This window comes from Osmerus mordax, chromosome 21 (genome assembly GCF_038355195.1).
Source record: "Osmerus mordax isolate fOsmMor3 chromosome 21, fOsmMor3.pri, whole genome shotgun sequence".
Classification (NCBI taxonomy): Eukaryota; Metazoa; Chordata; class Actinopteri; order Osmeriformes; family Osmeridae; genus Osmerus; species Osmerus mordax.
The window spans coordinates 3,551,694-3,623,782 of NC_090070.1; the positions used below are offsets into that span (position 1 = coordinate 3,551,694).

A 72,089-nucleotide genomic window follows, 5' to 3' on the forward strand; every position below is an offset into this window, starting at 1 on the left:
CTGGTCTAAATTGACTTAATTTGCTAACAAGATAGAGTTGAAAAAAACAGTATGAGGTAGACTCCACAAAGAGTAATAAAGTCCCACCTAAAGTCTACTGGATGACAAGATTAGTTGTCATTTGTATCTCATTCAATCGTTGCATGATGCTTTCAGGGTTTCCCACAGAAAATGTGTTAGTCAAGGTGGTAGGGTGTGAAGGGAATGAAAGGGAGAAAACTGGCGGAAACACGGCGAATATCGCCAGTTTTTTTTTTACGCAGTAAAGGTGGAAGGCGTGTGTATCTAAGCCGGCCGCCTTAACAGCAAAGTGCTGCGGGAAACCCTGGCTTTGTTTCATTTACACAATTCTCAAAACAAAAGACACAATGTACACAACACTTAGTACAAAAAGTATTTATTGGGGCTGTGCATAATATTTTTTTTGTTTCTTCCATATCTCTGATGACCCAGCTGCACAGACAGAACATCCTACCACAGGCTCCCAACCCTCCCTATGGTGCATGAGGTCATCAAAAGGCGCCAGGCCAAGGTCCTTCCAGATGGGCTTTTGCGGCAGCCAAAAAACATATTACTGCATGACCGGCAGTTGTCATCACTATAATCTATATTAGGTTAAAAAAAAGCAACTGTAATTCAGATAATGTCTATATTTCAGGTATTTTTTTACAAGTTACAAAAAGTTACTACTAAAAAATTGGGACTAATAATTTGGTAAGTGTAAAAATTGATTAGGAAAGGTAACTCGGTAAAATCCCCAGGTATTTCAACCCCACCCTCCTCCCCATACCTAAACACAACCTCTTCACCCCCTAGCCTGCTAATTGTCCCCCCTCAGTCCATCACTGGCTCAGTGGGATAATAGGCCCAATTCAAGTCTGATCTCTAGCTGATACTCTCCATGCCCTTTATTTGTTCCACATACGCAAGGTGGAATAGTTCAAATTAACCACACCTATTTTGAGTGGGCGTATTTCAACAGCTGTTACCTATCAAATCTGCAAGAGGGAATCAAATAAGGGGCCTAGTGGTAGGGGCCATGAGTTCAGATTGGAATTGGGCCTGAGCATAACCCCTGCTGGAGTCAGCGGTATTTCTTCCAAACTGAGAGAAAAGGCAACAGGTGACGCCGTTTTCATGAATTCCAGAACTGCCGGCCGGGACTCACTCATTACTCTCCACGCACCTTCCACCCATCACGTCAGGGCACCGGCAGGTAAAGCCACCTGGGCGTGGTAGACATAGATGTGAGCAGCCGCCATTGTTGGAGCAGTAGTTGTACCCTGAGGGGGTGCAGAAAAAATAACACATTTCAGTCTTTCAGAGTCATCCAGAGGAATGCAAGTCAAGTGCACATAATAAAGGCTATTTGTGTTACATACACACTAGTCCCATCATGGCAGGGTTGAAGACCCTGTGAGACACCCAGCTGTAAAAGTGACTGCTCATAACAGCTAACAGTGATCTAATGCAGCATTTAGGTTTAGCAGGGATCCTGTATCTCAATATGAGAATACCATAACCCAGACTGAGTCACAGGGTTTAAGTGAAGTCAAATTTGTACCTCTGTATTAGTTCTAATGAAAAACAGGCTTGCTGCAAGGGTATTCTCAGCCTAAACCCCACAAATCCAAATGTATGGAGCGACCAGTTACAGAACATGTAGTGGGAGCACAGATGTGCGAAGGCTGTTCACATAGCTGCAAACACAAGGTAATTGATTCCAGACCATTCCATGTGGGAATGGATTGAAAGGAGTGGAGAATTTGGGGTTGCTGAGTAAAGTTAACCTCAGTCCAACCAGCTGTGCCATGGCAGTGATACTCTCAGCTGTCTCCCTCCCCCCCATGTAAACATAAAAAAATCCTTCATTATCAATGAGGAATTTACAACTGCCTTCTCCATCACTTGCCCTCTCTGGGGTTTCATCATAAGTCATAAGACTCGTGTGCAATGGATCACCTCAAAAGCTAACACTATTGCCATGGGCAGTGTTTATATACTCAACTCTGTTCTACTACCAATCATGGTCACATTTCAATTCATTTATGCCAGACTACCTGGCTACCTAGTATACATTTACAAATTATGTAAACAATTATGCTTAAATTCTTACTTAAAAGACTCATTAGGTGGATAACCAAAAATGTAATTCAGTATACAGGATTGCTGAGCTGATTAGTGATGTATCGTTCGTGAACCATTCGTTCATTTTGACTGAATCATTAGTATGACTCGGGAGTAACGAGTAGTCTCAGAGAATGATTCGTTCATTTTCTCATGGCCGAGATTAAAAAAAAGTTAAAATAACAAAACCTGTACTTATCACTCACTATACTAAACTTAACAGTCACACGAAAGTGAATGAGGTAAACAAATCCTTTCTGTTTCTTCTTCTGAGCCTATGCAGGTCACGTGAAAAATTATACAAAGACGAACTCGGCAGATGAACGAATCATTGATCGGAAGACCCGAAGGAGTCAGGTGGCTGAGCGGTTAGGGAGTCGGACTCGTAATCTGAAGGTTACCGGTTCGATTCCCGGTTGTGCAAAATGACGTTGTGTCCTTGGGCAAGGCACTTCACCCTACTTGCCTCGGGGGGAATGTCTCTGTACTTACTGTAAGTCGCTCCTGGATAAGAGCGTCTGCTAAATGACAAAAAAAAAAAAAAAAAACACTGTTGGCAGAAGAATGAAACATTGATCCGAAGACACGGTCGGGAGGTGAACGATTCGTTCCTTTTTTTGGGTACCGTTCTTTGGATCATTTTTCACGTGACCTACATAGGCTCAGTACTGGTAGCTAGAGGAAACAGAAATGATTCATTAATTTTGAACAAGTCTTTTGGACACCCCCCCCCCCCCCCCCCCCCCCCGTTGAAATGAACGAATAACTCGAAAAAAGATTCGTTCATTTTACTGAACGAGATTCAAAGAACTGAGTCAGTAAAATGAATCCGAACTTCCCATCACTAGAGCTGACACTCCCCAGTGTCACACGAAATCCATCTAAATTTGTTAGTCAGTATATTATATGTGATTTTACAGAAAATAAACTGAGATGGAACTGACTCCCGCCAGGGCATGAGGAAAGCGAGATTAGTATCACCAGAGAAGATGGCAAGCAGGCCTACCTTGAGCGCACTGTGTTGGAGTGGTGGTGATGCCATAGACACGTGAGCGCTTCTGTGGCAGGAACTCTTCTGTCTCCCTCTGGGCCACGCGGTCCACAGCTACCACAGCCTCCCTGGCAACAGAAGATCCAACGTTCATGGGGGCCACACACAGAACTTTGACTAACCACAAACACTAACAACATTAGCTGACATTCAATATGCATACATACGATTAATGTGACAAGTCATACTGTAGCCAGAGTAATTGCTTTTTTACTTTCCAATGTACTTTTTCATAAAACAGCAGAGAAAACCCCAGCCATGAAAAATCAGCCATGAGAAGATTCAGTATAGACTATCAATGCTCAACGTGGTACCTTCTCCAGTCAGTGTAGTAAAGGTTCCTTCCATGGGATACAACAGCAAAGGGATACTGAATCCCCTCCACGACTTGATTACGAACCCGGCGGTTGGGGTCGACACACTCCACCCTACGGGTACCTAGAGAGTATGAGGAATATATTCAGACAATTCATGTTGAGAAAATCCTGATGTTGATAAATTCACCATTTGGCCCAGGAAAATGTATTAACGACACACAAACTACTATGCTAAAGCATTTATATTAAAAGACTACAGTGCATTCAGTACAAAATACATGCTAGGTTGGGATAATTACAGTAAAACATGTATTAAAAGACTACAGTACATTCAGTACAAAATACATGCTAGGTTGGGATAATTACAGTAAAACAATGTCATTTGATCCAATGATACCAGAACCAGAGGAAATTGAACCCCACTACCTTGTGGTGCTAACACCATGCTCCAACAAATGGAGCAAAAAAGCAAAAAAAGAAAACCAGCATAAAGATATAAGCTCCAAAAATGATATTGTCTGGTCTTACCGGCGTCAGCCCAGCATAGTTGTTGGCTTGCTGGGTCATAGGTCAAAGCATTGGGCAGGGCCAGGTCGTCCTTCACCAAGACAGTTCTGTCAGTGCCATCCATGTTGGACATCTCAATTTTAGGTCCTTCTCGGTTCCAATCTGCCCAGTAAAGTCGCCTGGACAAAGATTAAGAGATTTATTGGCTCAAATCTAACAAATCCAACAGCTACAAAGCCACTCAAACAAATGCATTGACCATTTATCGTTTTACAACATCAGATTTACGACATTCTTTTGAAACACACCCATAGGACGGGTCAGTGACGATGGGTCGAGGGTTGACCAGGTCAGTGTCGAACAGGACCCGGCGGTTGCTCCCATCCAGCCTGGCCACCTCGATCCTGTCCTGCATAGAGTCAGTCCAGAACATCAGACGTGCAAGGTGGTCGATCGCAATACCCTCCGGACTCTCCAGCTCTGCATACAGAAGTTAAAGACCAATGAAGTGCTGAGAGAACGTATAATACAATATAATGTATAGCATCTAAACCAACAAGAAACCAGATATATGTGGAACCTTGAAGCTAAATGACTCATTCCATGAAGTCAGACTGTTAACCAGTCTAAAAGGGACACAGGGTTTCACTCCAACAAAATATATGACAGCTGCAACTCACGTGAAGTTACCAGAGGAATGGTCTCTCCACCTTCCAGACTAGCTTTGCTTATGGAGGGCCCTGTGATATCAGTCCAGTACACCATCTTCTCAACACAGTCGTAGGCAAGGGCAATTACCACTCTGTCCTGGGGGCAACACAGAGAGAGAGTAGGCATCCTTCTTGTTCTTGTTGCTTCTACTGAAATATTATGGAACAATTGAACTACTATTTGTAGTAAGATAACAGTTAAGTTATGGACACAGTTTCTTTGTCCAATATGGACTACTTCAATATTCTACATGAATTAAGTTACAATATGTTATGTTCAAAATTGCCAAAATCATATGTGACACGCTGTGGTGAAAAGGGGCGGTTGTCTGTACTGAGACATCCCAACCTGCAGAGACTCATTTCAGGGAGGTGAATGTTGATAAACCAGGAAAGCTCTAGCACAGATATTCTGCTTCAAAGATCTTTTCACGCCTTAAGAGAGGTTTCATTGTTTTGTGTTAATCATTAGCAGTGTCACCTGACACCTGATATATAGATATCCCTTGTGTTATCCTCAGGTCATTCTGACCCATCAGTCATTGTGACCCACCGTCGTATTGCGACAACTTTACCGCAAGTAAGTATACTTAAGTATAAAAAGTATACTATTATCATGGCACTTAAAGTATACTAGCAGTGTACATATTTATATACTATTTTTGTAAACTGAATTGGCCCACTTTTTAGGTCATTTAGTACACTTTAAAGTACACTTATAGTGTATTTGAGCCTGTGTAGTGCACTTTCAGTTCATGAAGTATACTTCCTAAAGTACTTCAAAGTATACTTTGGAATACTCTAAAGTAACCTGTGTAGTGTACTTTCAGCTCATGAAATATACTTCCTAAAGTACCTCAAAGTATACTTTGGAAAACTTTCAAGTGCACTTTTAATTAATGTAAGTACTTCAAGAAGTAAACTTAATAAATGTCCATTTACTATGATTTATTAACATATTTAAATGTTTAGGGGCCGCTCAAATGCCGCCAATCTTGCGTTACTTGATGGGGGTCCTCGCCAAGTGACACTACAGATTATTAGCTGAAAGAAGCGAATTACTATGTATGCACTTATGTCGTAAAAATCCAGCTCTTCTGATCAAACGTAACAGTCATTTAACTCATGGTTACAATGGTAAACCAGCACAGCAATGACAATTACCACGCAACAAAACACTACATTCTAAGCAGACAGAAAAAAACGAAATTCATGAAGTTACATTTGTATTTAGAACAAACGGCAAACTTAAAAGCAAATTTAAACACTATTTACCGCCTTGCATCATGGGAATTGACCAGCCAATGAGCCACGCTATCTTCATTTTTTCACGTCGTTATTTCGTTCTTCAGTCAGTTTGACAGTATAACCTTCAAATGCATAATGCAATCCTTCTGTCTGCTTCTCTCTCAAGTAGCTTTTTCATTTGTTCCATTAATACTCCAATTGATAATTATTAGTATAATAGGCTTCAAAATGTTTTGGCAGTATTTAAGGTTACAGCTTCAGTACCAAAAAAGATTCAATGTGCAATGCATAATAGATTTTCCTACACATGAATAATTATAATATACAAGATAAATCTAAAACATTTAACCTGTAATGTACAGGTTGTTTTGCTCTATAATAACACATACATCCTACTCCAGAAGAAATGTATACCCTTTTCTGTTTCTAAGCATACTTCTTCAAAGTATATCAAAAGTGAACTATTTTCAAAGCATACTTAAAAGTATATCAAAAGTGAACTATTTTCTAAGTATACTTCTTAAAAGTATATCAAAAGTGAACTATTTTCTAAGAATACTTCTTAAAAGTATATCAAAAGTGAATTAAAAGTGTACTATCCATTTTTTTGTATACTTATAGTATACTTTAATATACTTCTTTTTTGTAAGGGAGGCCATGCTTGAATGTTGACACAACTACTTGTGAAACATTATATTTAAGGGTACTTGACTCGAGACCAAATCTGCCGATTCACTACTTGATTCGGAGGGGGGGATGGGATCGTACTTTGTACATTCAAACAAAGCCGAAACATTACAGCTAGTACCACTGCGCTAGCATAAGTAGCCTAGGGAAAAAACGGCTGCACCGTGATGCAAATGAAATCACATCACGCATACAACTCAACTGGAAGCTTAGTTAAACAAGAACAAATTAGGAGTATATAGTGATCCTAAACATGTTCTTTATTATATTGTGTGGCTTCTTCAACACTAACTTTTGTAATATTCAAGAAAAGAAAAAAGAAAAGAAAAAACCCGCGTCTAGCGGACAATACGGAATGCTGACTAGAGCCCCTTTTCATTGGACCATGTCACATATGTTCCTATGCCAGAAATGTTTTATGCCAGAGAGGAAAAGCTTTGGGATGAGTTTGAACCGTAACTCTGTTCTGGCACAATCCGAAGATTGTTTGAGTGGAATTTGGGGCATTCCAGAGTGGGCGTGGACAGCAATGGGATCAATGAGCTCTCAGTTTAGTCGAATGAGACAAATGAAAATTGACACAACACCGTCTTTTCATGTATTTGTAAAGCATCAGAGGACTGTTGGTCTGCGTCAATGCTTTGTGCACCAGCAGTGAAAGGACTTCCAGCTAGACTGATCTCTGAAAGCAGTGTGCGAATTATACAGTGACAATCGGGGGGGTCAACTTCTTCTCCAGGGCGTAAAGGGAACCCAGTACAGCGCAGGCGCGTGCTTCTATCATTAACATTCTTGTGAATATTATATAGCTAATTGCCATTACAAATACAATCGTGGCAAAAATATTATAGATCTAAATTATATTAGTAACTTTTTTGGTATTAGCTAGCTAACTTACCTTTCTTGCACTTTCTCATTACGCGGTAGCTACACTCTGAGGTGATTCAAGCAGCTTCTGTATTGCACACTGGTCACTCACACGCAGTGTTTGTGTGTGATATTCCCTGCCATAAAGTCAACATTTCTGTATCGCCAACCTGTTATTGAATGAATATGGTAAATATATTGTAATATTTACAGGTAAGCACGATATATAAATGTATCAACCCCCCAAACCTGTTGTTTTTACCTCTTTTGGGGGGTTCAAGTCTTAATTAGGTGGGTCAGACCCCCCCAAACCCCCCTGTAATTCGCACACTGTCTGAAAGCCCATTTTTACCATGTCGCTCATAACGTGAGTATCCTATAACCAATTGTGTGTTTTTTTTCTTCTTTAAGCAAAGCCACCAACTTGACTGGGAATGAGGTTTCTTGCCAGAACAGCATTTGTAAAGGGGAATTAGTAACTCTGCATAGTGCTTGGCTGAGATAAGGTAGCGTTTATATTTTGGGGTCATAACGGCCGACACTCACCGGCAGGTGCAGCAGAGCCTTAGCCTCCTCTCTCTTCATGTGGTAGCCGTCCAGTGGGATGTGTTCAATCTTGCCGCTCTGGGCGAACAGCAGGTGGGTACCAGGGGCCAGAGGACTGACATCAGGCCTGGGGGTGGGGCCAACAGGGGGGGGAGTAACTGCCTGGTCAATACCTTTAAATTGGGGAGGGGGGGGTGGACATGTATTAAAACTTTAATAAAACGTAGTTAAAAACTTTTTAAAAACCACTTGGTTTTAGATTACAAAGAAAAGAGATTGTCGTTAAAGCCTGTTGAATTTAGATTTCAGTTACAGCAGGATTGACCCATATATGCCCAGTTCCTATGTACCCAAGTTTTCATGTGCTCTATCCCTTCTTTTGGAGTGGCTACTTACACAAAGGCCTTTGTCCAGGGCCTGTTCTAGTGTTGGGGATCTCCTGACCGTTGCGGTCCACACACCAGCACTGCCCAATGCTGCCATGGCACTGAGTCGGCTCGTAGGCTCCACGCTCATCGCAGGTAGGCACGTGCTGTCCAACGGCTGGCCGTGGGCGGAAGAAGAAGAAGGAGGAGTTTGGAACAGAGGCTTGGGTGCGCTCCCTGTGACGCTCACACTGTGTCTTCTCACGCTCTGGAATAATAATAAAAAAATATAGAAATTTGAACATTTGTCATGCAAGGCATGTGTCTCTGACACATTGTGGTCTAACTGAAAGCTTTAGATTCATTTTTAGAATATTTCTGCAGGATAGTAACAACCATTTGAAAATCATTCCCTTTCAACATAGTATGTCATATAGAAACTCAAAACTAATTTGGTTTCCGCTTAGAAATTAAACATGGCTTTAAAATGAGCAAAATGATTCAGAATGAGTCCTTCATTTGATATGGCCACACTAATCTGACAGAAAACCATTGTGACATCTGGAGTAGACCTGTCAATGAAAGGTTATTTCTAAAGGGTCTCGATCTGGTAAACCACAGACCAGTCAAAACAACCTATGCAAGTCGCAATATCCAGCCTCCAGTTTGTAAAACATCTGGACACAGTGATCAACAAGACACACAGGAAAACAATGGGTGCTGTCTCTGCAGTTGGCTTAAGATCAAAGCACTTGCCATGTTGTCCTTAACTGTGGAGACAAACCGATTCAGACAAAACCTTGCAGAATACAGAAAACTGAACAGCATGTTTTGACGTGAAGTGAAGTAAATTATGTCATTTTTTCCCCTTCAAACGGCTCATTAAAAAGATGAGAAATGACAAGACTGTAGAGAAGAGCCATAATTAGCTTCATGCTGCATGCTCTCGACACCTGGATCAGTGCAGAAGGGGACATGAACAGAGACAGACTATTTTGGGAGAAAGCCACACTACTTAAAACTTGCAGTCAAAACAAAATAAAGGTATCTCTACCAAGTGTAGCTAAGATGATAAAATTATGTTGCTGCCTCCAAGTAGAAAAATGTGAGTATAATTAAAGGTGACAGACATACTCTCTCACAAAGAGATGCTATTGGTGCACATAGCCTCAGTGAAGCCTTTGTGTCACAAAATAGACAAGCCATTGTGTATCTTGAAAGAAGAGGAGAGTTTTATCATCGAGTTATAGAGGTAAACATTCTGGTTTCTGTTCCAGCATACCCCATGTGACATGTTACCGAGCCCACTGCTAATCGCCTGGAGAGTGGCCCTCAATGTTTACGTTCCACTATCAAGACTATGTTATGTCAACACAACATCCCCTGCTTTACATCCCTGTCAAACATCTGTGGATCCCAGAAACCTCTGAGTAGGATGCATAGTCTCAAACGCTACATTTGTAGAATTGGTCAAGGCCAATCAAGAACTAAAAGAAAATGTGCTTCAAAGCTACTCTTTTCAGACCCATACCCCTTTTGATTGTTTTCCAGAACAGTCTTATGGAAGGACAAATTGTTCTGGATTGGTTTCTTCTCAGGCCTTGTTCTATTGTCTGGATTTGTTCCCAAGATAGCCTGCATAGCATTGACAACCGTGATTAGAGTGCTCTATTCCGTGCCAGGAGATGACAACACAGTAACTAACCGTTTAGCTTCCTGAATGCTCCCCCTTTATACTCTGTATATATAGTTCTGTGCAGTAAGCCAGAAGTTTTATATTGAGTTATCTAAACAACTTCTTTCTCATGGTACTTTATGTTACTCTTGCTGATGAAAAAAGGCCTCTCTCTTTCCGTCTGAGCGACAACTGAACAGGCTCATGTTGAACAGTGGTTTCAACACCTAAGACGGACAAACTCTGGCTTGCTTGGTTCTGTGTGTTCACATATGGTTAATAGACTAAATACATTTTCTCTGCAATCTAAGCTCATGGAAGCGAGAATTTAGTTTCCACTCAAGATGTCAACATGAATTCGGGGGGGGGGGGGCAACACAGACAGTAGATTTACACAGTTATACACCTGAGGAACCAGGGGTACACTGACTCCCGTCGCTTTGGAAACCGGGGGGGCACTGGCAGGTGAAGGAGCCTGGAGTGTTATAGCAGACGGCGTCCCAGGGACAGCGGCTCTGCTGGCACTCATCCACGTCTGTGTGTGGAGCAACGGACAGGGAGGGAAGTTGCACAAAATTGAAGGATTTTAGGAAACCAAAAATGCAACGGGTATACTGAATATATTGTCTTTCTCTTTTACAGCCTCACAACAGAAAACAAGCAGCAACATTCACACACATCCCATAGGGGTGTATAGACATTATAGACATTACAGCCGTAGGTTGGTGGCTAGCCAAGAGCTGAAAATGGGAGAGAAGAGAATGAAACGCATGTCCAATGAGCTCCACAGCTGTAGGGACGAATTTCTGCATTTCCTGTCCAGGTGGGTGCATTTCCTCTCACAAGGGGCCCCCGGTGTGATTGAAATACAACGAGGAGAACTCAGCTCTTACACAGATAGTGGAACACTGTTCCACTGGAACAGTGGAACAGATAATACATCACACTTTTCATCAGAACTAACCGAATCCAACCACACATCGCTTTACCTTGGCAGGCATGGCCGTTGCCCACAAAGCCGGGTAGACATGAGCAGATGTAGGCAGAGCCGCCCGTGTAGCTGCAACTGGCCCTCTCTGGGATGTCACAGTCATGGGTTCCCCTCTGGCAGTGGTCAATGGGACGGTTCACTTCTGCACAGGGGGGTAGAGGGAGAGGAAGACTAGGTGAATGCAAAGCCCTTGTGTTTCACATGAAAACTCTGGTTTGTTCCCCCAAAAGATCTAAACTATGAGAGACTGGGTCTCAGACTGACAAAAAACACTAAACATACACTGCAATATTCTCTATCTAAAAATCACAAACAATCACATACAGGACATCCATAGAAAACAAACAGAGTTTTGAACACCTGTTTATGCAACAAATTGTGGGATTAACCAAACAAATCACACACTCACCCACACAGCTGTGCATGCACATTAACACAAAAATGCACACCCTTACTGAGATCTTACATACCAACACAGGTCTTCCCATCATTGGTGAACTGGAAACCGTCCACACACTCACAGCGGAATGTTCCGGGCTGGTTGTTACAGATGGCGTTCTGGCCACAGATATAGGGAGTCTCCCTACACTCATCAATGTCTGCAAGCGGGAACAAAAAGACTGGATATGCACACTTGTATAATGTCAACATATTTAAACTTGTATACCGCTAGAGAAGTGTTTATTTTCTAATTGAACACACCCTATTTGTGATGTCTGCTCTTTACATACAAGCTAGATTGAAGACATAATACTTATTGACTAAACAAAATGTTGGTGCATGGTCATTTTATGTAGATGTTGTCGAAGACAATGTATAAAACATGTATGTGGTAAACTCTACTGTTCGATTATTCAAATTAAATCACACTTCAGTTATACTTAGGCAAGAAGGTCTTAAAAAAATCAAATTTTCTCTGAGAGCCTCAGATTACCTTGAGATGTTTTGTCAACACACTGTTGACAAACTGACAGGATGCACCCAGCAATCAAAAACAGACTTTTCCCACCACCCCCCACATCTGATCTTCCTCTATTCAAAATGTATTTTAGTTGAGGGCTCGAAACCATCTCTTTCAATGTGCAGCTCATTTGTGTTATTACTTCATCATACAAAGTCTGTGATAAAGATACTTGTACTTTTCTTTGAGATTAAATAAACCTTTGAAGAGAGATGTTGGATTATAGGCTTTGATTTTCATAATCTTTTTTTTCGACAAAAAGAAGTGACAAAAAGATATGCAAGCAAGATGTAAAGAAGTCCGACAGCAGTCTCCATTCCTATATTTTCTTTATGACTCCTACTTCCTGTAAGAGCAGATCCCTATCATCACATTGTAGAAACAACCTCTGTTTTCTGACCTTGATGACGAATGGAACTGTGGTCATTCACTGCAACTTGAGATGGAGATGTTTATTTTAGGATGTGTCTATACATCTGTGAGATTTTATAAGTGAAGATCTGGCCAACTTTAAGAAGTTGTGAACCGCACTATAAATTAAACAATTTAAAAAAAAAAAACGTTTCCATGTATGTATGTCCATCTTGATTTTTTTTTAAGAATATTGTTTTTACAACAAGTTATTCCAACATTTCCAAACAAAAAAATTATGCAGAGTGACATTAACAATACTTAATACTAGGCCCCATTTTACCTTTGTTATTTGTAATGAACCCCAAATACAATCATGCCCAGTGCAGCCCCACTCTTTGTTGTGCTTATATTTGAGACCAATTAGGTTACTGGCAGGCTGCCTACCGTAGCACGAGTGACCATTCCCAGTGAAACCAGTGGCGCACTCGCAGGTGAACTGGAGTCCCTCGACTGGTCTGCAAGCAGCGTTTGTGTCACAGCTGTGTCTGCCGGTGAAGCACGGGTTCTTCTCCGGAGGGCCACCTGTCAATAACCATGCAACATCACTATACCACGACCGTAGGGTCTTATGTGTCTGACTAGCAAGGCTAATTTGGGTTATGTTATCCAGAGGGGAGAGAAGATTCATTTCTGTTTCAATTGTTTAAACAATGGTTGAGGTCTGCAAAGCGTGGCACCCCAGTGCAGGAGGAAAAGCCCGGAATAGGAGTAGGAGCAGTTTAGGTGGGGTCATTAACAATCAGTACTTCCACTTGTGCACCCTTGCCACCTGAGGCCTGTTCCATAAAGGCTGCTCAAAAAAGTTAGACTTAAAGCCCCAAACCTGACTTGCATTAGATTAATTAGTCATTTAGCAGACACTTATCCAGAGCAATTAGTCAAGCGGGGCTAAAGGCCAATTCCAGCTCACGCACTCTTACTAATTCAAGTCAGATTTTAGTAGTCAAGCTAATTGCGCGTGCACCCTATTCTTAAGCAGCCCGAGAGGTAAAACATGGATCATACAATCCACCACGGCAAAAGCAATGCACACGGCCACATGACTTCTTCCAGAAAGAACGTTCCCTTTAAATTGCGTACAATGACAGCTCCCTCATCCACCGCTTCATCAAATTCATGATTCATGATTGACATGAACGATAGGCTACGTAGGTCGAGGACCTTTTTAGACCTATACTTCGTTGATTAAAAAACAGACACCCTCTAAACACATCTAAATGGACTTTTTTGACATTGTTTAAAATAAATAGCCTACTATTAATCAATACATTATCCAGTATCCTAACTCTTTAACATGGTTTTTGTGTCAGGGAAATGGAGGGTATGGATTTAGGTCTGCTTAGGTTGCTGCCCCCGCGACCCGACCCCCGGAAAAGCGGCAGATGATGGATGGATGGATTTAGGTTTGTTTTACAATTGTAGGCTACTGTTAACAATTATATAGCTATGATAATTATACTCGGATAATTTGGATTGAGATATAGGCCTATGCCTGATGCCTAAACATTTCAAATCACAAACTACCATAGCCATACATTTAACGGCTATGTTGTGTAGCCTATATCAAAGCATTGTTCATCATTGTTTAATGCATTAGGCTAAATGTTGTAGCCTATGTAGGCTATTTAAGTTGATTTTCTATAAATGTAGCCTACATATTGAACTGATGAGAATAAGAAAATGAGAATGTCCGTGGTAAATCATCGTTTTCCCGTTGGTTCAGTGTTACAGGAACGTCTGGTTAAGCAAGAACACGGTCTAAGCCTGACAATTAGCCTGACCCGGACCAGGCTAGTTTCGAAGCATAAGTTACCATAGTAACAGAGTTCGAACTACGTTGAGCTAGCTTTATGGAACCGAATGAACTAGAAATGACTCGGACTAACTGACATAAGTCTGGCTTATTCGGTAAACTCGCTTTATGGAACAGGCCTCTGGCCTCTATCCCGGCTGCAGCCAGTCTAAGGTGGAGGAACTCCCAATAAGGATTGACTCTAACCCCTCTCTTTCTGACCCTCTCTCTCTAACTCTCTCTATCTAAAAGGTGGCCAGGGCAGCCACAAAGTAGAGAGAGCTAGACAAGGATTCCACAGAAGCATTTTTAAGTAGTGTGCCCCCTCCTGTTCTCCCTCCTACCCCTGGCATGCCTCAAATGCCCCCCACCCCATTCAATAGGCACTATAGCCAGACAAATATTATGACTCCACACTTACTCGCCATTTCGTAAACACAGGCAGTAACGGTATGTGTCCACTACAGCGTTTTTTAATGCTCTGCACCGCTTGCCTTCCCAGTTCACCACGCTCGGGGGCGTGTCCGACAGGTTACTACAGAGTCGTAGACTAGTTCTCTAAGGTCACTGTTGTAGTTATGGCCAAGCGTGCAAGGGTTCATGTACTCACAATATAGATCAATATAGATCAAAATACGGAGCGGAGCGTTGCAAGCTGGATTTTCTAGACAAAGATGAACGAATCATTGATCCGAAGACTCGCAGTGTTTTCTCTATGTTGATTTTGCCGTGGCAGCCCGCCACGGCTACATTTCTGCCGCCACGGTATCAGAAATAGGACTGTACAAAAAAAATGTTTAGGCCGTCTATCAGCAGTGATTGTAAGGGCTGATTTATACTTCTCCGTTTTTACGGAGACGGACACAGGGAACGCCTTCTCCGACGAGGAACTCCCTCTCCGTGTCCTCTCCGAGCCCCTCGGAGAGCTCTACGTGCACCTCATGATTTTCCTGACTATCCGTCCGTCCGTCATTTTACGGATACCCCTTGGCTGTGATTGGTCCGTATTAAGAACCGCTTGCGTTAGGGGCGAGGGCGGGGTTGCCGTGACCATAGATATATATATAAACACTAGATGTCTTACGGCGGAGTCTAGAACGTCCGCACATGGCGGCCATCTTGCGACAGTCAACTCGCTCACTCATAACATTGTGTTGAATCTACATGTACTTTTTAAATGACCATAACTTGCTCAATTTTCAACCGATTTTGAAACGGTTTGGTTTGTTATCAACGTCAGAGATGTTGGTATGCCACTGCATACTTATGAATAATTATGTTTTTTTTTTTTTTATAGAATAGAAGTATGCAGTGGCATAACGACATCTCTGTAGCAAGATGGCCGCCATGTGCGGACGTTCGACTCCGTTGTCCGGCAACGCGGACGAGACATCTACCCTTTATATATATCTATGGCCGTGACCAACAACACGGAACAGAATCCTTTGACCGCCATTGCTGTAAGTTTACAATTCATATTTCAGCTAAACAGTACATGTAAATCAGCATCTGAATTAAAATGTGACAAGATATGGCCAGTGTAGTTGCTGAAAATGTGCTTATTTTATTGATGAAACGGCTCATTTGTAAATTTGCTCCGACTTTTCGATAACCTAGCTAGCATCGCAGTGCAGCGCCACCTACTCTTCTGGCGGTGAATTGTTTTCAGCACCCACAGCCTTCGGTAGGGATGGGTATCGAGAACCGGTTCTTGTTTAGAACCGGTTCCCAGGGAATCGATTCCTTGGAATCGTTAGCAAAATTCCTTAATGATTCTGTTAACGATTCTCTGTGCCGTTAAACAATTATAATGCTAAATTTAATAATGGATTAAAAATCGATATGCTCAGTTTAATAATGGGACACGCGAACGTCTGTCTGAATAAACTATATAAGTTCGCGCATAGACAGACTGCAGCAAACATGGCAACTAGGAAGAAGCGTTCTAAAGTTTGGTTGTATTTCACATGACAAAATGACAACAACGCCACTTGTAACGCATGTAAAAAGTCTATTTCGTCGAAGGGAGGAAATACTACAAATATGAAGAAGCATTTGAACACACAGCATGGAATGAACTACTGGAACGTCATGTCTTCGATGCATGCAGCAGCGCAGCTAACGTTCGCGCTTCATCTCTAACTATCTAAGGTAGAGCTAAACTGCTCAAAAGTAATCACCACTTGTTACTGTGTGAAGCAATTTGCCTTTATTGTGTGTAGTCGATCTAGTTATCTTCTGTCCCGTCGTTTGAAGCATACATTTTAGCTCCGGCATTCGTCTCCCATTAGTATTGATCTTATTGATCATTTCACGTTATCGGGGCGGCATGTGGTATCAGCAAACGTTCGCGTGTCCCATTATTAAATGCCTAAACAACATACCCAAAGTACATTGAAAGCTGTTGTTGAACCATTTGGAGTACATGCATGTAAATGGTCTCTTTTGAAAGGTGACACTGAGGTTATTTCCCCTGTTGTTAGGACCCCTGTAAGTCCTACTGGTGTTGAGTAATAGAAGCTTGAACACAAGGAAACTGAAAGTTTCTATCTCCGACTAGATTTTATTTTGAAAAAGGTAGAGGTGGTAGGTATTAGCTCATTTCAGAGCCAGTCAAAGCCAGTTTGAGAAATTTGTTTAGAACGAGTGTGTGTGTGGGGGGGGTGCAGGACGCACAGACCTATGGCTGTAGAGGGGAACATCGATAAGAGAATCGATAAGGAATCGAATCGATAAGCAGGAATTGATAAGGAGTCGGAATCGTTAAAATCTTATCAATACGCATCCCTAGCCTTCGGAGTACTATAAATTCAACCAATCCGTCCGACTCCATCCGTCTGTCCGTAACGGAGTCGGAGAAGTATAATTCGGCCTTTAGAGTGCATGTCGGAGAATAGCACGGACACGCGCTTCACACCGCAGTTGGGATTGCGTGTGTGCGTCCTTGAGAACTGCAAGTCGTATAACTTATGTTTTCAGTTCATTTAACCCTTGTGTTATCTTCGGGTCATTCTGACCCATCAGTCATTGTGACCCACCGTCGTATTGTGACAAATTGACTGCATACAAAAACAAAGTGAGGAATTTTCTTTTAACCGTCGGGCTGTCTCAGACCCCCCACATTGCAAAGGTTAAAAGAAAATGCTATTTATTGTTTTTGTATTGGGTAAAATTGTGTAAACACAACGATGGTTCGTTGTGAACCTTTGGGTCATGTGACCCGAAGGAAGCACAAGGGTTAAGCCTGTTATTGTATAAGTCTATAGTTCTTGCAAATTTAAATTAAGTTAACTCGTGATTTTCGTTGTTTTGTATTCTTCCACTGCTAGCTAAATTGCACGTCTGTGGTTCGCGATTGCTGCCCTCGCTGACATTTGTATTTTAGGTGCATTATAATATTCTGAAGTAGTTTTAATTAATAAATAGTGTGTTTATTGTTATTTGCTACAGAATGCTTATCCTATCAAGATCAAATGAAGCAGACAGTGTACATGCTTTTGAGTAGGTACCTTAATCGATCGGCTAGTCTACTGACCATTTACAATAAGTTGTTACGTCAATTATTAATTGGCAGCATTTATGCCATTTAGAACATACTTTATGAGTGGAAGGTGTCTTTAAGTAGCCTAACCTTATTGATTTAGGGGAAATAGGATGAAAATATGTGCAATAGTTGTCAGAAGAACGAAACATTGATCCGAAGACACGGTTGGTAGGTGAACGGTTCGTTCATCTTTGGATTATTTTTCACGTGACCTGCATAGGCTCAGAAGAGGAAACATAAAGGATTTGTTTACCTCGTTCACTTTCGCGTGACTAGGTTTAGTAAGACGTGAATGATATTCGTTAATAATAATTACAGGTTTTGTTATTTTAACTTTTTTGTACTTTACTTACAACCCCCCCCCCCCCGTTGAAATGAACGAATGACTCGAAAAAAGATTTGTTCATTTTACTGAACGAGATTCTAAGAACCGAGTCATTAAAATGAACTTCCCATCACTACTCTGTATTAACTGTTGGACACGCCCCCGAGCGTGGTGTACTGTGGGAAGGCAAGCGGTACAGAGTGTTAAAACAGCGTTGTAGTGGACACGCACCGTTAGAGGAGTCACAACGTCTCTTTATTAGACAGCTGCTTATTAGAGGGGGGCACGTTTGAAGTTCTAAGTTCCTGCAGACCCCCATCAGGTCCACGCAGGAAATTCACCACAGGTGTTCTTCTTCTTTCTCTTAAAACCCCAGCTGAGTGAAGTTTGCATAAGCTTCCTGCACTACCCTTCCCCCCCCCCCCCTACTGGAGCGCTTCCTTTCATCCCTTCTTTCACACCTCCCGCCCCTGGTAAATAATCTTATGTGAACTGCAATGCGGCCAATAGTTAACCTGAAAGCCGTTAACAACCTAACCCCTTATCAAAAGGTTCTTAAACTGAGGAACTGAAGCAATATGTTGGATTACACTTTAGCCTCAGATGGTGTTATTTATATGTCACTAATATTTAAACAAAGAAAAAAGAGAAATGAGTAGTATTTACTGCTTGTGAGTATTAGGAATTAAATAATTTCACTCGGGAGGAGATATGCGGCTGCTGCCAATTCCATCGGAATGTATAGCGGTAAAGCATGAAATCCTAAGATCTTGCTTCAAACCCACGCACATAGCTTTCGCCGCCCAGTCAAGCATCAAACGTTTGTCTTGAAGACTTTCAGCCAAGCCTGTACAACAAATCTCACATACAAGGTGAAAGCAGTGTGTGTTCATCACAATTTGTGAGATTAATAAAGGTTTCTTCAGGTTTGATGTTCTTCATCAACATGCATAGCAGATCGTAGTAGGTTCCATTACAACTGCATGAACAACTGCATGAACTGGATGAGTTCTGTGAATTGCATTAGTGATGTAAGAAATTTGATTAGTAAAAAAACAACCAAAAAACACCTGTGTCTTTTATAGAAATGTTGAAATGAAAATCTAAACTGGCACAATGACACAAACGATTCACGTGAGTTCAAAGCAAAGTGGTCACCACTCACTGTGAACGGAGCCAATCTTGTTGCTCATGGCATAACGGATCAATTGGTTGCTGGTGTCGTACATGACAAACACCTGGTCAACGCTGAGCAGCTGGGTGGTCGGGGATGACCTGAAGGACTCGTCGTGCTGGCAGGTTTGAAAGGTGATGGTTTGACGCCACTGGTAGTTACTGGTCTGAACACTTCCATTGGCCAGGCTGACAGTGTAGGCACGGTTTGAGGATGAGGTTATATCTTAAGAAAAAAGATTGGGGACATGGAGGTTGGCGTGGGCAACAAAAAACAATACTGCGTCACCATTGATGAGAGGTGTACTCAAACACATTATTACCTGCTTGAATCAGTTACAATTCTATTTACGTTTAGGAATACACTATTGACCATCTTTGGTTTATCTCCGGGAAACATAATTTTCAAGATGGAAAATCACAAATATCACTAAACTTTATATTGCATTTTGACATGGTACAGCAGCTGGTAAACATAAAATATAACTTCTATGATCCATTCGGCTAAAAACAATCTTTTTTTTAATAATCCCAGAATAACACTGGAGGAATAACCTTACGGTTGGTGGTGTACTGGTAAATCTCCTTGTAAGGGTCTATCTGCACTGAAGATCCTCGTGGTACCTCGGGTAGTCGGCCCTCCAGCTCGGTACTGACCACTAAGTGGTCATGTTCATCAATACCCTTGAAATCCTGCTTGATGGTCAGCCTCTCATTGCCTGGCTGAAAGGTCACCTCAGCCTGCCTAGAAAACACACCACCTGTGTGTGTGTGCAATAGTGTGTAAGTAAAAGGGAAATAAACAGGTAAACCTAAAGCTACAGAATCAATAGGCTAAAACATATCTTCTGATCATCGAAAGATTACTGGCAAACATATTTCCATTGATTTCTGAAATAGACCCCCATCCCCAGTTACAACTTTTGTCTCTAGCAATACTTTTTCAAAATCTTCAGTATAATTCAGTTCACACATTAGCAGACAGAAAGTGAGTTATGTATTTGAACGCACCTGTGAAAGTACCAAAGACTAGGCATTCTAGTAAAAGCCCAAGCTGAAAATGCTAAAACCCGAAAACTACACGCTTTGTAGTTTACCTACAAAAGCCAGAAACATGCATTTTACGTGCCATTATATTCTACATTGCCCTGCTTTAACTTCAAGCCATAAACCTTCAAGCAATAAGGTGGAACAACATTTCAAGGCAAATGGTGAACCAAAATACGCTCCAAGGTTTTTCAAATATTTCTCTCTGAAGCTTAATCTTGTCTAAGGTGAAGCTAAATATATAACCCTTATCATTTATAACAGCGTTCAAAAGGCCTGCATGTAGATGTTTGAAACCAACTGCAGTCAAACCTGCAGTTTGTTTAGCATTTCCCCTTATTTCATAACAGTATTTCCTAATGCCATCTTCAACATTATGCCAAAACGGTTGAGGGCTCATACCGATGGAAGCAAAGCCGTTCTTGTGGCCTGGCTGCTCTAAGGCAAAGGCCCAGCCGATGACCCCTCCGAGAGAAGACAAGGGCTGCAGCGACGGTCCTAGGTTCCCAGGAATGGTGCTGATGGCCACGTAAGCCCTACCGTCATTGGCCACAACATACGCGTGCAGGTCGTTATTGGTGAACTCCACTGGTGAGGGCGAGTTGCCCACAAACACTCTGCCATTCACTTTCCCGTTCATCCTCTGTGGTTTACCTGTGAAGTTGTGCGAACCAATGGATGTTTGCTTCAGCGGAAGGATTTGTTTTAAGTTCATAGTTCAATAACTCAATGTCATCAACATTTCTAGATATACGTATGCTTATCAGGAGACTTATAATAAATAACATACCTGACAACAACCTTTTTTTTGTTCTTAGTCATTATGAGGTCTTACCTTCAGCCACACAGTCCTTGCCATTGCCGTAGAAGCCGGGCCTACAGTGGCAGCAGTAGCCATCTTTGTAGTCCCTGCAGTCAGCGAATGCAGAGCACTTGAGCCTGTTATTGGCACACCTCTCAAAGTTGTAAGCAAACACTGTTGAAAACAAAGGCAAACCCAGGAATGTATCACATGACATTTCAAGGCGGAACAAACTAAATACTGACCAATACTCTCATTTGTATCGCAGATTTCCAATAAGACCTCAGTGAGATTATTTTGCATTCAGTTGAGTTGACTGCATTCACTAGAGTTTTTAAATGGATGGGTTGCCTTATGCTCACCGTCCACATCCAAGTCCTCATCCTCTTCCACTACTACCACCTGAGGGTTCTCTGGCTGGGAGCGTGAGGGTATTGACTGAACTGGATATCTGGGCTGGTACTGCACTGGGCGAACGGTAGGAGGCTCCTCCTCTGGCTCGTACATTGGGAACTCTCTGGGAACTGAACTGGGAACTTTCTGTTGTCCCTCAGGTTGTCTGGGTGACACGGGGACAACGGCCCCAGTGGCAACACTCCCAGGCACTATCTCCTCGGGAGGCAGGTCGGTGACCTGGCCTGGGGAGATGGAGGTGAAGATGGGGGACGTGCCGATCTCGTACACCCACACACCTTGTCTGCCTGAGTTGGTCTGCCTAGGAGGAGATACAAGGAATTTTAATGTGACTTGCTTGCATCAACAGTACATCTGTGACTAAGTATACAGAATGAATGTCCTCACTCAAATGTTGAAAACAGTCAAACCATACTTCGAGCGTGCGTCATACTTCATTGGTTCATAAACTGACAATCACATTATCATGTCAATCTTTACAAAGTGTTCACTTGGCAGACACAAAATGACAAATGATGACAGCCTACTCGGGGAGCTCTCTGACAGATGACTCGTTGTCGGTGGTGATGCGGTAGTATTCCCCCAGGTTGGTCCTCCAGAACCAGCCCTTAACCAGGCCTCGGTTGAACCCACCCTGAACGACCTCATGCTCACTCCCCAGTGGTGTGGAGACATACTGCAGCCCATCCTTGGGATAGAACATGATTGCGTAGGAGGCAGATGCCATGGAGGCTACAACCAGCTGGAAAGTGTTCCTCTACAAGAAACCACAGGAGATAACATTCTTTTTAAAGGGAAGAGTACAGTGTCCAACAGGAAAAGTAATAGAAATTCCTCTTTTATAGTACTCAACCAATTATAATTAAGAAACCATTCAATTTGGCATAGCAATTGCTTCATAAAAATGTTTTGCAATTGAAAACAGTTCTTACTTACTCATAATGTAATCCTTCTGTATTTTTGAAAACCGGCAAAAAATAATTGCTACGCTGAAATGGGCTGTTACCTTTGTGTCTCCCCTGTCACCTTGCTCTGGGATACTGTTTGCCGCTATGTTCTCCCAGGTGATTATAATGGCATGGGTAGGCTCAATCTCATCGTCTTGAGGAAAGGCCTCGCTGATGTGATTGGCTGTCTTCAAAAGCACGTCAGTAGAGCTGTCCTGACGGAAGTAAACCTTTCCCACTCCATCGCTGTTGTCAAGATCTCCAAGGAATGCTGCGATCATTCCAAAACTGGCTGGCATCTTTCCCAGGTACTCGTATTCTGGAGTAGGTTCCCCTACTGCAACAAAGCCGTTGGTATTAACCTGAAATGTGAATATTTTCAAAAGCATGATTAGTTTCAAACTTTTTGTTGTACACAGAAGAAAATAAAATGTATTTCAATCATCACTTCATCGTCAGCAGATATAGCTTAGCACTTGGCATTTCTTATTTATTGGACTCATAAGTTATATTTTCACGTAAACGTAAACCCTAACCATAATTTCAGAGGTGATTGGTGGATAGGGTTGCAAAGACAGCTTTTCTCAATCTCCCATGAGGACACTGTCCTTCAGCCTGATGCAGTTGGGTAAATGTCTTGTTTTACTGCACGGTGGAGGTTCGAGAGGATTAATTGCCCTGTAAATCTCAACATGCCTTGACCCCTCCCATTCCATTAGTCAAGGCCTTCCGTCACCCCAGGAAAACCATGGGTACCTCACTTTTCTCTCTATCCATTTTTAGATAATTTGTAGAGGTAGAAAAGACGTAGGATCAATTGGACCTAGTGTGGTTGGGTAGTCAGATGGCAGAGCGGTTAGGGAATCGGGCTATTAATCAGAAGGTTGCCGGATCGATTCCTGGCTGTGCCAAAGGACGTTGTGTCCTTGGGCAAGGCACTTCACCGTACTTGCCTCGGGGAGAATGTCCCTGTACTTACTGTAAGTCGCTCTGGATAAGAGCGTCTGCTAAATGACTAAATGTAATGTAAATGTATAAGATTGGAATTGTTTTAGGTAGGGTTAGGGTTAGGGTTAGGGTTAGCGTCTGGGTAACCCTAGGGTTAGCGTCTGCTAAATGACTAAATCTAATCTAATCTAAGTTTTAACCACATTCACTAAAGGTTTCAAAAGTTGTCCAGTCGGGCAATTTTAAGTATTCTAAGCATTTTTTGAAGACTGAAAGAGACCAGATGTGAGTAAAATGAGGACTATAGTCAAAAAACCTCTTGATTGCTTTACACAGTCAATGATGTTAATGTTTCGCCGTTTAAACTCCATAGTCCAGAAGCTATACAATGACCTCCCACAAGCCAGAGAGGCTCATTTGCTCTGTCAGCCTACAGGAATGCAATAATTCTACATACAAATCACAGAAGCCAAAAGAGAAAGAAAAAAATATATTTTGTGACCTCATGGACTCATTACAACACCACAATGAATGTCCACAAATGCAACTGTTACTTTCAGGCTTGGAATGTAACATACATTCCAAAGGCCACATGAAGGTGATTTCACACTAGACAAAGGAGTGTCGTGTTTCATGGTTCACACATTGAAGGCTTATTTTCAAGACTAGATATAAGACCTATCTTAAAGTCAAGTTGAGTTCTCTCAGTGAACCCCAGAAGTCCTGGTTTATGAACTAAGTACAGCCGATTCCCCAACAATGTGTAGCTCTTTTCTGTGTAAGATAATGCACATTGAATTCACAGTAAGAATGTATAGGTTCACAGTTCACAACAGCCAAGGGCATAAAAGTCGACAGGTCTATAAACTCAGCAGGTGAACTTAACACAATTATTATGCTTTTTACTTTAATGACTTTAAAGTTGTTAAACAGAGCAGGTTGTTTATTTTACAAACACAGAAACAATCTCTCCACACTGCAAGATCTACTTATCTATCTCCTTCAGAATACAAACAAATACAAACAGAGCCAACCTCCTGAAGGCTGCAGACAGACAAGGCTTTGTTGACACCTTGAAAATAATGGCAAGAGAGGCTGCACTCTGTAATCCGATGCATTTTCCTCAGGACTATACTTAAAACGTCATGTTAACAGGTCTGTGTGCTAATGTGCATGGCTCCTGCGGTTGGCAAACAGGTACACAAAGACTACATTTAGGAAAAGCCACAGGGGTACTCTTTGTTTAGGTACCACAATGTTTGAGTAAATTACACCATTAGCCATGTGGTATTAGCATTTAAAGGCACCGGTTCTCTTTCATGTTCTATGAGAGCCTTGTAGAATCACTATTCTGTTCTTGTTTAACCCTATAAAACAAGGAGCTGAAGGAGCTTAAAATTGTCCACATCTTGTATATTCTAGTTCCTAGCAGACAACAAAAAAGAGAAGCACATTGTAGCCTGAAGTTCATCTAGATAGCATAACTTGCATTTGGGTAAGCATCAGTTGAACCAGTTATTGACCACAGTTGGCCAGGATGTTCGAGATGTCTTGCTTAATTTTTTTTTTATACTTGCTATTTCTCTCAGAAGATAAATAAATTGTACTGATGGGAACTGGTGTTCGTTCTGAATACATATCTTAAAAATACATATATTAACAATAATTTGCGACAGCACTGTATCTTGAATCTACCTGTAGAAAACTGAGAAAGGAACTAAGGTTAGTCTCCCGGCCGCTTGAATGTTTTTGAAAAGCCAAGAGGGAAGCTGAGCCAAGAGGGAAGCCTCTAGCGATTTTCACAGGGAATCTTAGGTTTGTCTGTCTCTGCCCGAGCCTCCCGTCTCTCCACGAGACTTCCTTCAGAAAAACGCATGAATGACAATAGCATCTGGGTGAATGACCGCCTCCCATCCCAGAAGGTATTTGACTTTAGAGAAAACGACTATGGAGGGGGAGACAGGGGACCTTTTGTGCGGCTAGGTGAAGCTAATGGCTAACTGTATTCCTGCCCTGAAGGGCTTAAGCTGAAAGGTTGCAGAGAGGAAGGGGCTCTCTCTTTGGTTCAGTTATGGTTTTGTTTGGGTGTCTGGAGAACATCAAGTTGGAGCCCACTAGAAGCATTAGCATTGACGCTTGAAGAGTGTCCTGTTCATTCTTTCATGCTCTAAACCTTAAGAACCAACAATCTAGAATTCTGAAAAATTCAGAGAATTCTGTACAACCTTCTGGGGTGCTATGCACAATGTCTGAGTTACGTCAGGCAGGGGTCTTATTATCAGTTTAAGGAGACAAATGGAGAGAGGAGGAAATGAGAGACTAACCAGCTGTTTTTAAGAGTTTTGCCTTTTTGCTACAGTAAGTTGTGACACTTTCCAGATGTGCCAAGTTACCCAATGATGTTGTACATAGATGACTCTTTGGGACTCTTACAGAGGACAATTGTACTGTTCTATTATAAATTGTAAAGTGTAAAAGAACAGAGCCAATACTTAAGGGCAGTTGCCTATGCTTTCAGGTTAAACAACATGTATTTTGTTGTCAATAGTTTTGCTTTTGTTTTGACTGTGCCAGGATTCACAAGGAATCTTCACAGACACATGCTTGTGTCAGTCAACTTCCCACACTTTTAATTCAAAAACAACTATAACATCTCAAGTTGTTTACAGTAGTTAGCAATCTTTAGACCCTATAAAAACTACAACTTCTAAATCTCCATTAACCCTAGAGTCTGCTTAACAAAAAATGGGGGAGAATGTCACATTGTACATACATGTTAAAAATTTCATTTGAGAATTAAGGACCCTTACATTTACATTTATCCGTTCCACCCATAACCAACATGCTTTTCTATACTGTCATGAGAACTTAAAAGCATTTACAGGGATATTGTGCACGCGTCTTTGGACATGATCATATCTAAGACAATGGGAGAGTCAGGAGAAGAGCATCGCAACCTCAATCAGTCCTTCAGAGGAGGGTAGGACAAAACACTGGAGGGATGTATGAAAATGGGAAAAGAGCAGAGGTTGACTGGCTCGGTGCATCTACCAGTGAGCTAGGGAGTAAGGAAGATACAAAAAGGGGGAAATCCCACATGGGCAAGGGATGTAGGAGCAGTTTACTGTTAGTATAGCAGACATGGGAACATGTTGCATAAACAACAGACTACAAATGTGACAAGCAACAAGACCATATCAGAGTCACTTTGATTCAGCTTATGCAATATGACACATTTTTACTGAATTTGCAATAGCATTCTTTTGCCATTCGTTCACTTTAAAAAATAAAATAAAAAATAAATAAAAAGGGATTGCTTGCTTGCGGGGTAATTAAGGGGTATGTTTTGAAATGTATCACCGTAACTACCGTTACATATCAACTCATATAAGCATGCCTTATGTGTCTCAGTGTATAGTGGAAATTGAAAAATACCCCAAATTAAAGCACAGATCTTGTCTGATTTAATGTATTTCTTTGGAGTTGTTACACCACCCCATGACTGGAGTAATTTGGTAGCTTATTAGCAAAAGTTCAAGTGGCACTAGGAATAGTTCTGAACAAGCTTGGACTGTATTTGTTGAAAGATCAGAAAAGGAGGTCACTCATTGGGGGCGTGAGTCAAGAAGCACATTGGGTCATTAGTGGCCAGGGAAAATGTGTTTTATCAAGGAAGTTTGATAAAAGTCAACAATATGAAAACAGATAACAGAAGTGAAAGCACTACATTTTATCATGAGCAAATGTATATGATAGTAAACTGGCTACAGCTGTTGTCTAATCTCTAAGCTCTTGTAATAAACTTTACACAATACAATATTGTGTAAAGGGGATGAAAAAACATAAATTCGAAGCAAATTATTCGGACAATATTTTGAGGTAAGACAAATGACGTCCTCTCAGTCTGATGGTAAGAATACTTTTTTTAATCCCTTTTATTAACCGTTGGTCTGTCTAGCATACTGTAGTCAATCAACTTCTTTGAGATTAGTCACACAATAGGACTGTATTTGGACGTCAAGTCTTAGTGCAGACTCTCTTTAGATCCACAACAAAAGCAATGTTTCAACCAAAAGCTTGCCAATGTGAATGTACTTGTCTAGGACTTGCTGAGGTAATGCTACTTATGTCAATCCAAAACAAAGGGGTTGAGAGTTCTAATTGTAAAACACTGCACTAAAGGCAATTAATAATTAACCATCAACATTCATTAACAGCAAGCTAAATTGCAGTCAAGAGTTAAATAAGTTAAGAACGCAGCTGATAAAAAGAGAAAGTGAGACAATATGAATATTCCAAACGGTTGATAATAGAACAATTTAGAGTAAATCATGTTCAAGTCTAGCATGTATCATTACTAATCACATCATCGTGCAGGGTATATGTAACATATTTTATACAAGGGCATCAGGCCAGAGGATTTCAGGCCATTTGAAAGGTCTTGTGTTTATCGACTCCAATTAACCTGTATTCGAAACCACCAATAACATTCCAGAAACATGCAGTCTCCATCACTCTACCTTATCTAGCTAAATTAAACAGTTGACTAACATGATTATTCATGTGAGAATCTAAATCTCATAATGTAATAAAAAGCCATCAAGGTGTGCAGGGGAGGGACAAGAGATAAATGTAGACCTAAATTGAATCATATAAAGTTCAATAACACCAACCGTGTTGTTCAAATTCAGAAATTTAACAAATTCTTGCAATTAGGCTACATATTGCAGGGTGTGCGCTTAGACTATACTCACGTAAACGGTGTCATAAGCCTCAGAAAAGAAAAAAAGTGACTGGTCCAGAAGTAGTTCTTGGGTTTCGTCGGTTCCTGGCTTCAAAACCTCGTCTCCAATATGTGTTCCATATTTAAAGAAATCACGCTGGCTAGCACCCTTCACTGACAGTACCGTGGCAAAAAGTGTGGCCCATCCGAACCAACATTTTGGCAACAAACCCATCTTAATTCCGCAGTGCAAGACTTGTAGACAAACCGCCACTCAAATCCAGTAACGCAAAGGGATTCAGAGAGGTACACGACTCTGACACACTATAGCGGAATGAATTGGTCGTGGTTTAGGTTTATGAAGGTGGAGTTCGAGAGGGCGGGGCGAGGCGATATAGTTTATGCTCGGCTCCGGAAAGAATTGGATGGGGGGCATTTGGTTTTTACAAGGGGGTATTTTGTATATGTCTATCCATCCTCCAATTGAATGATAAAAAAGGAAGGTTGCCCTCTTTCATCTGTCAAATGCCGCTTCAAATGGATGATCCCACTTGCAGCTTAATTGTATTTAGCCTACAAGTTTGAGCCTCCAGAGCCAAAGTCAAATTCAGATAACATTGACCGGCTACCGAGAATCAACTCGTCCCTCTCGGTCATCAATAGAAGGTTCGTTCTTTCGTAGGCTAATAGGCGACTGTTAACCCACGTTGGAGGGGACGTTATTGGGACTTTGCATAACGTTCCCTAAAAGTTATCTAAATGTGACGAACGTCCCGAACCTTTACAGAACATTGGGGACTTTTTAAAACGTTCTCATTTGTTTCTGAACGTACTTTTTTTTTTTAGTTTCCTGTATGACTTTATGGAGACGTTCCATGTACGTTATTTTGGTTATTTTATGGTCACATACAACTTTCGCTATATTCACGTGCGTCGTACAATTTTAAACCAAAACGAGGCTATTACGAGATGGACGGAAGATCTTGGTTGCTTTTTTTATGGTAAGATGTGAAAGCTTACGGTAAATAGGTATATACTAATAACATGTGTCATCGGAACACATACTAAAATCAAAATAAGCATCGGCAAATGATTTCTTCTAATCTCTGTGCTCTATTTCAAACGTCGCAGATACGTCGGCTCATCGTCGGCTCATCACTGTTTGAGCAAGAACGTTCCATAACGAGCAGCCAGAGACTCGCGAGTCAGAGGCGCTCACTTTTAAACCGTCATTTATCTTCACATTAGAAGGAGCAGTATTATTCGTTGTTAGGTAAGTACATGGAAGTAGAAAAATATCGAAATGTTTTGCGATAAGTATTGCTTGTAGCCTAGGCCTACAACAATGTGTAAATTTACTGTAATGAGCTAGGTTTGAGTGAACTCTAGGCTATAGCTAGAGCTAGCGCAAGGGACCCCAACCGGCTACAGTACAGTACAGTAGGATACTGTAGCTCTCGACACACTGGTCAGAAATGTTAAAGGGATGTAGCTAGCTAATAGAGCAAAATAAACATATACATGTTATGTCAAAGCGTATTGTAATAAGTAACTAGGCATACATACACATAGGCTCACATAGGCATGTCGGATGTTTTTTCTTCTAATTTCAGCAGTCGGAGGGCGGCGGAGACCAATGGAAGACGCGGAACTGTAGGCAAAACTTATGTTTCTCTGTTCCGTTGTTCTCTCTTTTCTGTGTTGGAGTTCTTTTAAGAGCTTGATGGCATCAACATCCAGTCTGATAATAAAAGATCATTAACTTGAATTGTATCATTTCATTTTAATACCCACACAAAAATCCAGGTTGAATCAAGTAGCTACAGTACTGCTAATAGCCCATGGTGGTCTCCTTATATTTCTATCAAAGTTGATGAAGCCTATACGTGTTCATGTTCTATAAAGATGAAGCAATATTGTTCCAATAGTAATTCAGGTAACGGGATAAGGACCGAAAACACATTATAGGTTGGTCCCCTGAAGGTTTGATATGTCACTAAAAGGTTCTGCAAAGGTTAGCATTGATACAGAGGAAAGGTCCTATAATGGTTCCCTAAACGTTCCCAAAACGTCCTGAAAGGCCCCGAAATAACGTCCTCCTACCCTTTAAAGAACTCCACATTGAGACCAATATGGGACGTTCTGGGAACGTTATAAGGCGACGTCCTTTACACCAACGGGAACGTTCTGGGAACGTTCTTGGAACGTACAATTTCTAGCTATAGGCCTAGCTATGATAATTATACTGTGATAATTTAGATTGAGATATAGGCCTATGCCTGATGCCTACAAAATATGCTTGAGTGCCCACACTGTAAAAAAAAAAAAAAAGAGATGAAATTACCGCACTTTTTCCGCACTTTTTTCTGTATTTCTGAATGACAGGAAATACAGATAGAACAAACTGTAAATGTATAATTTTACATAAACATTACAGCCAAATGTTGTTACTTAAAAATACACTAGAATGTCTGTTTTTTTTAAACTAATATTAATAACATGTTCACCAAATGTTCTGTTAAAACACTTAATTTCACTTTATCAAAACTAGCTAATTTACCAGTTATTTTGCAGATATTTACTTTCATCCCACGGACAAATAACTTACTAACATCACTTGAATTGTGAACTGAGCTCGGGTAGTTGACGTCATGAAATCCCAGCATGCACAAGTCAATATCAAAGACTACAAAAGCCTGCAAAAGCTTTTTTGGGGCTATCTCGTTGTTTATGATCATTGACCAATGCACTTTTAGTAAAGCTCTCTCTTGGAAGTCTCTTTGGACAAAAGCGGCTGCTAAATGAATAAATGTAAATACTCCAGAGTAGGACGAAGGAAAGTTGATTAGATAGTTGTGGAGCGGCAAACGCCCCTGTTACCCAGAATGCCCTGCGGCAAGCTGAAAAGCTACAGAGTTAAAGGTTTAAGCTTAGTTAGATAAGCATTGTTTGGAGTTTTGTTGTTGTGTTAGTTCTGTTTTGATATGTGTAATGTGATGGTCTGTAGTTTGGATACATTAAGTGTTCACTCTGAGTGTGAATGTTGTCCAGTTAGATGGCGATCTAACCTGTCACACATTTCCATCTAATGGCGAGCAATGTTTATTTCCAATTTCCACAGTTGGTCGGCGCTACAGTTGTAATCAGAAGCGCCGATAGTATCTGTAGTATCTAAATGCTGATTACAGTATCTAGATTCTGTACATCGAGCACACGACTCCTTTTGAATGAACATGTTAAACCGTTGTATCTTGTTTAGGCCCTTTTTCATATTTTATGCTGTTTCTTTACAGAGAAGTTCAATTAATAGAAGTCCTATTTACCGGCAAAGAACAGCATGTAATGTAATATTACAGATATGTCTTGTAAATTTGGTACAGGAAAATTACAATTATTTTACGGTTAATTGATGTTAATGAAACATTTTTTTTTTACTGTAATGTAATGGGTTTAATCTGGCGTTCCAGCTGTCAGGTTGTTCCTGTTTTTTACAAAGTTTTTTTTTTACAGGGCAGGGTGCCCCTTAACGAAATAAATGATAGTATTCCCTCTATAAATTTAAAAACATGTCTTCATGAGTTCCTTTATAGTAGAGAAAATGTAATGCAGTACCCTATAAGGTGCCCTTACAATGGTCTAAATTTGACTGTTCCCGTGCCCTTCCTTCCAGTGGAAAAGGGTGCTGTTATGAAGTGCCCTTTATCCTGCCCCTACATGACAGTGTCCCAAATGGTGCCCTTTCCAAAGAAGACGATTAGATGCTGTGTCCAACAGTCTCCCCTACAATGTGCCCACTAGGGCATGCTTTCCCAAAGTGAGGCTGTGACGACACTTGGGGTGTCGTCCCATTCCCATTGTTACACTGGTGAAAGCCCATGTCGTGCAGTAGCAGCCCTTTAAATATTTCTGCCCCTGCCCTTCCAACAGCCATAGTCTGCCACTGTCCAAGCCCCCTCTGGATCTGTGGAGGCACACTATGTTAATTGGAAACATGGAAATATGGGGCAACTGTCCATACACTGTCAGCCAGAATAGTAATAATTGGATTTTGATTAAATATGCATGCGTAATATAATAATTCGATATTTTTAGGCATGCTGAGCAATTGACTGTTGACTGTATGACTGTTCTGCCAAGCAAAGTGTGCTACAGTTTGGGTCACCTTCTGATCTGAAAGTTTGTGCTGGATCTGTGCAATAATACTTATTTCAGTGAATCCCCATTTTAGTCATGGTTATCTTTGCCTTTTATCTTAAAGCTCAGCATTTAGCCTATCAGTTAATAAATGTGTGGGCCAAAGTTATTTTGAAGTAATTTATACATTTTGTTAATGATGTGAAGACAAAAACATTATTAGCCCACATCAAGTGCAATTAACCATGGCCTTTTTTAGTGTTTTGAATTTTATCCTACAATTTTCAATTGCTGCCACGTTCTTTTTGGGGATATTATTCTCAATCTCCTGTTGAGAATATTGGCCATAGGCTACTGTCAGAACGGTTTCAGACAGCTCATCAAATTACGCTAATTATCAGTAGGCCTAACTGCATATAGTTATGTTAAGTAGATTTGGTAGGCCTACAATTTACGCAATATAACGGTCGTAATGGTTTGACAAGTTGTATCCCTTGCCGTGTTAATTGCGGCAACATTGTCCTTTTTGGGGAAAACTCCCAAAAAACTCAAAAAATCAATTTACCCTGCTGAAAATAACACCCCTGTGCTGGTTTACGCTTTGCTTTTTGCAACAGAACTCCTCATTTCGACGATCGCCTGATCTGGGCTGCACAGTCTAAGCTTATTGAGGTGTAGCTTGAATTAGCGTTGCCTGTTAGTGGAACGTAACGTTAGTGGAACGGCTTGAGGCTTAAGTCTAAGTTGACGTTTACCCAAGTGAGACTTAATCGTGTTAGCGCGACTTGCGTTAGCGATGTTGATGGAACACCCCCCTGGTATTTTACAAGGTAAGTCTAGTTAGGTAGGCTAAGGTGTGTGTGTGTGTATGTGTGAGATAGGTGATGTGACTGAGGGATGGGGGAGGTTGTAAAGTGCAATATATCAGGGCAAGGGGGTTGTAACAATTGTAAGAAGCAGTGAGTCAGGAGCACACTGTATATGGAGGGGGTTTGATTGCAGTATTTGCATTCTTTACCAAAACTCCGTGTTGCAGTTTGTACAATTTTGCACAGATACATTTAACCCTTGTGCTACCTTCGGGTCACATGACCCAAAGGTTCATAACGAACCATCGCTGTGTTTACCCAATTTTACCCAATACAAAAACAAATAAAAATAATTTTCTTTTAACCTTTGCAATGTGGGGGGTCTGAGAGAGCCCAACAGTTAAAAGAAAATGCTTCACTTTGTTTTTGTATGCGGTAAAGTTGTCGCAATACGACGGTGGGTCACAATGACACAAGGGTTAAGCTGTCTTTTGAAAATGTCTAGCGTATTTGCTTCCCTAATATTTATGGGTAATTTGTTCCATAGTTTTGGGGCGTAATTGACAAAGGCCGCATTCCCAATCTTCTTATGACTGCTTCTGGTGACTTGTAATATGCCTGGATTTGATGATCGCAGTGTTCTAGCTGGTGTGTAGTTAATAAGAGAGTTAGCAATGTAGTTAGGTACTTGTCCGTTTAGAGCTTTGTATGTGGCTAGGACAGGACGAATGTGTTCTCTCCTTTTAGTTTTGGTTAACAATCTAGCTGCAGAATCTTTAATGAGCTGTAGTCTTTCAGTGTTTTTCTTGGGAAGACCAGCGAAAAGAGAGTTACAGTAGTCCAGCCGGCTGGATATAAAAGCATGAATTAACTTATCTGCATCATTTTGGTTTATGAATGGTCATACCTTCGCTATATTCCTCAGGTGAAAGAAAGCTGTTTTGGTCACTTTATTAGTGTGAGAGTTGAAATTCAAATCTTGAGTCCAGGATAACACAGAGACTTGTCACCTCTGGTTTAAGCCTGGGGGTCAAACCTCTGAGATTCTTAGTTAGCATCTCTCTTTTGGATTTGGGGCCACATAGTAGGACTTCAGTTTTGTCTTCATTTAATTTAAGAAAGTTATCATTCATCCATTTGTTTATTGCCGACAAGCAGTTGGTAAGGGAATTTATGGGTGCTTATCAATATGCTGTGGCTGGATGGGTGAATGACGTGAAAGTGCGGCACCTGGCCACCAAGGACTTATATTTAATCATGGGAAATTTAAGTATTACACAAAAAAATCTAATGTATGATTTTGGTGGTAGTTTACTAGTAGTTGACTAGGTAGCGAGTTGATAGCTAAGTGGCTAACAGCTAGCTAGAACTCATCTTAGTGCCACTTAGATCACGGCTAGCTGTCATTAATAAAGACAATGTTCTTTAATGTCAGATGCAGGGCTTGACATTAACTTTTTGAGGCACTTACGTTCCATGCACAAAAGTCACTTGTCTGAGACCTTTAAATAGCCTGACCTAGTGAAACGCGCAAAACTAGCCTGGCTAACGGAGGTCGCTTTCTCAGGCAAATGACAAATGAAACTAGAGAGGGTACAATTTCTGGGGAAATTGTAGGGTGTGCTTGCTTGCGTCGGTTGCACAGGGGTCAGTTTTTGAATGACATTTTTAAAACTGATATTTCTGTATATTTTATATAAAAATGCATACTTATTATTTATAAAAATTACATAGATTTAAAAGCATTTTTTTTTTGCTGCTCATTTACAACTGAAAATACGAGTGAAGTGTAGAATGAAATAGATCTTCTCATTTCCCCTGCAAAAGGCATCCTCATCGTTGAATCAAAACGAATAAATTTGGCAGACCGGTGTAAAAATTGACCTAATCTCTATGACGTAAACGTCCTTTTAAGTTTTTCCCTTCTCATGATATTTTCATGCATTTAGCCTACTCATTGCATTCATTCATGAATAAAGAACCCCCTTTGAAGATTATTCTACGACGTTACCGGCAGTAATAGATTGAATCGCGATTCAAACAGTACCATCTTCTAACTGAAAATATGCCCCCAAAAACGTAAATAAGCTTGACATTTATTTAGTGGAAAATCACTTTCATGAAAAGCTCACTGGTAGCAATCATTAAGTAACAACAGTAACAACGCAAAGTGCGCTATCCCTGTGTGGAGAAGCTGCCCCGGTAAATTGTACTACTACAGTACAGTAGACTACTGCTGTGTTCGTCTTCGTAGCGATTGCGTTGGTTAAATTGGATTTAACGTTCCGTTGTACGGTTTAGGCTGAAATTAATTATTTTCATGAACAGATTGACAAAGTTTAGGCTGTGGCAATGAAGTTAAGGTTAGCAGTTAGATAGACTTTTGATTTAAGTAAGGGGAGTGCCGAATGTTCTGTCGCCGTTTGACTTCCTACAGCTGTGTAGATGTTTTTGTAGTGTTTTTGGCAGACAGGTGTAAAAATTGACCTAATCTCTATGATTTAAACGTCCTTTTAAGTTTTTCCCTTCTCGTGATATTTTAAGGCATTTAGCCTACCACTGTAGTATGTGTTGCCCGGGCAACAGAGGCTAATGTCATGATGCTAATACTTCAGTGACATAGTAGACTACTGTTTCCGAAAGTAGATGTACTTCCTTAATAAAATCAACTTATATTGTACATTACACGTCACAATTGTGTGTCATATCACACAGTAAAATTAGTAAATAGTTATCACCCTGGCCTCTTTGCTTGTGGCGTTTCTGCAGCTCCCTTGCAGTAAAGCAGTTAGCTTAGCTATCTCCCAGAAGTTAACGAGCTGCTAAACTAATGTTCTGCTAGAGGTAGTCACGCGAGTTTTCGTGACGTTAGTGACGTAAGTAGCGTCATTGACTGTGGCTAGCAAGTTAGCCACCGTTAGCTTCACTTTTCGCCACAAAAACTTAATTTCCACTTAAACCATGCAACGGAACGTAAATCCCAATAGAAGCAACTCAATCGCTACCAAGACGAAACTTTTGACACATAGGTTGTCTATGTAGGCCAAATATTGACTGAGTTTTAGGGGGGCAAAAAGAAATAAAAATAATAATAATATATATGTGAGAGAACAAAGGTTGTGCCCTTGCCGAAGGCAAAGCACACCCAATGAGTAAATAGTTATCACCCTGGCCTCTTTGCTTGTGGCGTTCCTGCAGCTGCCTTGCAGTAAAGCTATAGTTAGCCTAGCTATCCCCCAAGTTAACAGATGTGAAACGAATGTTCTGCTACAGGTAGTCACGCGTGTTTTCGTGACGTTAGTAACGTCAGTGACTGTGGCTAGCAAATTAGCCACCGTTAGCTTCACTTTTCGCCACAAAAACTTAACTGAAGCCTAAACCATGCAACGGAACGTACATTCCAATAGAAGCAACTCAATCGCTACCAAGACTAAACTTTTGACACCGCCATTGTGTATGTAGTCCAAATATTGACTGAGTTTTAGGGGGGCGAAAATAAATAATAAAAATAAATAAATATATATGTGAGAGAACAAAGGTTGTGCCCTTGCCGAAGGCAAAGCACACCCAATAAGCTCGGTTAAAGAAATCCAAGATTCTGGCTATCTTTGGCAGGCTCATATCTACAAAAACTCCCCAACGTTTTTGGTGTAAAATGGAGTGAAATACGATATTGTGAACACTGCCAGTGAGCGCCCGAATCTGACTCTGAGGCTAACGTCAAAACAGTGTAACGGGGGACCAAGACATGGCTGCCGCCTACTATACGGGCAACGCATTCTCACTCAAATTTCAAGATTTCGTGACCCAAATCTAAATTCTGATGCGACAGATCAATGGGGAATCGCGTTCTCTCAAAGGCTGACCTCCTCGACCTTTTTGGTGCAAAATTTACCGAGATTAAATTATCAACTTAACCGAGGAAAAAAGTTATCAACTTTAAAATCGGTTAATTAGACGTAATGAGTGGCACTGCACATCACATTAAGTAACATGGCATTTTATTATGTTTGAGGTATAACTAAGTTCATTTCTATTCCACTTTCTTTTTTCTTCTTTTTTTTTTGTCATTTAGCAGACGCTCTTATCCAGAGCGACTTACAGTAAGTACAGGGACATTCCCCCCGAGGCAAGTAAGGTGAAGTGCCTTGCCCAAGGACACATCATTTTGCACGGCCAGAATTGAACCGGCAACCTTCTGATTACTAGCCCGATTCCCTAACCGCTCAGCCACCTGACTCCACTTGCCCTACAAAAAAATCCACTTGTCCTGGACAAGCGGATGAGATGTGTCGAGCCCTGAGATATGTTCATACTCATTGGAAGAACATGAAGGGAAGGGAAACGAGGCCTACAGAAGGTTTACAGAAGATCTACGACTCCAACTATTATTATGCTACCCATTATAACAATAGTAAGAGAATTAGCCTTTAGTCTTTTGGTATAGAATGAAATACCAGTCCGGGATTCCTCTTTCGGCTGTTGTTGCAGCCAACTGCTCGACAAATTGCAGGCATGACTGAGACCGAGTCGGTCGGTAAGATGGCGGCGCAAAGCTACAGTGACGTCATGTGAATCAAATGAATTAGCCTGCCCCGGAACAGGCTAGTTTCGAAGCATAAGTTACCATAGTAACTGAGTTCAAACTACATTGAGCTAGCTTTATGGAACCGAAATTAACTAGAAATTATTTAGACTAATTGACATAAATCTGGCTTATTCGGTAAACTCGCATTATGGAACAGGCCTCTGCAGTTTCGCCAATGCTCAAATCCGGACCAAACAGTACAATTGAATTAAATATTTGCCTTTATTGACTGACTGCAGTAATTGTTGAAGAAAGTGGTGTAGGCTAATTATAGCTGACCTGCAGATCGGAGAGTAAGTTTAAACTTACCCTTAGATATAAAGTGACCAATTGAGACACAGTAGTACTAGCAAAGTCTCTTTGAGGCATGAAGATCAGAGGACAGTATTTATAGTGAATAAAAGAATAACATACAGCCAATAAGTGTTTGTTTTTTTTAGGCAGGCTCATACTACATAAACCTGCGAATGTCTTTAGAATACATTGGGTAACAATTTGAACACATATTTATGAATGAATAAGACAGAACATATGAATATATCATAATTGAGTGATTATAATATGCACAGAAATCAGTTTTTTTTGATGGGCATCACTGGCACTGCACTCCAGTGGATCTCATCCTACCTGTCGGGAAGATCCTACCAGGTTTCCTGGGGAGGCAAACTGTCCAGCTCTCCACTGGTGTCCCACAGGGCTCTGTCCTTGGACCCCTCCTCTTCTCTCTGTACACCACCTCACTTGGACCAATCATCACCTCCCATGGCTTCTCCTACCACTGCTACGCTGACGACACGCAGCTATACCTGTCGTTCCCCCCGACCGATCCGGGGATCTCAGCTAGGATTGAGGCCTGCCTCACAGACATCTCCGCCTGGATGACCGAGCACCACCTCCAGCTGAACCTCGCCAAAACAGAACTTCTCATCATCCCGGCTAAACCCTCCATCTCCCACGATCTCTCAATCCCCATGGGATCTGCGACGGTGACCCCTTCATCCTCTGCCAGGAACCTTGGGGTTACCATGGACGACGAGCTCTCCTTCACGGCCCACATTGCTGCGGTCTCCCGGTCGTGTAGATTCACCCTCTACAACATCCGGAAGATCAGGAGATACCTCTCTGAGCGCTCCACCCAGCTGCTAGTCCAAGCACTTGTCTTCTCCAAGTTGGACTATTGCAACTCGCTGCTCGCTGGTCTCCCAGCATGTGCAACCCGCCCTCTTCAGAGGATTCAGATCGCAGCGGCCCGCCTGGTCTACAATCTAACCAGACGCTCCCATGTTACCCCGCTCCTCATCACTGGCTACCTATCATGGCCCGTATCAGATTCAAGACCCTGGTATTGACCTTCCGAGCAGTGAACGGGACTGCACCCGTCTACATCAAGTCTCTCCTGCAACCTTACACCCCCACCCGTCACCTACGGTCTTCTTCAGACAACCGCCTGGTGGTCCCACCGCTCAAGACCGCCCGGTCCCAACACAAGCTCTTCTCCTGTCTGGCCCCCCAGTGGTGGAATCAACTCCCCACCTCCATCAGAGACACTGACTGTCTCTCCACCTTCAAGAAAAGGCTCAAGACGCACTTGTTCCGGGAGTACAACGGTACTTAGGAATGGTTCGCTTGACCCGATGTTAGTTTCCTCAAGGATCACAATGACTCTTGCTCAGAGACTTGTTGCTCTTGTGGTTAGTGGTAACTGATTTAAAATTGTTTGTACTCGCTGTGATATATTGTTTTTATTATTGTTGCTTGTTTTTTTGTTTTGTTTTTTTCCACAGGTACACTTGCACTTATAGCAGTTCATGTTGTTTAATTGTAACTTGTTTAACTACATGCTCTTATGGTTCTTCCCTTTGGCACTTACTTTGGTTGTTCACAATGTGTGCTTCATGTTTTGGCTACTCGCAATGTTTTGTGGCTATCTCGTTGTTATGATCAGTGACCTATGCACTTTGTAAAGCTCTCTCTTGGAAGTCGCTTTGGATAAAAGCGTCTGCTAAATGAATAAATGTAAATACTAGTAATAATGAATGGAACAGGTGGTAGCTATTCCTCATGATTCTTTTGGATATAAAAAGCACCTTCATCCCCCTGTGCACAACCAAGCAAACTGGACAATGTTACAGTCCACGTAAAGGACAGCAGAGGCAACATTACCATATTGAAAGCTTCCAAAGATGTTGCAGAAAGGATGAAGAATGGTAAGTAAAAAGCAGAACTATGAAATGATTACAAATGACCCAAGATTTTTGAATTATTTATTTACTTCTCCAGATCAAAAGTTCCTCTCTACCATCCAACAAATAACCACTGTAGAGACAAACCCAGGTACACACTGTTCACCTAATTAACAGGCACATGGTGTTAATATTTTTTAACTTACCACTTCTGCAATATTATCCCTCCAAACAGCCACCAACATCAACCAGACACCAATGTTGAACCCTAGGTCCCCTGCACCCCTAAACCTCAGTATTAATAAACTACAACCACCTCCATCCTCCACCTCCATTCAACCTGCCGAAGTGCTTGAACAGCCAGAGAACCTCCAACATTTATCTCCCTCCATCCAGTCGGGCAGTCATGAGTCAGAACAAGGTATTGCATCTAAAAGTTGAAGGAAGATAAATGTCTGTGGTCAATTTGAAAAAAAAAAACTGGCCAACATGCTCACCACTTATAAGAGAATAAAAGACAGACGTTGTGCAACTGGGGAGGGGACACAAACCTGGGAGTATTATACAGTAAGTATATGCCTGCATATCTGAAATGCCATTTTCATGTCTGACTCAAAATAATGATTAATTATTTGCAAGGTACATCAGGGCTCAACATTAACATTTTTTGGCAGTGGGTTTGAAAACTTACTGGCCCCAAGACAATTTTTACAGGCCCCCCCTCCAAAAGTTGTGTTATTCTGTTAACATGTTTAACCATTTATTAAACAAATCCTGGATATAAAAAGAACAAAAATGAAATCACATTTCTAGTGATAAAAAATAAAAAGGTAATAGTCAGCAAAACAATTGACTTTTAACCTAAAACATGACGTGCCCTCTTCACTGCTGACAGCCATCTCTCTAACTGTCTGGCAGAAACTGAAACCTCTGGTCCCTCAATGCTAATATATAAAAGCTTCCATAGCATTTCATCTGTATGATACTAAGTACCCAAGTCGACACCATTCTTCTGCTGCAGTTCAATAGCCTGGGGGAACGAGGCGAACGGCTGGCCCGTCTTAATTACGTGATATGCCGTTGTTATAAGTCGTGCAATAACACGATGGGCATCTACATTTAAATTCCTGACCAGCATGGTCAGCATGGTCAACGGCCTGGAAGATGGATTGTCAACCATCCGCTTAGCTGTCACGCAAACCAGGTGATGTCTGCTAGCATGGCTGGTCAGGGATTGTTTTCGAAAATTGTCGGTGCCTGTGTAAAATGATCTACTTTTGTCCGCTTTAGACGGGAACATACAACAGACTACACAGTGCACCTTCGTTCCATAAAAAAAGTTGCTTCCGTTTGAGCTCGTAGCTCGACTTTGCTGCCATCTTCACTTTGTCTCGCGCCAGTTGTTAAAAAATTTATCGAGATTAGAGAATTACAATTTGACAACCACTCGTCACTCAATACTCAACTCTTGATTTGCCAACTGTGCGCCCCACGAGCTGCAAAGTTATTTATGCATTTAGCAGAGAGCAAAACATATGAAGGATGTTAACTTTTACAATGCTCATTTTATTTTTCAATCAATAATTTGCAGTGTCCCGATCGGGCCAGTGAGTTGCTAGTGTAAATGTCCCGATGTTACTTTTTACTGGCCCCGGGCCATCGGGCCATCGTTATTGTCGAGCCCTGTACATTGACATGTTTTTATTCTCTCCAGCAAATGGATGACTTATTTGGGACCTCTGGGATCGGTACTGTACCACCAGGGACTGTTTTTTCCACTCCTGTGGGTCTGGAAAATACACACCACACCCACAATTTCACAGCCACCACAAGAGAACCCAGTAGGTGAGGGTGTGTCTTCCAGACCCAGCGGAGTGGAGCACCCTAGACCCATGGCCACCAGGACCAGCAGGCAAAGACCTGGGGTCTCATTTATAAAACTGTGCGTAGGATTCTTACTAAAAGTGTACGTACGCCCAAAAGCCTAAAATGGAGTACGCACACAAAAATTCAGATTTATAAAACCGTGCGTACGCACACCTGTACGCAATGTTCCCTTTATAAATCACAGATTACCCACAAGTGTGAGTACGTGAATCAGCATTGCACCCCGCCCTGAACACGCCCATTTTTAACCATAAATAGTCAATGCAAAGCACCTCATGAATGCTAATCTAGTATCTCATCATGACCCTGGCATGCGATTGTTCTTTACGGTGAATCATAGCGCATGACAACTTCTCAGACACTGTTAGCCTATTGGTGGAGCCTGAAAACTCCGAAAATGTGGTGGCCGGTAGATCACCAATTACAAAAACTGTGCGAGTGGCGTCAACTGTGCCAGTGATACCTCGAGTCGAGATACAATTTGAAAACAAAAGCGTTTTGTTATGAACAGTAATCTATTAAAGTCTGGACTGATGACGTGGAGTGTAGCGATTGCGCGGGAGCTTAACGACTGTATTTCCAGTTTTTGACATATGATGATATATGCACAGTATTAAATAAATATATTTAGTTATACACTGTATTCCGCAGTTATTTAAAGGTAGGATATGAGATGTTATCTGCATTCCATGCAGTCGGGCATTTCCCCCTCCTGCACTCCGGTAGTGGACAATATGATGGTGAGACAGCGCTGAATTTTGATTTAAAATTTGAGTTGGATTGTACAAGGTGTTTATGGAACAATTATCACTCAGTACAAACGCAAATAACACTGCTGGATTTAATCTTCATGATGATGAAATCGAGTGAAAAAAACGTGTGTGAGGAAAACAAAATATATAAATATTACGAGTAATTGTTCTTTCCACATTTACTTTCTGCAGTCTGACTACAGTACGGTCATCTGCGTCGCAGATTCCAACTGTTTCCAAAATGTGCGTAGGCCTACGGGAGGGTCAGATTTTGTGTGGAGGACCGCACATTCTCCCGTCAAGTTTGTTTTTTTATAAATCACAACCTTTGCGTGGAAAGTGGCGTACGTACATTTTCAGACCCGTTTTGTGCGTACGCAAGCTTTATAAATGAGACCCCAGGACAGCCCTTTGTAGACTCTTATGAAGCACATGCAGATAGGAGGACTGCTGTGCTGGAGTCCCTGGTCAGGCCGGACCTGGACAGATGGCGGCGGTTAAAGGGGTGATTGACTGTGTTTTTTGGGTATTTCACACTGTTCCTTAAGGTCTCCGAATAGGGTATGTAACATTGGTTGGGCTGAAAATGGCCCGGGTGCTGTTCTATGCCCCCTTATAGATCCTCTGAAATTTTCCCGGGAAAAAAAACTAGCTTTTCTCCTTTTATGGTATGCTCATTAATATTTAGATGAGCTGCGCGTTGATTGGTTGGTTTTCAATGAGTGAAGCTGCGGAGCAAAAACGCAACACGGCCAACAGCACTCACTGAAACACCGAAGGTGAACACTTCAAATAAAAATCTGCAAATAAATCTATTGTCTACACGACACTGGTTTCAACAGATTGACTAGATATCATTTGGAATTATAATGTTAGTTGTTTCCACTTCTGTTGTCGAAGCAAACTGGATTGACTTCGGTTGGTGGAACGTTACAGCTTAGCAACCAAACTATATCATGATTCAACTCAGCTTCAGTTAGCTCTAGCTATCTTACATTTATGCTATTTATAATAAAAGTATAAATGAAAAGTAACTTTTTATTACAAGTTTCTTTTGAAAGTAATTTGAATATGCACATTAGCTCCACACTTATTGAATATGCTCTAATTTGAATAGGCAGAAACACCATTCATATGACAAATACATCGGCCCAATCTTCATCCAATCATCCTTCTGAATAACCTGATGGTCATTATTGGCATTAATCTCCCATCCAAAACATGCCACCCCCAGTCTTTTGGTCCATACGTTCACTTCCCCCTTTCCACTCCATCATTTGGCAAAAGACCCAAAGACTATGGAACTTTGCAGCTGTTGACGTTGGAGGGATAGTTACATTTATGCAAAGTGACGCTTTTATCCAAAGTGACTTCCAAGAGAGAGCTTTACAAAAGAGCATAGATCACTGATCATAACAACAAGATAGCCCCAAACATTGCGAGCAGCCAAAACATGAAGCATACATTGTGAAAAACCAAATAAGTGCCAAAGGGTAGAACCTAGTGATGTGTCGTTCGTGAACGATTCGTTAATTTTGAACGAATCCTTACAAGGACTCGGGAGTAATGAGTCCTCTCAAAGAGTGATTCGTTCATTTTCTTGTGGCCGCGCATTGGGACTGTTGCATGGGCTCGTCCAAGTAAACAGAAATGATTCGTTCATTTCCCGACTCGCTCTTTGGGGACGAGTCTTTGGATAATTTTTCACGTGACCTGCATAGGCTCTGTAGTGGTAGCTAGAGGAAACGCTAGAAGGAACGATTCGTTAATTTCCCGACTCGGTGTTTCTACAAGTCTTTGGATCATTTTTCACGTGACCTGCATAGGCTCTGTAGTGGTAGCTAGAGGAAACGAACAATTCGTTCATTTCCCGACTCGGTCTTTCTACGAGTCTTTGGATCATTTTTCACGTGACCTGCATAGGCTCTGTAGTGGTAACTAGAGGAAACTAACGATTCGTTCATTTCCCGACTCGGTCTTTCTACGAGTCTTTGGATCATTTTTCACGTGACCTGCATAGGCTCTGTACTGGTAGCTAGAGGAGGGGGGGGGGGGGTATGGAACGCCAACTGTGCCAAAACGTCTGAATTGACGTTCGTGTACAGAAGTTACATTTTGATGTCTGTACACGGCCGTTTTTAACGTCTGTACACGTTTAAAATTGGGTGCTACCACTTCATTCGTTTCTGAGGGGAAACCAGATAACAATCATTGCAAGAGAGAAAACCTGTCCACACTCAACCGATCTTGATTGAATTAAGGTTAAGAAATAGGCTAATATAAATTGACAGTGACATGACAAAAATAACTATGTTTGTATACTATATCATTCACATTTCGAAAAAGGTATACATTTAAGTTCGCTAAAGTGCCCACTAGATGGCAGTGTGAGACCACATATAGTAAGGGCAGAGCCTCTGGTCAATGTGATGGGTATACCCAAGGATAAATTGTGGCGCAACAGCAAGCAAAATAACATTACAACAAAACAGGTTAGGAATACACAGGGTTGAAGACAGCGGGACAGTACACAGTAACCTTATTCAAGAAATAAAACATGTAATAACCATGGCAATATAGAGTAATATCCAACACAGGGAATGTACAAAATACTTTTAATGTAATTGAGAGTAAATGAAAATGTACAGCGCCTGTTTTTTCCCCATGGATAGGGATGGGAACCTATCAGTAGTGGTAGTGGTGCCCAACCCTGGTCCTCAGGGCCTGCGTGTTTGAGATGTTTCCCTGCTCCGACACACCTGATTCAAATGAATTGTTATAAGCAGGCTTCTGCAGAGCTGGTTAACGACCCATTCATTTGAATCAGGTGTGTTGGAGCAGGGAAACAACTCAAACATGCAGGACAGGGGGGTGTTCCGTCAACGTCGCTAACGCAAGTCGCGCTAACACGAATAAGTCACACTTGGGTAAACGTCAACTTAGACATAAGCCTCAAGCCGTTCCACTAACGTTCCGTTCCACTAACAGGCAACGCTAATTCAAGCTAGACCTCAATAAGCTTAGACTGTGCAGCCCAGATCAGGCGATCGCCGAAAAGAGGAGTTATGTCGCAAAAAGTATAGCGTAAAGCAGCAGATTGGTATTGTTTCAGCAGCGTAAATTGATTTGAGTTTTTTTGGAGTTGTCCCCAAAAAGGGCAATGTTGCCGCAATTAACATGGCAAGGGAGACAACTTGTCAAACCATTACAACCGTTAAAATGCGTAAATTGTAGACCTACCAAATCTACTTAACATATATATATACAGTTAGGTCCATAAGTATTTGGACATTGACACAATTTTCATCATTTTGGCTCTGTATACCACCACAATGGATTTGAAATGAAAAAATCAAGATGTGCTTTAAGTTTACTTAATTTCAGGGTATTTACATCCAAATCAGGTGAACGGTGTAGGAATTACAACACATTTTATATGTGGCCCCCCCCCTTTTTATAGGTCTCAATCACTAACCTTAGACCTAAAGTTAGTATAGGTCATTATCTGTATTAGAGGTCTAATATATTGTATACTATTTTGTACAGTTAGTGCAATATTGCTGATAGTGTGTAAAGTGACTAGTGAGAAATGCATCAATGTAAAGTGGCTAGTGGTGGCCCGCCGATGATAAACTCAGCAGACCTGACCACACTACGTAGGACCTTGCGTTTTTTTGGTCACGCCTCTCCAGACATCGCCCTACAGTCTTTCAATGCGTTGATTAGGAGTGCTCATCCCTCTTAAAGCACTCCCTCGGGTTGATCCTCGGAAGACATCCAAGAAGAGACAAATGGCGTTGTTTTCCCCTCCATAGTCACATCTGACTCTGGATGGGACACCAAACTGGGCGACTGATTCCGAAAACAGGTCCATTACAATGTCACTTCTGTTGTTGTTAGAAGCCTTCAGGAAAACCACCAGTCGTCTGAACCCATCGATTCCTCCATGGATTACAATCCTCCACCTAAGAGATGAAGGAAGGGAAAATAAAAGATTTCACTTGCACATCTTATTTTATAAATAACAAAAAATATATAAATGGCTTGAATGCAGCTAAAATGATTTGTATACATTTCTGTGCAACATGTTGGGCATTTAACAGAAAGAAAAGTCCTAACCTCTATTGCATTCATGTGAAGCTGAAAATCTTATTTTAAATTCAAAACTCATAAATTCAGCTTGTCATTTGCTAGGGACACAGTTAGGGCAAATTAACAAATCCCAGTAAAACAAGCCACTTACTTTATGAGCTTGTGGTTGCCATCAAGATGCCACAGCGAATTTGACACTGCCACTCGATATGTTCTCCTCCGAAGCCTGTGGGACATACTCCGAATAGCAGCACCTTCAGATCAAGTGCATCATCTGGTCTGTGTAGCGACCTCTAAAAGAGAAATTGTATGTACTGTCTATGGAAGACAATGTATACATATTAGAACTTAGATACATTTTTTACATTCATCCCTAATAGTAACTCTGAACAAAACAATGTGTTTAAGGAACAGTGACAAGGCAGCTATGTGGTACATGCGCATGACAGTTTTTTTTCTCCAAAGATATGGGATATGAAAGAGTTCTAGCTATCACAGTATATCCTTTTCTTTATGAAATGTATAGAAAGGGTAATTCTGCAGTGTTTCATGTGCTTTGTAAAGAAAAACAAAATTGTGTATGGCTCAGTGAGAAAGGGGTGACATTATTTAGATCTCTCCTGAACTAGTCCTTCAATTGACACGTACCTTAACCGTCGGTACACTGTTCTTCTTGAGACACCCAAGATCTCCGCAATCTGTTTAGCAGAGAAGTTAGGACAACAACATCTGCAACTGCTCTTGGGCGATTTGGTAAACCGGCCTTCCTCCAGTCTGTTAGAGGCATCGTGTTTTGAATCTTGCTTCTTCAGATCATGTTTAAATATGACGAGTACATTACCACGTTGTTGTTGCTGATCGTTGGCTTCCCGAATTAACTCGCTGAGCAAAAGCATTTCATCAACCACTTCAGATTGAAGCAGTCGCCCTCTATGGAACGCCGACAGGGTCAAATGTACTCGTAATTTAAACGCGTATTTTTGATCGGACACCCGTTTAGGAAGCGCCTGCAGCTGTTTCATAAGCGGCTGCAGCCGTAAATGTGCAGGCGAAAGTTACACATGAATGTACGCGTTAGTTAACGCTTTCAGGCGTTAAATAAACGGCTGTATATTTACACATGCAATTGCAGGCGTTAAATAAACGCCTTTATATTTACACGTGCAATTGCAAGCGTTAAATAAACGCCTGTATATTTACACGTGCAATTGCAGGCGTTAAATAAACGCCTGTATATTTACACGTGCAATTGCAGGCGTTAAATAAACGCCTGTATATTTACACGTGCAATTGCAGGCGTTAAATAAACGCCACATGCAAATCACTGCCCACAATTTCTAGCTCCTCCTGCAGTTAGCTGGACTAGTGTGATTGGATTCTTCCCTGCATTTTCAAGTACCAGCTCCTCCCCACTGTAGAAGCTCAGTTGCTCTCCGGTGATGTGATAATGAGGAGCACCTCTAGCTCCACTCCAAGTCAATGGAGCCTGGTAACTGGAAACTGGCTGCAACAATAATACAATGCTGTGCTTACAACATTTAAGAGACTGTAACTAGCACACGCTCCAGGCATGCACTGTTAAATACCACTGCAATTTAACAACAAATACTGAACAAGGGCAGTAAAAAATACTGAACAAGGGAAAATGCAATGGGCAGCAAGTGAAAACAACTCAAAAGACTATCTGAGCTGTGAGCACCCACCCCCACTGAAATGGTTCCCACCTGGTTGTGCATGCCGACCATGGGTGCGACTTTCCTGCACGAGCTCGGACACTTCAGCTATCAGGCCGTCTGCTGAAGCAACATTTTCCTGCCTAAGCCAACATTCCAAACATTCCATATGCTGTTGAAATATGATATTCATATTAATATGCAAATTTTATGAATTTTCATATTAAATCATACACCTTAACTGTTGACACCATATTGAAGAACAGAACTAGGGGATTTTTATGATGTGAATAAATATATGATTACTTAAGGCAAATCATATTTTATCAAGGTGATTTCAGGCAGCCATTTTTGACAAAAACTTCTCCATCCACCATACCTCATCAGACAACTTCATTTTTAACCACTTTAATTACAAGATGGAGGAAAACTTTGAGCAGGTGGAATATCCACAAATCTGTGGGCAATGTAGAACAGAAGACAGATTAGAAATATCATATTTTGATTAAAAGTTATGACCATTCTAGTGACTACATGGAAACACGTGGAAACATGGGGAAACCGAAATTTCTCTGCCCCAAAAGTAGCTAGCGCTATGGCTGGATACTCCTCTCGATAACTAAAAAACGTTGGAGTTTCTTCCACAATCGACCGAATTGGCCAAACAAGGCATGTACATTTAGCTTACAGTGTATATAATCTAGCTAGTTAATGTTGTTTTTCTAAGTTTTTTAGAAATCTGCTCAAATCGAGGCTAAACAGTGCTACTAACGTCATTACTGCCTGTCCTGCCGTGTCCGGCAGGACAGGCAGTAATTTTTTACTTTTTTTTACATTTTAGTCACTTTTTACTTACGAAGAATTTGTTTGTGGGAGTGACGCGAGAAAAAACTCGCGTCACTCCCACAAACAAATTCTTCGTAAGTAAAAAGTTTTGACTTTTAATTGACAATATTGACAACACATATTAATAAACTTGTCTTTACTCAGAATATCGTCTCAGATTTCAATTCGAAGCTGTAAATCTAATACTGTAGGCAATCTCCCATGGTCTCCGCTCTGGCTCCGCCTCGAAAAACAATGGCTGCCGTTGCAGACGATACATTTATTTTCCCCTCCCAGTAACCCCTTAACCAATGATATGTACTTTGAGCTTAACTTGTCATGAGTATCTGGCAGTTTTCAGAAATAAAATCGGTGATTGGACGGCAAAGATATTAAGGCGGGTCTTATGGGTCTTTTTCGACCCATATTTGAATGGTCCGGCTAGATAGGGTTAAGAGCATACCCCTTTTGCCCACTCTAGGCTTCGCTGCATTGTTTCCAGCCCGAAAGAAGACAATGGTGTTAAAGTAGACAAGGCTAGAGTTTTTGTTGTTGTATCTAAACCAGTAATAATTTATCGACCATATGTATCTCATAAGAACGTGAACAAATAGTCGAATACATCGCCTAGGTTGAAGGTTGAGCTTGCTTGCCTTCAGCAGTGGTTTTGCCTCAAAATACCAGCTAGCTAGACTAATCGACTTTAGGTAACAACAAAAAATGAATCTCAAGAATGTGCAGCACTGGAGCCTACTGTAACTGATTACTGAGGATAGCATATGGTTGGGGGTTGAGGCTAACTCGTTTAGCTAGCTACATAACTAGGGGACAGATAGTTGGATATGGACTGTCTAGCCTTAACATGGCAGCTTTCACGGAAAAAAACGAAACGCAAATAACTAGTCTTTATCCAACAGTCTAGACTAGTCAGTGACTGGCTAGCTAGCAATGCAGAAGTATCACAGTAGCAATCCATTGCTAAAAAACTAACAAACAAAAGCTATCCGCACAGCCAATGACCAAGTTAAACCCCTGTTAGCCTAGCTAGCCGGTGAAGATTACGATTCATGTCACAAATAATGATTTCGAAAAAACTGTACCTTGTCAACGTGGACTGAAGGTCGTCGTGTCCAGTGTTATCCGATAACAAAAGCCGAGTGCAGTCATTAAGAGTCTGCTTACAGTGTCGTAGAAAGTTTCTTCTTGCCATCTTCCTTCAAACTTCTGACTGTGCTGGACTAAACTTGTTTCGAAATCTTCCGCTTCGACAGTGGGGAGGAGCTGGTACTTGAAAATGCAGGGAAGAATCCAATCACACTAGTCCAGCTAACTGCAGGAGGAGCTAGAAATTGTGGGCAGTGATTTGCATGTGGCGTTTATTTAACGCCTGCAATTGCACGTGTAAATATACAGGCGTTTATTTAACGCCTGCAATTGCACGTGTAAATATACAGGCGTTTATTTAACGCCTGCAATTGCACGTGTAAATATAAAGGAGTTTATTTAACGCCTGCAATTGCACGTGTAAATATACAGCCGTTTATTTAACGCCTGAAAGCGTTAACTAACGCGTACATTCATGTGTAACTTTCGCCTGCACATTTACGGCTGCAGCCGCTTATGAAACAGCTGCAGGCGTTTCCTAAACGGGTGTCCGATCAAAAATACGCGTTTAAATTACGAGTACATTTGACCCTGTCGGCGTTCCATAGCCCTGGCCAGCAAACACCTCTCTGATGAGCTGAATGAAACGCTCAATACCGTTGTTAAAATAGTCAACTTTATTAAAGCCCGTCCATTGAACAAACAAATCTTTGCAGAACTGTGTGAAGATGAGGCGCATCAGACACTCCTCCTTCATACCGAAGTGTGCTGGCTATCAAGGGGCCAAGTGTTGGTTCGTTTTATTGAACTGAAATAAAAAATAAAGGAATTCCTGAAACTGAACAACCAGAAACTGCATGACCAAATGACCTGTGAATTTCTTACTAGAACGTCATACCTGGCTGACATATTCAGCCTATACAATGAAACAAACAAGCGCATGCAGGGCGCAGATGCAAACATCCTGGAATGCAAGGAAATCCTTGACGCGTTCGTGCAAAAAGTGGAATTCAGAAAGAATAAACTGCTGAAACATGACCTACAACACTTTCCATCACTTCTCAAACATACTGATGGAAAGTTGCCGGAATCCTTGAGCAGAGTTCACACGTCACATGGAACTGCTACAAGAGGAGATGAAGTCACGATTCTCGGATGTCAATGAACATGTGGCCAAATGCACATGGGTAATGGATCCATTCACCGCAAAAGAGGAGGACGTGGAGTATCTAGAAGCGGAGGATGAACTTGTGGATGTCAAGTCAAACTCTCTTATGAAGAGATTCTTTACCGAACACGGGTACAAACGGTTCTGGCTCGTGAAAGGACCCGACTTTGCGCCGAAGCTTGCACACCATGCCACCACCAGACTCCTCCTGCCATTTTTACAACGTATCTGTCGGAGACTGCTTTCAGCTCTTTGGTAACCATCAAAACGAAGGCACGCAACAAGTTAGAAGTGCACAATGACTTTCGTTCGGCTGTAACGAAAATCGCACATGACATCCAATCTCTAGCTCAAGAAATGCAGGCCCAGAGCTCACATTAAATAGCCTTATTACACTTTTAAACCTAATTAAAGGAAAGGATAGGCTACAAAGAATTAAAGGAAAACAATACAAGACATGACAAAATATCAAAATACGTTTTTTTTTGTATATAGGCCTATGGATGAAAATTCAATTGCTACATTTGTTTCATAAGTGATTTCTCTGATTAACTGAACATGAGTAGATTATGATTTGCTCCTATTATTATTTTATTATTACAGTTTTTCTCAGTCGCTTTGGTGCATTTCTCACATCACTATTTACATTTGCACAACAGTTAGTTCAACCTCCACAACATTTAGTCATTTGTGCGAATCATAGTAGCAGTTTCTCATTCCTTCCAACAAATTGCAAGTGCGTTTGGACATGCATCAATTGCTTTCATACAACTCTCTGCTGTTTTATAACATTATCATTTGCTTATGTCATGTCAGTCAAAAATAACTATACTTGTGAATGCTGAATAGTCATTCCATATAAAACTAATAGTCCTCATTTCATTGTTTGAGTCATTATATACAAAAATGTTGAACTAGTTGTCAAAATCTGTCAAGCAAATTTTACAAAGTGTAATAAATCTTTTTTGTCCTGAAAATGTCTCCTAAATTGAACCATTTCTCTCAGGTGAATCTCAGCTTTCACTGAAGAGAAGGGGTGTGTGAAGTATCAGTTGCAACCAATGATAAGCCACTTCTCTATAATCACTGTCAGACCTGAGTCCCATAAACCCCCACTTTACAAGCACATATGAACCAAGCAGGACATGGTGTGTACCATTTCTACAATACTGTGACACAGAAATGGAAGGTCAGCCTTGAGGAAGAGGGGTGAGGGTGCGGGGAGGAAGGGGACAAAACAGGGGAAGAGGAAGAAGAGGCCAAGTACATAGGCGGATCCCTGATGTTGTTGTTGCATGTTGTACTGCAATATTGTTTAGCGTTGTGCACAGCTGTACCCAAAGGGAGTTTATATTTGTTATAAATAAGGGTGTATTTTTTCGTTTGCACAATGCAATTCTAATTTGTTCACAGCAAAGAGCATATGCAGTAAAAATGTGAAACATACATATTCAGTGTCTTGTACTCATTTACCTCCCTAAATACAGTAATGTGTAACTTTACTGTATTTTTCAAATGGCTGTGCAAATAGTATATAGTGCTGTCTTGAGCATTTTCAGGTAGTGTCACCAAGATCTGACTTTTTTGCATTGGAAAACATTTACAGAGTAAACTGTCATAATGAAAACATGACAAAGCCATTTGACTATCTTGTTCATAAACAATGGTGTCGGGACTTTTCATCTTGATGACACTGACACTTTCATTGACATGAATACTTGCTTTTGAGGAATGAGTTATCCATTTTGAGCAAGTGACACGCTTTTGCAGGTTATCAACTAGGTTTTGCAGTTTGTACAAATTGTTTTGAGAACTGCATTAACTGTTGTGCAAATGTAAATAGTGATGTGAGAAATGCACCAAAGCGACTGAGAAAAACTGTATAATTATTATGAGTGGAGTGGAGCCTGATGCTGCAAGAAAAAAAGTATCCTTCTGAATCGTTGCGTTTTGTGTTTATTATTCTGCTGTTGTTGCATTTATTAAAAACTTGAGAACAGATGATGTAATTCCTGTCTGATTAACTAATAGTAAAGGCAGGAGGAGGGGGGGGGGTCGTTAAGGATTTTGAATGTTAAATTAGGGGTCTCCCGGGAAAAGGTTGGGAACCCCTGTACTAGGCTACCCCCTAATTTCTACTATTAGTGTATTACTCTCCTTTCTACTACTTTCTACGAAGGATGGTAGGCTGCTCTTATGTGTTCATTGCCATCCTTAAGAATTGCAAAAGTTTTTTTCGATGTATATATTTTTTAAGAATGATAAAATCTATCTATCTATCTGCTGGGCCTGCTGAACTCTTCCACAGATTCTGGTTAGGAAGGCATTACTTTTGTCTCTGAAGACCCTTGGGGCTGGTGGGATAAACGCTCTTTGTATAATCTGAGCACCTTCATCCACCACAGGGTTGTCAAAGAACGGATACGCCATAATTGATTGTAACTTGTCTAGACGCGTCCTGAACAAAATTAACTCTGCCTCAAACCATCACAAACTTTTCTCTACCTTCTCCACCCTTCTTAACCCACCTCCCCCACCCTCCCCCTCCACCCTGACAGCAGACGACTTCTCCTCCTTCTTTGAGAAAAAAGTTGCTGACATTAGCAGTCGGTTCCCAGAACCCACCTTTCCTACCCACTCACCCTCTATGACTGACCCAACTAAATGTCTAAACGCTTTCTCTCCCCTGTCCGAGGCAGAGATCTCTGACCTCATTCTCTCTCATCGCCCCACCTCCTGTCCCCTTGATCCAGTCCCCTCCCCTCTCTTTCAAACCATCTCTCCCTCCATCATAACTTTTCTTCTCCATGTCCTTAACTCTTCTCTTACTTCCGGAACTTTCCCCTCTGCCTTCAAACAGGCCAGAGTTAGCCCTCTACTCAAAAAACCCTCCATTAACCCAGCTGTCCTCCAGAACTACAGACCGGTATCACTACTACCCTTCTTTTCTAAAACAATTGAACGCGCTGTATCCAACCAACTGTCAAACTTCCTCTCTCAGAACAACCTGCTTGACCCCAACCAATCGGGCTTCAAGACTGGCCACTCCACAGAAACTGCCCTCCTGTCAGTCACCACTGCCCTCCAGTCTGCCAGAGCGGCTTTGAGGTCATCCGTCATCATTCTGCTGGACCTTTCTGCAGCGTTTGATACGGTTAACCATCAAATCCTGCTGGCCAGACTTTCTGAGATGGGAATCACTGGCCCTGCACTTCAGTGGATCTCATCCTACCTGTCGGGAAGATCCTACCAGGTGTCCTGGGGAGGCAAAGTGTCAGGCCCCCGCCAGCTCTCCACTGGTGTCCCACAGGGATCCGTCCTTGGACCCCTCCTCTTCTCCCTCTACACCACCTCGCTTGGACCAATCATCACCTCCCATGGCTTCTCCTACCACTGCTATGCTGACGACACGCAGCTGTACCTGTCGTTCCCCCCGACTGATCCGGGGATCTCAGCTAGGATCGAGGCCTGCCTCACAGACATCTCCGCCTGGATGACCGAGCACCACCTCCAGCTGAACCTCGCCAAAACAGAACTCCTCATCATCCCGGCCAAACCCTCCATCTCCCACGATCTCTCAATCACGCTGGGATCGGCGACGGTGACCCCTTCATCCTTTGCCAGGAACCTTGGGGTTACCATGGATGACAAGCTCTCCCTCACAGCCCACATTGCTGCGGTCTCCCGGTCGTGTAGATTCACCCTCTACAACATCCGGAAGATCAGGAGATACCTGTCTGAGCACTCCACCCAGCTGCTAGTCCAAGCACTTGTCCTCTCCAAGTTGGACTATTGCAACTCGCTGCTCGCTGGTCTCCCGGCACGTGCAACCCGCCCTCTTCAGAGGATTCAGAACGCAGCGGCCCGCCTGGTCTACAATCTACCCAGACGCTCCCATGTTACCCCGCTCCTCATCTCTCTCCACTGGCTACCTATCATGGCCCGTATCAGATTCAAGACCCTGGTATTGACCTTCCGAGCAGTGAACGGGACTGCACCCGTCTACATCAAGTCTCTCCTGCAGCCTTACACCCCCACCCGTCACCTACGGTCTTCTTCAGACAACCGCCTGGTGGTCCCACCGCTCAAGACCGCCCGGTCCCAACACAAGCTCTTCTCCTGTCTGGCCCCCCAGTGGTGGAATCAACTCCCCACCTCCATCAGAGACACTGACTGTCTCTCCACCTTCAAGAAAAGGCTCAAGACGCACTTGTTCCGGGAGTACAACGGTACTTAGAAATGGTTCGCTTGACCCGATGTTAGTTTCCTCAAGGATCACAATGACTCTTGCTCAGAGACTTGTTGCTCTTGTGGTTAGTGGTAACTGATTTAAATTTTTTGTACTCGCTGTGATATATTGTTTTTATTATTGTTGCTTGTTTTTTCCACAGGTACACTTGCACTTAAAGAGCAACAAGTCTCTGAGCAAGAGTCATTGTGATCCTTGAGGAAACTAACATCGGGTCAAGCGAACCATTTCTAAGTACCGTTGTACTCCCGGAACAAGTGCGTTCATGCTGTTTAATTGTAACTTGTTTAACTACATGCTCTTATGGTTCTTCCCTTTGGCACTTACTTTGGTTGTTCACAATGTGTGCTTCATGTTTTGGCTACTCGCAATGTTTTGTGGCTATCTTGTTGTTATGATCAGTGACCTATGCACTTTGTAAAGCTCTCTCTTGGAAGTCGCTTTGGATAAAAGCGTCTGCTAAATGAATAAATGTAAATGTAATGTAAATGTCGCGGCCCTCCAAGAACACCGACACATCCCCGCAATCGACCAGACGCCTGTCTAAGAGGTCTGTAGCACCTAGCAAAATCTGAACAAGGTTGATATCCATATCTGCTAGGATTTGGCTCCTGAGATGCGCTGACAAGCCAGCCGCGGGGGACAGGAACGGCACACCGGAGGCAGCGGCCGGCACTGCTGAGGCCAGGCTACTCCGCGGAACCACGTCTCGGTTGGCCATAGGAGCACCAAAGACCCCGGTGAAAGCTGGAACGGGAGCCGTTGCCGCCCCGGCCTCCAGGATGGCAATGCGGGAGGCCATGTCCCAGAGGGACAGCTTGATGTCCGAGAGGGCTGGCAGTACGGGATCACCGGGAGTGCTCGTGGTTGGAGTTGGCTCCTGTAGGCGAGCCCTCTTCGCGGGCAACACGGCAGCAGGACGGGAAGAGGAGCCCCTCTTCCCTTTTCGCCAACGCCTTCCCGGGGGAGCACGCAGGGGTGCGGATGGAGCGGCCTCGCTGCTTTCCAGGAAGAACATGAACAGTTCCTTGTGGTTGCACCCCATTGGCGGCGTTATGCCCTTGTTGTACAGGGCGTTCAGGATCTTGTACACAGGCCAGCCCTTAATGTTGGCCGATTTCCTGGCCAAGCGTGAACTGCGCCTGAGTCCTCACCGACTCCATCGGCGCAGAGATCCTCAAACTGAGATCCATCATGGGGCGGATCGAGATCATCCACCAGATCCCCAACACCGCACGCAACGTCCGGATCCGAAGAGGGCATGACAAGGCGAAGACAAGACCAGAACAACGGAGACACAGCACGACAGGACACGGGACCGGAACAGTGTGGCAGCAGCGCAGAACACTAAGGTTAGCGAGGATGTATGAGAGGCCGTATAGGCCATAATCTATACTTGGTCTCACATACACGCCATGACCTCACATATATACCATTATACTCTCACATATATACCATCATACTCTCAAATATATACCATTATACTCTCACATATATACCATTATACTCTTGCACATAAACTACTTGGTCTCACATACAACACCATAACCTCACATATATACCATTATACTCTCACATATATACCATTATACTCTTGCACATAAACTACTTGGTCTCACATACAACACCATAACCTCACATATATACCATTATACTCTCACATATATACCATTATACTCTCACATATGTACAATTATACTCTCACATAAACACTATTATACTCTCACATATACACCATTATACTCTCACATATACACCATTATACTCTCACATATACACCATTATACTCTCACATATACACTATTATACTCTCACATATACACCATTATACTCTTGCACATAAACTGGCATACTCTCTTACACACACAAAAATACCCTCTTATATGCACCATCATACTAAAGTATGACAATATATGCAAGAGACAAATAGTATGTGTGAAACAGAATGTTAGTATATGTACGAGAATAACAGGATGTGTAAGAGAGAATACTTGTCTATGTAAGAGAGAATACTTGTCTATGTAAGAGAGAATACTTGTCTATGTGAGAGAGAATACTTGTCTATGTGAGAGAGAATACTTGTCTATGTGAGAGAGAATACTTGTCTTTGTGAGAGAGAATACTTGTCTTTGTGAGAGAGAATACTTGTCTATATGAGAGAGAATACTTGTCTATGTGAGAGAGTTTGATTGAAACGGAAGGCAGTTTGATTGAAAAGGAAGTAGTACTGAATTCTCAGTTCCTGATTGGCTTACACATGAAGAAGGATTTGGGGTAGATGTAGCTAACGCCCACCTTCCCTATCAAGACGAGACTGAGTGACATGACAAGATGGATTCATTAATAACATTTTGCATACTCCAAATCCTGCGGCGTCATTGTCAGAAATGTTGTATCAAAGACGACAGCCATACACGGGGGCTGTTTCTAACGCTAACGCTGGCATTAAGCTAGTCTTAATGCCAGCCAAGTGATGGCGCAAACCCAATATCAAACTCCGCAGTATTTCGGTTAAGACTAACTCCTGACAGAGTGCTGCTGCCGCTCCGTGATGCACCTGATCGAGGTCTGAAGAGCAGGCGCATTTCATCGTTAGCGTCAGAAATGGCCACTGTGGATGGCTGTCGTCTTTGATTCCAACATTTCTGACAACGATTCAAGCAAATCCACAAAAAAACTCAAATGTAGAATTACATAGTTGTTTAGGAAGCTATACCGACCCCCACTACTTGAGTCAAAAGTCCTGGATCAGTTTTTCAATTGATGAAACAAACTATCATTTAAATTAAATGCCTGTGTGAATACCGTCCCGTGGCACTGGGGTTTTAACCGTTGACGTCTTTAATTAGCCGAGTGGTCTTTACACCCTTGGCTACTAACCTAAGCTTCAATGCCACAACCTGAATTTGATGTAAATCTGTTCACAACATTTTCCAGTTGGGACTTTTAGGATCCTATTTGAGTGTAGGCCCCTATGCACGATGAGTGCCCGCACCCATTCACTGCAACGAAATAGCTTCATGGATCCGACTCGGAATCTGAGCTTAGAGACGCTTGACAAAAATTGTGTTTGGCGTGTGGTGCGTTTTGGAATTGTTAATGTGATGTGTTCCCATCGTATTTAAGACGAAATAGTTTACAAAGAAGAGGTTTGTTAATGTGACTGTATACATATCTCACTCATACTGGCTAATCAGCTAACATGTTAAAGTAGCCTAGTCTACATCCAAAGTCGCTGTCGTGAAACTAGCATCATTTTCACAAAAAGCTTTGAAGTAAAATTAAACCTTTAAAAACGTCTACATTTAGCCAATATTATTGTGCACAATTATTTTAGTATAGTTAATATGTAATTTAATTCCATAATTTCCCCAGGAATAACTGTAAAAACGTATTTCAGGAACGGATCTGTCCTCCCTACAATAACGCCGCAGCATTTGGAGTATTCAAAATGTTATTAATAAGTCCAATGGCTTCATTAAGCCGCCCACTCTCTGCCATCTTGCCATGTCACTCAGTCTCGTCTTGATAGGGAAGGTGGGCGTTAGCTACATCTACCCCAAATCCTTCTTCTTCATGTGTAAGCCAATCAGGAACTGAGAATTCAGTACTACTTCCTTTTCAATCAAACTGCCTTCCGTTTCAATCAAACTCTCTCACATAGACAAGTATTCTCTCTCATATAGACAAGTATTCTCTCTCACATAGACAAATATACTCTCTCACATAGACAAGTATTCTCCCTTACATAGACAAGTATTCTCTCTCACATAGATAAGTATTCTCTCTTACACATCCTGTTATTCTCTTACATATAGTAACATTCTGTTTCACACATACTATTTGTCTCTTACATATATTGTCATACTTTAGTATGATGGTGCATATAAGACGGTATTTTTGTGTGTGTAAGAGAGTATGCCAGTTTATGTGCAAGAGTATAATGGTGTATATGTGAGAGTATAATAGTGTGTATGTGAGAGTATAATGGTGTATATGTGAGAGTATAATGGTGTATATGTGAGAGTATAATGGTGTATATGTGAGAGTATAATAGTGTATATGTGAGAGTATAATGGTGTATATGTGAGAGTATAATGGTGTATATGTGAGAGTATAATGGTATATATGTGAGAGTATAATGGTATATATGTGAGGTCATGGTGTGTATGTGAGAGTATAATGGTGTATACGTGAGAGTATAATGGTGTATACGTGAGAGTATAATGGTATATATGTGAGAGTATAATGGTATATATGTGAGAGTATAATGGTACATATGTGAGGTCATGGCGTGTATGTGAGATCAAGTATGAATTAAGGCCTATACGGCCTCTCATAAGGATGCGTGTGCGTGCATGTGTGCGACTATCGAGCTAAGCCTATGACTGTAGGATACTGCAATGAGTGATATGACGCGCGCTGCCCGAGTGCCATGCCTGAACTTGCTTCGCTCATTCACAGTAAGCAACATGCTAAAAGAAGAGCTACTCTATGACAATGTAGAGGAATTATTTTGGACAGACTCAAAGGTCACTCTGTGGTACATCAGTAATGAAGCAAGACACTTCCACACGTTCGATGCTAATAGAGTGCAAAAAATCCGCAACAATACCACGCCACAACAATGGTTTTATGTACCTACCAGTGAAAACCCTGCTGACATGGCATCAAGAAGTACAACAGTGAATGAACTGTTGTCATCCAACTGGCTTACAGGCCCCCAGTTCTTGTGGGAAAGGAGATGAATCTTCCTACAAAAGAGACTATTGAACTTCCAATAGGAGACCCAGAGGTGAGAAAAGTGCAGACACTAAACACGCAAAGTACAGAACATAAAAGTCTCAGTGACCGTCTCGCCAAGTTCTCATCCTGGTCTCGTCAGTGCTGTAGCACGTCTCAAACGGTATTTGCTCAAAGACAAGTCAAGGTCACTCAGCACTGTAACTGAAAGACAAAATTCATAAATCACAATAATCAAAGATCTACAAAGACAAGAATATTCTAACGAAATAACGTCATTAAGCAAAGGAAAGGCATTATCAAAAAACAACAAAATGCACAACTTGGATCGTTGCTTGTATAAGGACAATATGCTCAAGTTGGGAGGAAGGCTGCAACACGCATCGCTCCCAACCTCACTCAAACGTCCAACAGTTATTCCAAGAAAACATATTACAAGACTCATGAAAAGGTCAATCATCAGGGAAATGAATGAAATATGGTCCAGTGGCTATTGGATCCCCAAACTAAGTCAAAGAGTATCATCCTATATTCGCCAGTGTGTGTTCTGTCAGAGACTACGGAGACCAGTAGAAGTAAAATGAGCGATCTCCCCACAGAAAGAGTTAAACATTCTCCACCATTCACATACTGCGGTATGGATGTTTTTGGCCCATTCCTGACCAAACAAGCAAGAAAAGGTATGGTCTCCTTTTCACATGTTTCTTTTCACGAGCTGTAAATGTTAGAAGACCTAACTACGGACATTTTCATTAATGGACTAAGATGCTTTATTGCTCTGAGAGGCTCTGTTAGACAAATAAAATGTGATCAAGGTACTAACTTTGTAGGTGCTAAAAAGGAACTGAGTGCAGCACTAAGTGAAATAGACACTGACAAATTCACAATCTTTCTTAATGAAAAACACTGTGATTTTGTACTTAACACACCTCAGTCACGCAGTTGGAGTATGGGAACGGCAAATACGGACTGTGAGAAACGTTCTCAACGTCACACTTGATCTCTCAAAAGGACGGCTTACCGATTCATCACTTAAAACTTTCCTGGATGAAGCAGCTGCAATAGTAAACAGCCGCCCATTGACAACAGATAATCTTAACAATCCAAACAGTTTAGAACCATTAACCCCTAATCACCTTGTCACTATGAAAACCACAACGGCTTTGCCTCCTCCAGGACAATTTCTTAAAGAGGACCTGTACACACAAAAACGATGGTACAATATTTAGCAGAACAGTTTTGGAGCAGATGGAAGAAAGAGTATCTTCAAAACATTATGGTTCGACAACGATGGCACATGCCTAAAAGAAACATGCAAATAGGTGACATAGTAATGGACAAAGATGAAACTCAACCACAATCCCAATGGAGACTTGGAAGAGTCTTAGTCATTGTAACAGATAAAGATGGACTTGTGAGAAAGGTCAAAATCGCCTTTGCAGACAGAAATCTTAAAAAGGGTGAACGTTTGCATAAAATGTCTATAGTAGAACTCCCAGTTCATAAGTTAGTTCTGCTATGAGAAGGTTGTGAACAGTAAAATGTACAAAAGTTAAAATGTACTTTATGTAAAATTGTGATGCAATCAGGACGCGCGATATGCACCTCTCTCTACCAGAAATGACCATTGGACAGTCTCTCGCAGGCTCTAAATAAAAATTCCCCGATTTCCGGGAGATTGTGTAGCATTTGCGGGCGTCAGGGAGCCTTCCGGGAGTCTGTAAATTACAGTAAAAAGATCATAAATTCCTTAAATGTTTAGCTACAGTCGACAGGGGAACAAGGTTTGTGATATAAATGAATGTATCTTGAGGTATTTGAATGTGTATGTATGAATGTATGGTAATACGGTTTTGCTAATGTAAGATCTAGCTAGAAATATTTATTTGTTCTTGACTAGCTCTTATGTTGGTTGAATGGCACGGGCGGAAAGAATAAAAGTTCGTTTAACCAACCTAGGTGAAGTTAGTTTCATATTCGACATTCGTCTAACATTCGGAAAACGCTACTTTGCAGCGTCGCGTTAGGGACCGGGTGAAAACTACCCATACAATTTCGAAAAAGTGTGACTTTTATAATATTTTTATGAATATAAAACCTCAAACCTCCAACAATGTCTGGCCTACTTTCACACCCTGTACATTTTCAATACATTTTTTTTTAAATGATAGAAAATCGCTAATCTCTGAAAATAGCATGAAATACTCACTAATCTCAATAACATTTTAAAACTTGCGTCAAAAAATCTCAATTATACACCAGATTATTCTAATAATGTCTGAACTACTTCCACACCCTTTACATTTTCAATAATATTTTTAAAAGAATGATAGAAAATCGCTAATCTCTGAAAATAACATGAAATCTTCACTAATCTCAATAACTTTTTCAGACTTGTGTCAAAAAATCTCAAATATACACCAGATTATTCTAATGTCTGACCTACTTCCACACCCTTTACTTTTTCAATAAAGTTAATAAAAAATGATAGAAAAGAGAGAGAGAGAGGTATGTGTCTACTGGGTGAAGACAGATTTGATTACTCTGATGTAACCCCTCGACACACCCCATCACATGATGGAGTGTCTCCCTGTCGGAAAAATTGAAGAAGTAACCTTTTATTCAGTATAAAATGATACTGTGTTCAGCATTCCTTGTGTGCAAAGAGAGGCCTACCCCCAAATCTGAACTATGGGTACACATACAAGACCCTTATCTTGGGGCTGAGGACTAAGAAGGGGGGGTTTGTTTGTTTGTTTATTTTAAAGAGATACTGTTTGACAAGGGCTAGATGGAGATGCAAAGTCTGGTGACCATTTGCTTGACACCTATGTGGTTGAGCTTTTACGACACCAGAACCAGAGATTCAACTAGGGTTGATGACGCAAACACGCACGCACACACGCACACACGCGCTCCAGGTCTATGCAAGGGAGCCAATGAAAGAATAGCCATGGGACATTTGCATGCCTTTGTTTCAGCCAATGACTGTCAAGAGCGTTTCTTTTTAAATAGGTTGCTAGCACAACATGCTAGCGGACAAACTTTGTAGCACCATGGCGTGTGATGTTTTGTCTCCTTGTGGGCCGGCCGCAGGCAATAAAGCTTTCTTAACTTTTTCACTGACTGACAGTGCAATGCTTGGTAAAGATTAATATTTCAGACAGTCCCTATCCCCCCCAGTGGCAGCTGTACTGGTCATGGGACCAGCATATTAAACCCATATTTTCCACAGTCCAAGGTGTAAAGAGAATGCATCACCATGCTGATAGACAGAGTAGCTGTTCTTTGTATACATCAATCAACACATAGAATATGAATATTTGACAGATCCCTGCATCATCAGTGTGAAAGACGTTTTGGTTACAGTTTGTTTGATTTCATGGACTATACTGTATATGTTCAGTTACGGCCAACAAGAGCAAACTGAGTGTTGATTGTAACTATATTATTCTGTTATTATTGGGTGTGCTTTGCCTTCGGCAAGGGCACAACCTTTGCTCTCTCACATATCTTATTAGCCCCCCACTCCACTAACGACTCCCGCCTGGCCAACGACCTGAATGAGTTCTACTGCAGATTTGAAAGACAATTGGACAGTCTTGAACTACCCCTTCCCACCCAGGAGGCCTCCCACCTCCCCCCCCCTCTACAGTGATGACTCTCTCCATTCAGGAGGGTGAAGTTAACAGACTTTTCAAGAGGCAGAATCCCCGCAAAGCAGCTGGGCCGGACTCTGTCTCTCCAGCCACCCTCAAGCACTGCGCTGACCAGCTGTCTCCGGTGTTTACCTACATCTTTAACACCTCCCTTGAGACATGCCATGTGCCAGCCTGTCTCAAGTCCTCCACCATCATCCCTGTGCCCAAAAAGCCAAGGCCAACAGGACATAATGACTACAGACCCGTCGCCCTGACCTCTGTGGTAATGAAGTCTTTCGAGCGCCTGGTGCTGGCACACCTTAAATCCATCACTGACCCTCTACTGGACCCCCTGCAGTTTGCCTACAGAGCCAACAGATCTGTGGACGATGCAGTTAACATGGCCCTCCACTTCACCCTACAGCACCTGGACTCCCCAGCATCCTATGCCAGGATCCTGTTTGTGGACTTCAGCTCTGCCTTCAATACCATCATCCCCGCCCTGCTTCAGGACAAGCTCTCCCAGCTGAACGTGCCTGATTCCACCTGCAGGTGGATCACAGACTTCCTGTCTGACAGGAAGCAGTGCGTTAAGCTGGGAACACAAGTCTCTGACTCCCGGTCCATCAGCACCGGATCACCTCAGGGCTGCGTCCTTTCTCCTCTGCTCTTCTCCCTGTACACCAACAGTTGCACCTCCAGTCATCCGTCCGTCAAACTCCTGAAGTTTGCGGATGACACCACACTTATTGCGCTCATCTCTGGTGGAGACGAGTCTGATTATAGGTGGGAAGTGGCCAACCTGGTGACCTGGTGCAGCCAGAACAACTTAGAGCTCAATGCTCTTAAGACAGTGGAGATGGTTGTGGACTTCAGGAGGAACACAGCCCCACTCACCCCCATCACCCTGTGTGACTCCCCAGTCAACACTGTGGAGTCCTTCCGCTTCCTGGGCACTATCCTCTCCCAGGACCTCAAGTGGGAACTGAACATCAGCTCCCTCATCAAGAAAGCACAACAGAGGATGTACTTCCTTCGGCAGCTGAAGAAGTTCAACCTGCCAAAGACAATGATGGTGCACTTCTACTCAGCCATCATTGAGTCCATCCTCACCTCCTCCATCACCGTCTGGTACGCTGCTGCCACTGCCAAGGACAAGAGCAGACTGCAGCGTATCATCCGTACTGCTGAGAAGGTGATTGGCTGCAATCTGCCTACCCTCGAGGACCTGCACACCTCGAGGACCCTGAGGCGAGCGAGGAAGATTGTGGTCGACTCCTCCCACCCTGGACACTCCCTGTTTCAGTCACTCCCCTCCGGCAGAAGGCTGCGGTCTATCAGGACCAATACCTCACGCCACAAAAACAGTTTCTTCCCTTCCGCTGTTGGCCTCTTCAAGGCCAAGGGACCACACTGACTCAAATGACTTCTTGCTTAAAACACTCTGCTTTTTGCACTGCATTACAACATGGTATCTTGTACATTTGTATTTTTTGTAATATTTGTATTTTTGTATTTTTATATTGTAATTTACGGCAACTTATATTTTATTGTATATTTAATTATATTCTAATCCCACTTAGTACTGCTAGTTTATGTACCCTTAGTATAGTTAGTCCACATATTTAAATTTTAGGTATATGTTTATTGTATGCACCTTCCTGCCAAAGCAAATTCCTTGTCTGTGCAAACTTTCATGGCGAATAAATCCCTTTCTGATTCTGATTATGATTATTTTCCCACCCCTAAGGATCAGTCAATATTTGGACTACATAGACAACGACGGTTTCAAAATGTTCGTCTTGGTCACGATTGCGTTGCTTCTATTGGGATTTACGTTCCGTTGCATGATTTAGGCTGAACTTAAGTTTTTGTGGCAAAAAGTGCCTTGTGTCAACAAGGGTATCAGTGCTAGCCTACGTCACAACGTCAGCACACGTTAGCAACGATGCATGGATACAACATGCATAGATGTGCTGTTGCACAACGAGTATCGTGCCGTGGTGTACTAGCAGCATCATACATGTACATTTAAGCAAATCAAGACTTAAGCCAAACATCACTGGCTAGCCACCGCAACTAGCTTGCTCGTAGCAAACCTCTTTTGAATTAGCCAATTCTCCCTAAATAGATGTTAAGCTTATTTACGTTTTTGGGTGCATATTTTCAGTTAGCAGATGGTACTGTTTGAATCGCGATTCCATCTGAAATACTACCGGTGACAACGTTGTTACAGTAGTTTGTTTCAAAGGGGGTTGTTCATGAATTACGCAATATGAGTAGGCTAAATGCTTGAAAAATGTCACTAGAAGAGAAAAACTTAAGGGGACGGACCCACCTGCAACCGACGCAAACAAGCACACCCTACAATTTCCCCAGAAATTGTACCCTCTCTAGTTATATTATTAGTCTGTGTCACAACCAGGCTGAAGTGAAAAAGAGCGTTTAGGAAAACAACATAGCCTATCTATTAATCAGAATCAGAATGGGTTTTATTTGCCATGAAAGCACAGACAAGGAATTTGCTTTGGCAGGAAGGTGCAAACATTAAACATATACGAATCTAAAATTTTAATATGAGGACTAACTATAGTAAGGGTACATAACTAGCAATACTAAGTGGAATTAGATTAAGATAAACTATACAATAAAATACAAAATAATTAAATAAATTAACTAAAGATACTCACCAAGTAACAGTAGGATTGTGTAGTTAGAACAATACAAGTGGTGTAAAGAGTTGATGTGTAGTCAGTGGATGTGTAGTGTGTTGTAAAGTGCAAAATAAAGATAGATGTATGGCACAAAACAAATTGTCAAAATGTGCCCGCAGAGAGAATTTTCCAGTAATGTGAAATTCCAGTTTAAATAGGACACCGGTCACAGGTGTGATAATATCAGTGATCAGGGCTAATTTCCGGAGAGAGGAGGCTGTAACAGTCTGTAACGTGAACAAGCCCATATTGAGTTATTTAAAAGACATTGTAAGAAAGATACAGTAAGGAATGTAATGGTGGAAATTCAAGTGGCACTGTGTAGATCTGAGTAGTCAAGAGATGTGGTTTTAATACAATTTATTTAGATGATACAATTACGTAATATTAAACAAAGCTTTGCTGATCAGTCATTACGAAGGAGGTGCTATAGCCACAGGTCGTTCGCAAGAGTGATGAAGAACAACCCTAAAACCCTGCCTTATATAAACTTTAGATCAAATGGTTCTTCTGATGGTCAATCTATCAATGTAGCAAACTCTGTGATTGGTCAGCACTGCTCAGTGACAGTTTGACTCCATACCAAGTGTCTCACAGTTCTTTGATGCCCCAGCTCCCTCTCTAAAGAAGGAGATGGTTAATGATACACAAACAGGACACAGGACACAATCTCCTTGGCCAAAAGGTTAGGTCAGCTCGCTCAACTGAGATAACAATCTCCCCCAACCACGAGACCTAACTAAGACCCTCTGGCTCTTAGTTAGGTATCATAAAACAACACCATAAATACCTTAAGACAATCTAAGTGTCCATTCTACAGAGTAAACCACACCACAGAGCCTCAGTTTCTAACATTCGTCTGTCTATAAAAAAGGAACTTACTTTTTACCGCTTAGAGAAACATAGATATTGTAACTATGTCAAAAACTGCCATAACATTCCTCAATTATTTTTTTTTAAACAACATAAACCCAAACAGTCCATTAAGAAAAATAAGACTCAAACCTCAACAAAGTAGCAAACACATTAATACCTTCATCTGTAAATCTGATTTCATACTATCATTCACATTAACCTCTTCTTCCTGAAACCCAGACAGAATTCTCTAAAGGACTATAGTTCACCATCTGAATTGAAAAATTCTTAGCCATTGTTCTCTAACCCAGAAATCGTATCCACCATGTAATTAATAAAACGTTGCTGATTATAATATGTATAATTAATACAATCCACATTTTGCTAGCCGTACGCAAAAACATTATTCTAATCCTGCAGCTACCTGATTTCTAGCTTTAAACTTCGTAGGCACATCTCTTTTTAACAGCTGCATCATTACTGGTGAAACAATTGAAGTCATTACATTTGTCGTCATAATATCATTAGAACCCTGGAAACACAATAAGAAATGCCATTCCCAAGACAAAACCCATTGTACCCCGTATACCACAAAGTCCAGGTTGTCGGAACGGATGCCATGGTCGTGCATCCGTAGTGACCATCTTTAATTGGCTGTAGGCAAACTTCTTTCAGTCAGTGTAGTCGAGTCGAACCAATTACAAACGACGATCAAATTGCTCAGGGCAACTTTCAAAGACACTGCACTTTGCGTACAGCTCGGAAATTTCCTTGGTACTACGCAGAATGCGTATCCTCTGCTTCCGTCTCCAGACAAGGTGCACGCTTACAATGGCTAGCGTGTATCCACGTTGCTCTCCCCTCGATCTTAACCGCCGGATTAGTCGTCAGGAGAATCTGGTATGGCCCCGTCCACCTTGGGTTTACCAGGCGTTTCAGGTCCTTCACCACGATCCAGTCATCTGGTACAAATCATGCAGCGGTCCAGTCATAGGAATAGCCTCCTTCACCTGCCTGTGAATCTCACACAAAGTAGACTCCAAAAGGTTGCACAGTGATAAACAAGCACATTCTCACAGAGGTCAGTTAAAGGTAACTGACTTCTTGTCGTCTGACTTAGTCTTCAAAGTTATGTTCTCTCATTCAACTGAAGTGATTAACACAATGTTGAATCCTATCAACACCAAAATAACTTCCTTAAACAAGTGTGACCCATTATCATTACATATCCTCAAAGAAAAATCTCATCGAAGAATAATCTAAATTAACAAAACTTGACCACTGAGCCCCTGAGAAGTCGAAAACTTCTTCCCATCCAACAACCATCAACAATCATTAAACAGTATCACTTCTCCAAAAATTGAACTCTACAAAATCCATCTATCAATACTCAAATAGTTTCTCTAACCGTAACTGTGAAGCTTATCGTGTTTAAATTCCTTTTCTCATAATACTTGTCCCACATATGAAATACTAACAAAATGACTATGCATCCATTACAAATCCTCTTGTATGCTAAAATAATGGATACTTGATATCACACAAACTGTAGAGGCATGATCTTTCCATGTGTTAACTTAGCAAAATCTCAAGATAAATGTTTTATGCAGACCATACAACCTCCATTTTTATTCTCATATCCTTCCTTTTTCCAAAACGCATATTCTTGTGGATTAGTCCAAGTTCGAATCTCCATTCCACCATTCCTTTCTCCATCTGTCCGCTGTATTCTGTAATTCTTATCAAATATACTCAAACAAAAACAAAATTCTCTCTCTGGGTTAAATACAGTCCAATACTTTCAACTCAGCAGTATCATATCAAACCCTCACAGTCCTATCACAAATCAAAACTACTGAAGCTAAATTCAAAAAACCATAAAACCCCCATAGTCACTCTCTGTTTGGATCAGTCAGTCATCAGTCAGTCATAAATTCCTAAACGTCACCTCTTCCTCTCTAAGAAGCCTGCGCTTCCCTTAAAGAATCTGTAACAAATGTTGTATCAAGGTCACACAACAGTTTTCCTCAAAAGAGTCCTGTAAGCCCAAATTTGTCAAGTTAGGCTCATCCGGACATAGCAACATCATCTCATCACTTCCTGTAAACATATCAACATCAAAAACATATTCTAGTTAGTTCATCAATGCATGCAGGCAATCTAGAAACTGCTCCAGCTAGTATCAGCACTAGCATTTTCCCTGCGGAATAATCATCATTGTTAGAGTGAGCCCCACATTTGCATACAGCAAGTTGTTCTATAAGTGAAAATAAGAAACTTCCTGTTTCCATACCTTTCCAAAAATCATATATAACACCAATGATATATTTAACTATCAGTAAATATTTTAACTTTTTTCCCTTTTATGAATTAACAAGCTTACTCTGAAGCAACCAACTTTTGAACCAATTTGTATAAAATAAAACTATTTTAGAAAACAACCAAATTACAAATAACCTCAACTTTTAGTCTCTTATTATCTTTTCTTCAAAAAACCTTTAGGAACAGTTCAAATGAATACCTTTATATTTCAGATTCCCTTTTTATTTTTATTTTTTCCTGTATTTAAATTCACCAAATCAAATCTCTCTTTTTCCAAGACATGTAGAAAACTAGCATCACTACCCTAAACCAGAATTTAATCTGTATGATTCCAAAATGAAACATAAACCATAAAATATTCTTAATGTAACCATTAGCCAAACTTATACCCCATCTATATTTCTATATAGGTTAAATAGGTAGAACTTCATAACTTTCAATGAAAATATACCCCAACTGCACACAAATTACAAATATTCAAACCGAAAAATAATTAAAATTTAGATTTTTGTAATTTGTATATAGCCTGAATAGTAGACACCATTAGTTACTCATACTCCTTTTAACCTCAAAAATGAACACGCGTGTAAAAAACTCAAACCTTTGTTTTGAAAATCCCTCAGGATACATCCTAACTTTTTTTTTTTTGTTCTCCACCTTCAGGGACTCAAACCCTTTGTAAACACTCAGCTGATTACCTCACTAGTATACTTTTCTCTCGGGACTTAGAATCACGTTTAGGCCGTTAATAAATAAGAACTGTTATGACCACCAAAGCCAATACAATTTCTCAAACTATCACTAACCCAACATATTCTAATCCTTAGGGTCTCAAAAAGACACATAACACGATATCACATGTGAATTTATCTCCCTCTATGTGTGTTCGTCAACAACACTACCTCTATGTGTGTCCGTCGACACACTTCTGCAGACGTTTTTTTACGACTTTCACGTAAAAGATAGGTTCAACAACCTTACCTTATTAATTCGTACGACTTTACACGTACAGGACAGTTTTACCTCTGCCCAATTACTTACTTAACCGAATTATTGACAATAGCCTAAAAAACACACATTTAGACAATTCAATATCACACAGTGACCAAAAAGAATATCTCACCGGTTCCTTTGAAGATCCCGCGTCAGCCACAAAACGTCCAACGGGCGCCCCCCCTGGCCCTGCTGTCTCACGCATGGCGGAAGGAAAGGCGGCTTTTTGCCGGAAGATCAATTCGCCGAGGGGAGCCGCCTGCTGAACGCCGTAGACCAATCGAGGATCCCGGTACTCGGCCACCAAATGCAATGGTGGAAATTCAAGTGGCACTGTGTAGATCTGAGTAGTCAAGAGATGTGGTTTTAATACAATTTATTTAGATGATACAATTACGTAATATTAAACAAAGCTTTGCTGATCAGTCATTACGAAGGAGGTGCTATAGCCACAGGTCGTTCGCAAGAGTGATGAAGAACAACCCTAAAACCCTGCCTTATATAAACTTTAGATCAAATGGTTCTTCTGATGGTCAATCTATCAATGTAGCAAACTCTGTGATTGGTCAGCACTGCTCAGTGACAGTTTGACTCCATACCAAGTGTCTCACAGTTCTTTGATGCCCCAGCTCCCTCTCTAAAGAAGGAGATGGTTAATGATACACAAACAGGACACAGGACACAATCTCCTTGGCCAAAAGGTTAGGTCAGCTCGCTCAACTGAGATAACAATCTCCCCCAACCCCCAGACCTAACTAAGACCCTCTGGCTCTTAGTTAGGTATCATAAAACAACACCATAAATACCTTAAGACAATCTAAGTGTCCATTCTACAGAGTAAACCACACCACAGAGCCTCAGTTTCTAACATTCGTCTGTCTATAACAAAGGAACTTACTTTTTACCGCTTAAAGAAACATAGATATTGTAACTATGTCAAAAACTGCCATAACATGAATGAAATTTATTAATTAAACATTTAAATATATAGTACAAATAAGAAACAAACTAAACACACTATCAACCTATAACCATAAACAATACGAACATAAACAATACTTAAGAGCTCAATGCTCTTAAGACAGTGGAGATGGTTGTGGACTTCAGGAAGAATACAGCCCCACTCACCCCCATCACCCTGTGCGACTCCCCAGTCAACACTGTGGAGTCCTTCCG

General features: G+C 41.5%; 1 protein-coding gene and 1 long non-coding RNA gene across 5 annotated transcripts; one reads left to right on the forward strand and one right to left on the reverse strand.

The window, feature by feature from the left end:
• Positions 1-380: 380 nt before the first annotated feature.
• Positions 381-28,479, reverse strand: LOC136965324 (nidogen-1-like). 4 transcript variants are annotated; one of them, XM_067259436.1, is made up of 22 exons: positions 28,213-28,479; positions 22,570-22,872; positions 22,091-22,320; positions 21,512-21,864; positions 21,183-21,323; positions 20,750-21,001; positions 19,861-20,061; positions 19,293-19,526; positions 12,851-12,988; positions 11,562-11,690; positions 11,090-11,233; positions 10,507-10,635; positions 8,457-8,693; positions 8,061-8,233; positions 4,683-4,809; positions 4,311-4,482; positions 4,024-4,181; positions 3,493-3,616; positions 3,134-3,246; positions 2,620-2,648; positions 1,169-1,283; positions 381-605 (listed from the first exon to the last, which is right to left on the reverse strand). In XM_067259436.1, the coding sequence occupies exons 1-21, from the start codon at positions 28,414-28,416 to the stop codon at positions 1,197-1,199; spliced, it is 3,678 nt and encodes a 1,225-aa protein (XP_067115537.1). In that variant the 5' UTR covers positions 28,417-28,479; the 3' UTR covers positions 381-605; positions 1,169-1,196. The 4 variants fall into 4 exon arrangements, with proteins under 4 accessions (XP_067115537.1, XP_067115535.1, XP_067115536.1 ...); XM_067259434.1 differs by lacking the exon at positions 2,620-2,648; XM_067259435.1 differs by having other exon boundaries at positions 381-1,283.
• A 178-nt stretch (positions 28,480-28,657) lies between these two features.
• LOC136965325 (uncharacterized) lies at positions 28,658-29,921 on the forward strand. The gene is made up of 3 exons (XR_010879286.1): positions 28,658-29,182; positions 29,313-29,454; positions 29,795-29,921. It is a non-coding gene; the product is annotated as an uncharacterized lncRNA (long non-coding RNA).
• The last annotated feature ends 42,168 nt before the right edge of the window (positions 29,922-72,089 follow it).

Bases quoted from the DNA above. Each gene is read 5' to 3' on its own strand.
- LOC136965324 (XM_067259434.1), bottom strand. From the start codon at position 28,416: ATGGGTTTGTTGCCAAAATGTTGGTTCGGATGGGCCACACTTTTTGCC. The intron at 21,324-21,511 runs GTGAGCATAAGG...TGTTTTCAACAG, and splicing joins TGAGGACTTGGATGTGGACG to TGTTTGCTTACAACTTTGAG. The intron at 8,694-10,506 runs GTGTATAACTGT...TTATTATTCCAG, and splicing joins GTGTACCCCTGGTTCCTCAG to AGCGTGAGAAGACACAGTGT.